This window comes from Danio rerio, chromosome 1, assembly GCF_049306965.1.
Source record: "Danio rerio strain Tuebingen ecotype United States chromosome 1, GRCz12tu, whole genome shotgun sequence".
Classification (NCBI taxonomy): domain Eukaryota; kingdom Metazoa; phylum Chordata; class Actinopteri; order Cypriniformes; family Danionidae; genus Danio; species Danio rerio.
The window spans coordinates 44,040,024-44,112,112 of NC_133176.1; the positions used below are offsets into that span (position 1 = coordinate 44,040,024).

The window sequence follows — 72,089 nt, forward strand, 5'->3', positions numbered from 1 at the left end:
CATGGGTGTTCCAGTCTAAAAAGGAGATGAGTTAAGCCACATTGTTGGCACTTTACTATTTTGAGGAACTGAAATAAGATGCACCATTGACCAACTAAAAGCTGGTCTAAAATCCAGCGCAGAGCGCTATGTGCATAATACACATAGGATGTACAGCAATATGCAAAAGTATCTTTACATCTGAGAAAAATAAAAGAATAAAATGTGAAAAAAATAATGTTAAAAAAAAACACTGCCTCTATTCTTCACCTCTGGGCTTTTTTCAGTTTATTCATGACATTTTGCATTTGTATAATGTTATTATTTTTATTATTATTATTTATTATATGCTAGGGATGTAACGGTATTGTAAATACCGTCATACCGCAATATTAAATTTTTTCGATATTACCGAAGTCGCATGACTCGGTAAAACTATAGGTCTTCTGAGAAAATTTGCTCAGGCGAATGAAGCGAACGGGAGGTAGCTGAAACTTCATTTCCCATCAGCCCCGGCGTGGCCATAATCCTTTGCGGTCTGTTGTCGCTACAGATCCAGTAATGCGGAAATGGAGTGTGCTGCTAGTAGCGGAGATGAAAAAAAGATGGAAATGATCGAACCTAAAGCGGGTGTTGTCGCCGCGCGCGTGCTGAATAGCGGTGCTGTCGCGCGCGTTCTGATCAGCTGTGTTGTGGCGCGCGTATTGTAAAGCGCCGAGGGGGGGTTGAGCGCGCATACTCAAGAGAGGTGTTATCGCGCGCCTACTGAAGGGCTGGACTGGACGGAGGTTGTGTCGCGTCGCGGGGGCACTTTTGATCGTTTTGGAAGGGCATTTTCTATCCAAGACTAAAAAGGGCATGTACACTGCACAGGTTGAGCCCTATGTGTGCACGTGCCTGCAAGTTGGGGAATACGACTAATAACAGTCATGGGGACTGCAGAAACACAGCACACTGTTCAGATTGATGCAGACATTGACTTGTACCGCAAAGAGATCTCTATCTCACTCATGGTTTGTCCTCTCAAGTGGGGGAAAGACAATGCACAACGTTACCCCACTGCTGTCAACATGGGCCAAGTCATATCTCTCTTGTCCCAGAATCCTCAGTCCCAAATGAGAGGGGTTTTTTCTGTTGCAGGGGACATTGTAAATACCCAGAGATACCAGCTTTTACCAGATTATAGTTATATGATAATTTTCCTTTAAACCCATCTCTATCTAAGTGAGTGATTAAATGTTAAATGTGATGAGTTTTTAACAATACTAAATTGAAACTTTATTTTTTTTACATGGTTTAATAATTTTTTGTTATTAAAATTGAAGTTCCTGTTTCAAAGCTAACAGATAGATGGCTAATTTGTATGTCATTGACACTTTTGGCACTTTTTTGGAGTATTTTCAAAAGTTTTTTTTTTTCCTGTAAATGATTCAATAAATACCGTACCGTGACATTCATACCGAGGTATTACCGTACCGTGAAATTCTGATACCGTTACATCCCTATTATATGCATATCTATATTTGTTTTAATAGAAACAAGTTTAGATTTGTCCACCTGTCGGGTTTTGGACCATTTAGAGCATATGGACGTGTGTTTTTATTTAGGGTTGGGCCGATGGACGATGCCAATAGACAACACGATGCTGAGCCGGTATCGCCGATCCTCCGCCAGCCCCCATCGCAAATCGGCTCACGAAAAATACACACTTAGGCCCTGTTTACACTAATAGGTCTTAGTGTAAAATGACATTTTAGAACGAAAATGATCCACGTCCACACCAATTTTTACCTAGCATTTCTGAACAGCCCTCCGTCACACAGCCATACACACTGTCATGCGCTCGTCTGAGCTCCAGTGAGCAGTGCACTTCAGACAGTTTATCAAAGATGTACCGCTTGATCGCGTCTCACTATAGTTTTTAAACGTGATATTTAGACATCCCAACTCTCCTGGAAGTTCCGGGAGTCAGTAAGTGCATAGAAACTTCCAGATGCCCGCAAACGAGTGATAATCTCCCGTGTGTCTTCCTCCCAGTCCTCAAATAAGTCGCGCGCCCTTCTCACCCCTCACCATCTGCTCTTCAGACACATCACGCACTAAGCCAAACACCGCCTCCAACAACCTCATGTAAATGGCAAATGCACCATCACGTGATGCAACTGACTCTTAAAGGAAATGGGAGATGAGACTCTGATTGGTTTAATGCACATTAGACTCAAAACACACCCATAACTCATTAAGAGATCAAGCACAACCCTGTTAAACCATGCGCCAGGGCGCAGACCATATTTTTCTGTCCTTAAAATATTAAAAAGTGGATTTGGACATGCTCACAACGTCCTTTTGTGCTATGTGCTTTAGACATTGAGATCATTAGAAAGCATACACGGTGACCTCTGATGGATTTACAAAACCAAAACTGCGATCATACGTACCTCCGGTTATGTATTTCGTTGTCCCCAGTAATCTAGACTTCAGTAAAAATCCGTAACGAGCCTGGGTTAAAATTTTTCTTTTTTGCATGAACTGTTCCTTTAAAACTCAGAATAAGCATTGAACAATTGTATGACTGCTCACATTACCTTATAAAGGTTTATAAAGTAAAAACATTACAAATTGTAACAAATGCCTTGTGTAAACTAAAGCACTGCTAAATCTGGAAGCTTTGAGGTATTTTAGTCACAAGATAAACACTGTCAGTTATACTCGATGTATTTATATTATAATCCGAAGGCAGCACCTAATAAGGCCTTTGAATGATTTGAACCTGAAATATAATGCATCCTGGGTCTAAAGACAGGACGGGGGAACAAACAAGTTGTTAATATTCACATGCATTTCGAAAAACGATAACTCCTGGATGACCTAAATCTGTCAGATCACAGAGGTTCTCAACTTCTGTTTTAATTACACCTACAGGAATTAAGCAGAGCCATAGAGAGAGAGAGAGAGAGAGAGAGAGAGAGAGAGAGAGAGAGAGGGGAGGGGGAGGGGGAGGGGGAGGGGGAGGGGGAGAGGGAGGAAATAGACAGAAAAAAACACTTTGCTTTTGGTTTAAAAGTAGGAAGCAGAGCACAGCTGGAAACCTTATAATAGTCAGAATTATTCAAGATTGCCAAATAGCTCTGCAGTGTTTGTTTATACAAATATTTATTTAGTATTTTAGCACTGTGGGATAGATTTAATGTTTTAATAGATACTTACTAGGTTTATAATAGTATAGAAATGTAACTGCTTTTACAGATTAACTTTTAGTTTTTTAAATACAGCTATAATGTGTAGTAAGGACATTTCAAATAACTCTATGAAACTATTTAAAATGTTATTAAAACTTCCTACGTGAGATTTACATCCATTCATGGTCTTATAAGATACACTGCAGCCTAATCAATTTATTTAATCTTGTAGAAAAATAGTGAAGAGAAGTTTGGAAATTCTGTAAAACACTCTCTTAAATGTATTTGTTTCATTGAGTCTGAATGTTTGAATGTTTAAGATATTTGCCAGTGTATCTGTGAAATGTCCTTCTTATTGCATTGAGAGTGAAGTGCGTCAGATTCAGATTAATTTTTACATTTGGCTCATGATATAAAGGTTTGAGCATGTCTGGGATTTAACTTTAAAATGATTTCAAGGGCGGAGGCAAGAGGAGTGAAAAGGCCGTCATCGCAGCTTCCACTTATGGTTTATATATAATGTCCTCCGCCATTCAGAGGAATTAGTGAATACGAGAGAGATCTCAGGTCAGGTGGGGGCAAATTGTGGTGACTGACCACTTTCCTCCTCCATGTTTCCTCTGTTGTTGTTTTTTACCGCGTCATAATAATTCTGACTTCAACTGTATATCTGATTTATTTGGGGGTGAAAAAGGGGACAGAGTTCCCTGCAATGTAGACAACATTGGGCCCCCTCTTCACTTTCGCCAATTACACTCACAACCCCCCACACTCACTCCTCAGTTACCAGTTTTGCTGATCGCATTGCACCCCCCTCCCACCCCCACAACCCACCCACCCCCTCGCGCTACTCACTTTTTTCACTTTTGCCGACCAAACCACCAAACTAAACCCCCTGAACCACCTCGATTGCCCACCCCCCTCCGGTCTTCTGACCAAAACTGTACTTAAAGATGTTGTGCATACAGTAGAGGGCCAAAAATTGCTGTCTATGCCCCTGGGTATACGTATAATAATAATTTCAAGAAAAGGATCCATTTCTTCCAAGTCTCAATTTATCGAGCAATTTAGTCTTTTTTTTTTTTGGTCAGTTTTGGTCAATTTTGGCAACTTTCCAGATTATTTTATTTACAGCAGCAGGTATATTATATTTTACTAAAAATTAAAAGCCTCAAACATTTTGCGTAAGCATGTGGTTAGCGAAGATAATCCTTAACTGGAGCTTCTTAATTAACTTTTTCCTTTAATAAAAATTATTTTTTTACATTTTTGGGTTTTGTTTTCTCTGCCTTGAAACATTGGCAGAATAAACAGAAATGACCAGCATATTGATCTGCACTTAAGTAAATAAATAACTAAACAGCTAGTGTTCCAGTATAATCCCACATTCAAGCTGTTTTTGCCAGGCTATCCAGATTTTTCGAGCAACGCATGAAATCATCAGTAATTCAGTCGTGATTCGCAGACAGGATAAGCTAGCGGAGTCCAGAGGGACATTTTAGCATGTCACAGTCAGTGTTGAAGTGGGTGAAATTGAATCAGCTCTCTGCTAGGCTGATGGCAGGTGGCCCCTGCGTGCCATCCTGATTCCCTTATTTCCCGTCTCTGCTTCCCGAGAGGCATTAAGCCTGCGGGCTCAGGGGAAAAAGAAGAAAATCTGAGATGGAGCCTTTCTTCAAAGCGGCTGGCACAAACCGCTGCCAGGAACGACTCACAAAGTACAAGGGCACAGCAGCAAATGAGTGAGAAAACCCACTAACTTACTCTCAGGACTTCTCTATAATTCATCCTGATGCTTTTTTACGGAGCTGTTGACAAAAAGGGTCAGATACAGTACTGCCGGTGACCATTATGTGGAACACCCATGCACTATCTGAAGAGTGGTGGATTTTGTTTATTGGATTGTGTTTTGGCATTGTTATTCCTTCTGCACTTCCAGTGATTGCAAAATCAGAGTAATTTCACTGGCAAGGGTCTTGACTCTTGACTTGATGTTATTTATCAACATGTTTGCGAAAGAGAGAGTGTGTACGTGTTCACTGTCCAAATCTCAGAGTTCCTTACAGAATATAAATGTTCAATGTCAGTTAAAGAATTAGAATGAATCAATATTTACATAGATAGCCTGGGATGGCAATATTGCAACGTCTGCTTAAGTCGATAGGATAAAATCTTTATTGACCCTGTAGAGATATCAGCCAACTCACCAGCTATTATATTAGGTACACCAGCTCAATTGCTTATTTATGCTAATATGTATACACAATATCTTACCCAGTGCATTTAGATATGGTCAAGATGATCCGCTAAAGTACAAACCAGTCATTAAAGGGCACCGATGAGGAAAAACTTCTTTTGTAAGCTGTTTGTTAAGAACTGTGTCGGTATAGTGTGTCCAGTCATATTTAGGTGATATAAAGACAATAAATCTTTCTCGTTTTGAGGCCCATCAACATGACGTATAGGAGTGTGGTTTCCCTGCCCAGCGATTTGATTGAGAGCCACGTATATACATATCTCCGTAGTTACGTGAATAATCATATCAATGAGACAGGACGTGCGCTAACCAACTGTTATTAAAAAAATATCTGTTCAGCGCTCTGTGATCATCAGTCATCATCAAATGTGATCAAGAATGATTTTAAAGCAGTGCATATTTGTAATGAATTACATGGATTTTTCCGTCTTTATCACCACAGCCACGTGTCAGTACAATTATAAAAAAAATCCTGGCTTGTGGACGTCAAATCATGTTTACTTTGTACGTTAACATAACGGATATCCATACAGCAGTGGATATTAACATGTATCCTGTCACATTTGCCATGCAAAAACAGTGCAAAGTTAAACACACGCAGGTTATGTGTGTGTGTGTGTCTATGTGCGTGAACTTTGTAACGACATTGTGTGTGACTCATCGTTGCAGAAAGGCTTGAATTAACTCCACAACAAATACATGAAATAGTAATCGTGAAACTTCATATATTAGCATTAACATTAGGTGAGATCTGCTTCCTTCATGTCTGTTACTGTGCTGTTTATCTGACGCAGCCGAGGTGGAGATTGAGGCACATTTTGACAGGCACGTGGGAACAATGGGCGGGGAGAACTAGCATTAAAAGCTCTGTCAAAAAAACAGCTACTCTGTGTTTAGAGCAGAAAACCCAAAGTTCTGAAAGCTATAATAAATATCTGATGGGTGTTTTGAGCTGAAACTTTACAGATAGACACATTCTGGAGACACAAAAGACTTACCTTAAATCTTGAAAAAAGGGTAAAATAGGTGCCCTTTAAAATGAGAATGAAAGGTGATTTAGTTTCTTTGAGTGTCAAACATGCTGTTCTGAATATTTTAGAATGTGCCGATCTACTGGGTTAGTATTCTTATAAAAGTACTCAAGAGAGTGTATTACCAACGCTATCTCACATCAATTTGTCATTTTTTGATTTAGTGACTAATTTGTATGAAATTGTACAATCTCATTGGTACAATTTAGTAGGATTTGCTTATTCCCCAATGACGGTTGAGTTTAGGGGTGGGGTTGGGTGCCACATCTACTTTTAAAACTTGTAAATTTTCATACGACTGAACATACGACTAAAACGTTAAATAGTTATGTTTCCAGATCAGGCTGGTATTAAACTGTGAAATTTTCCACCTTACACCCTGTAAATAATAAAAAAAAAAAAATCGTACACCAGTAGCATTTTCTTTTAACACTTAAATTCTGATTAACAAGCCAAAATTGCTGCCGCTGTCACACAACCAGCGATCGCTTCCCAGAGGATCGCTGGTTCTCACACGAACTCTCATGACTACATTTCCGCATTTCCCAGGACTACATTTTCATACATGCACTGCTCCCAAACACGCACGCCTGCTCATTCATCTATCCTGATTGCAATCACCAGCTGGACCTTGTTCACAGACTGATATCACTCCATTCATAAGCCACTCTCTCACGCTACCAGTTTGCCGAGTCTTGTTTGCTTCCTAGTAACATTACAACGCGTTTCCCTGTCTTGTTTCTCCGTGTTTCGATCCTAGCCTAGTACCCTTGTTATCCTGTTTGGCCGTCTGCCTTTTGACCTTTTGCCTGTTTAACGTTTATGATTCTGGACTGCCTTTATATACCCGTTTGCACCTGATGACCACTGCTTGCCTGACTTTAAATAAACTGCATATTGGATCTTACCTCCTGTTGTCCTCTGTCACTCCACCCAGTCGGTAACAGCCGCAAACCAATCTTGTGTAGCACTGATTGAAAACGTAACATTCTGTTGTGCATTTTTTAAATAAATTTTCTCGCCATTTCCTTGCATGCAATTAATTTGCATGATTTTTGAACAGTTTCAATGTTTTCACACTGTTTGTTTTCTGCATTTCTAAAGCTTCCATATGTTGAGGTCAGACTGTCTGATGTGATTGTGCTATAGGTGATTTGATTGAATGGGAAATTACGGATTACTGATTGTTCTATACTTGCCAATCACCGTAGCAAAGAAAAGAATTAACATATAAAGTAGTGACTGCAGATTGAAAATAGTGCAGTAAAAGTACCAGTACAGCACTTTAAATGCACTCATGTTAAAGTATGCATTTTTTTTAACAACTCTTTAAAGTACAATTCCTGAGAAAAGCTATTCAGTTACAGTAATTTGAGTGTTTGTAACGCATCCTTTGAGAAATGGGATGCTGCGTTCTTCCTGATGGTCACGTGACCTTCATGCGTTTTAAATGGAAATAATTTAAACATTAAAGCATCCATACAACGATTTATTGTTTTTCCCCTCTTAAAAATATATAATTTGCATAAAAACATTATAAATATACTCTGCACAATATAAATAAAATACATTTTAATATCAATTTCAGCAAACAAACAACCCTTAATGTGTTTATTCCTTTATTAAGATGTTCAAGGTAATGTTTACTTTCACCGTTTCCTTTACGGAAACTCCTTAGGTAAATAAATGATATCTCTGAACTTTAATAATAAATCTAAATAAAATGCTGTGCTTCCCACCTCCAGTCGCAATGACTTCTGGGACTTCCAGAGCGAGTTCGGTGCTCAAGTCTGCATCAGTGCGTCCTCGATATCAAGATCACATCCGGGAAGTTTCACGCGTCCTCCGTACTTGCGGTCTTGAGTATTGGAACTGATCTTAGGCAGCTGATGATGACGTTGCACAAGAACATGAGGACGCAAGACCGCTGAAGAACGCATGTTGAGAAACAGCCAAGGTGTTCAAGACTTCTAGAGACTTTTAAGCAGGTGTGAGTTGGAGGTGGTTGAAGCTAAAATTTGCAGAGCAGTGGCCCTCCAGGAATTGAGTTAGAGACCAAGGCTTTACACCAGGGGTCACCAACCTTTCGCAAACTGAGAGCTACTGCTTGGGTACCGATTAGTGTGAAGGGCTACCAGTTATTAAATAACAAATTTTTCTTAATTTACTTTTAATTATTTGTTATTAATAATAATTAATAATATGCATCTATGTGAAGACATTGATCATGTTAATGATTTCTCACAGTAGTTGTCAACAATGATTTAACAAGTTAGATAAATATCAATATGCAACACTTCATTTGTCTGAAATTGTTTTTAAAGTTTTTTTTAATATAAAACTTAAAGTAATTTTCAAATTTACACCAATGCAAGTGTGATTTAAAAAGAATACCTATAAAAATATTAGATGCAGCTTACTCATATGTGGTGCTATGGTGAGCTATTTTTAGAACAGGCCCGCGGGCAACTTATGTGAACCTGGCGGGCTACCTTGTGCCCACGGGCTCCATGTTGGTGACCCCTGCTTTACACCATTGATTACAACTTTAAGAGCATCTCTAGACGCACAACACATCCAACCATAAAGCAGATAAGCTACAGTCGCAGAAAATTACATCAGTTACACTCCTGTCATAAGTATTCAGTTCACACTGGCTCACTACAACTGGACAACAGCAGACTGGAAAATGTTGTCTGGTTTGACGAATCATCATTTCTGCTGCAACATTCTAATAGTAGCGTCAAAAATTGCCATGAATTGATGAATTTGTCTTGCCTCATATTAATGGTTCAGGTTGCTGGTGCTGTTATGTTTGTTTTCATTTTTAGAGGGATAACACTTTAAGTCACGAAGTTTAAGTTACCTCAGGCTACATCTACACTAATCCGGTTCAATTTGAAAATGGCGTTTTAAAAGCATTCCATGTCCACACTATCATTTCTAACTCTTTCCACCATCCACACTAAAACAACTAAAAATGCTGTCGTTCAGTATACCTGGATCATATCTGCCTGCCGTTTATTTACTTTACAACTCCAAACAACTTGAGATGTGGCAAATGTGGTCTAAATATGGTCATCTGCTTCTGCTGTTAGTCTTTAATAAAGCTGTCAAAACGGTCAGTATTCAAAATATCTGCTTTACAATGTCGTCCATCATTATAGCTGAATTGGTCACATGACTGTATCACATGACTAAAATGCATCTTTAAGTGTGTTCGACATGAACCACGGCTGCATTCGGCAATCAACGAGATTAACTGAGCACAGGCAGGGGTGGATTTGACAACAGAGACATCAGGACGGAAACTACAGCGCCCTATGGTAACATGGCGTGATCATTAATTCATTTATTTATTGCAATAACATCAAAAGAGTTACAGTACTAATAAAACTGAATATAGTCCATACAAACTATAGTTCGTTTTCAACAATGAGGGAACTATAAAATAAATGTAAGTAGCCTATTGTCAAAGTATAATGCGGAAAAAAGGGGGGAAATGGAAGGGCACATGAGCAAAACATTAATAGAAAGAGCAATATTTAACAGTTACTTTTGAATTTCTATATAAATGGATTGACAAGATACAATTATTTTATGAATATATAAATTATTTGATAAAATAATTAACTTGTTAAGAAACCTTTATGGGGGTAACTTGATCAATGATGACATACTTCAGGTAGGTAAGACTTATTTGAGTTAATATTTGGTTATTCACAAAAATATAATTAAATTGTTTATTGAGCTGAATACAGTAAATGAAAAAGGCTATTATAAACAAATTATTTCACAATAAAAGATATATTATGTCTATTTATATTAAAATATTTATATATATAAAAAATAAATAAATAAATAAATAAATATATATAAATATATATATATATATATATATATATATATATATATATATATATATATATATATATATATATATATATATATATATATGTGTGTGTGTGTGTGTGTGTGTGTGTGTGTGTGTGTGTAGTCTTGTAATACGCATGATATGTATAAGATAGAAATGGCATAAAAAGTTGATTGTTTGTGTGGAAATTTGTGAGATGGAAGCTGTCCAATAATAAACTCGAATAAATACGTATGGTTGTTGTCATGCAGTGAATCCAGCCAATCATGTAATATCAGTGTCGTCATCACAGCTCCTGCAGTCGCTCTTCAGATGCTGCAATGGCACCACTGTCCACCGTCTGATCACGGAGGGATGTCGCAGTACTTTGATACCACATGTGAAAGTCAAGTAGCGTCGCCGTAGTTCAATAAGTCTGATGCATGAAGTTGAACGCACCTTTTGTTTTCGAGAGTCTTTGTTTTCACAGTCCACACAACACGAAAACTGTATTTTTAAATGAATGAATTTTAACATAGTATTTTCAAAAAGATGTTTTAGCTTCCTAAAAATGCTGCCACGGTGTGGACGGAAGGCCAAAATGAAGAGAATACATTTTTTTAAATGAAAACCTATTAGTGTGCACATGGCCTCAAACTGGCTTCTTAACATGGCAATGAATTCACTAAACTTAAATGGCCCCCAAATCGCAATCCGATAGAAAGTCTTTGGAAAGTGTTGGATTGAGAGATTTGATTCATAGATGTGCAGCTGAGAAACCTATGCCAACTGATCTATTTATAGCTTCTTTGTTTGCGCAAAGCACAATACGCACTTATTTAGTCAGTTCAATCACATAAAACAGGATCGTCATACTAATTAAATCCTTTCAAATACACGATTAAGACTAAAAATCACAGATAGAAGTCTGGTAAAAGCTGTCTTTTCAAAGCAGCCTATCATCATTGTAATTCTTTAGTACTAATGCACTGGATTATCTTGTTCTGGAGGTCTGAGAATGAATGAAATCCCTTTTTTGCCACTGATTAAATTCATGAAAGTAGCTGGGTGTATTTGAATCTTCAGATATGAACAATGTTTAAAAACATTACAATGTTGAAATTTGCAGGCTTTAGGTTTTTTAAGTTTAAGGGTGTTTACACATCTGTGGTTCAGTTCATTTGAACCGGACCAAGAGCAGCAAATGATATTTTTTAGCATTTGTCTGCTCTTTTTGTGTTCTTTTCACACCACACTGTAATGATGGGTCGTTCTTGAACGATTCGTTCATTTTAAACAAATCTTCAAAATGACTCGGGAACTACGAGTCCTCTCAGGGAATGATTCGTTCATCCGCGCGTGCGCACATTTGTGCAGGTAGTATCGTTAATTTCAAGTCATCACATTGGCAGAAGCCAATCATACGCGTTTAGAGCCGGAAAAAGAATTGATCCGCTCACCTCTCGAATCCTCGATCGGGTCTGAGTCACTCAATCATCACGGACCAATCATATGCGTTTAGAGCCGGAAAAAGAATTGATCCGCTCACCTCTCGAGTCCTCTATCGGGTCTGAGTCATTCGTTCATCATGGGCCAATCATACACGTTTAGAGCCAAAAAAAGAATTGATCCGCTCACCTCTCGAGTCCTCGATCGGGTCTGAGTCACTCCTTCATCATGGGCCAATCATATGCGTTTAGAGCCGGAAAAAGAATTGATCCGCTCACTTCTCGAGTCCTCGATCGGGTCTGAGTCACTCAATCATCACGGGCCAATCATATGCGTTTAGAGCCGGAAAAAGAATGGATCTGCTCACCTCTCGAGTCCTCTATCGGGTCTGAGTCATTCGTTCATCATGGGCCAATCATATGCGTTTAGAGCCGGAAAAAGAATTGATCCGCTCACCTCTCGAGTCCTCAATCGGGTCTGAGTCACTCCTTCATCACGGGCCAATCATACGCATTTAGAGCCGGAAAAAGAATTGAACCGTTCATCTCTCGAGTCCTCAATCGGGTCTGAGTCACTCGTTCATCACGGGCCAATCATACGCGTTTAGAGCCGGAAAAAGAATTGAACCGTTCATCTCTCGAGTCCTCGGGTTTGAGTCATTCTGTCACGTGATGAACGAACGATCATGGCTCCTACTGTGCATTGATTAAGATTATATGTGACCGTCAGTGTAATGTGAATGAACCCCTGACATTTGAAGACATAAAGAGGTGAGCTGAGCAAAGAAACAAAAATGCCCTCATAGACAATAGAGCAGGTAAACATTGAATTATTATTTTCTTCTTCGTATATTCTATTTATGATTTATTTGAACCTTTTGGGCTTGTTGTAGATGTGTTTGGAAGCCATTCGTAACATTTTAATAATATTTTGGCAAATTGAACGAAATGACTCGAAAAAAGATTCGTTCATCTTGATGAACGGGACTCAAAGATCCGAGTCAGTAAAATGATCCGAACTTCCCATCACTACCACACTGATTGTTGGTCCAAACCAGTTGAAAACAACCAAAATGCAGTCATTTGACAAAATCCTTATCACTCATTGGCCAGATGTTATTGAACCTATTTCTGAAACTGCTTTTTGATTGGTCAGAATTATTGTGAGGGAAAATGCCAATGGAACTCCTGCAAGTAAACACACAAAATGTTGCTCTTTACTATGGAAGGACGACTGCACTCACTGATTGTATCCCTGGTCATAGTATGTGAAGTTTATTCATAAACTAATTTCGAGAGGATCACATGCTTATGATTGCTTGCGGACCCGCATTATCAAGTTTACGATTCACCAATGAGACGATTCCTAAGCCACTATAAATACCCTACTGTAAGTTACACACCACAGTCATCTTTGTTTTGAAGATTCCCCCCTTCCACCCCTACTCCTCTGTCGTTTCTGTGCGGAGTTCACACGTTCTCCCTGTGCTCACGTGGGTTTCCCCTGGGTCCCCTGGTTTCCTCCCATTGTCCAAAAACATGCAACTTAAGTAAATTGACTAATCCAAATTGGCACCATAGATATGCACCTACTAAGTTGTTATCTCTTAAGAGCAATAACTATCTGTCATTAGCATCTACAGCAGGGGAGTTCACGAGTTCTACCTGAGCTCAAACTCCCCTCCCGCTTTGAAATGGGAGGGAGCCCCGGGCTCGAGGATCTTATTTTAGCTCAGGGCTCTCTCCCAGGACAGCATGTCAAACAAGCTTTATAATCAATCATCAGCTAAGTGTGAACTTTTTTTTATATTTTGTATACATCAAGACAAACTATACATTTCGAGAATGAAGTGTGGCTCCGACTGAAAACAGTATTTTAATGCATTTTAAATGGCGAAGACGCAAGAAACTTCAGGAGGAGGCGTGAATTAATTTAGCTAAACTGCGACATGGTCATTTTCAGGAAATATTACCAATGATCCATCAGGTAATGTTTTCCCCTCACTTTCTCTTTCTCTGTTTACAATTGTTGGTATAGCGCTGTCAACAAATACTTTTCCTCCACACCCCATAAGATGCGCATTAGACTACGGTAGCTGGATTAGTCCAAAAACATGCAGTACTTTTTGCGGTTGGGTCTGTTTTAGCTCGGATCATGTTCTCACCACAAATAAACTGCTCCAGAGTTCATTTGAAACTCCTCTTCAAGGAGGTCTCAGTCTGCTTTTTTGGTCCCCTTTTGGTGCGCACTCGAGTGCGATTGCTAAATTCACACCTGCCCAAACGAACTACACCAAGAGGGAAAACCCTAGTGTGATTCAACCACACTAAATATGGCAGGTGTGAAAACAACCTTAGACAGAAGTGTACCAGCTGTTTCATAGTGTAAACAGATGATGACAAGAGGACCATGGCAAGGTTTAAGATATGCATGTCCTTTAAAACATTATGCAGCATTAAAAAAATAAATTGTAAACAGTTAATACTGAAAAGACATATGTAGATTATACCAAAATGCATTTGGTGTGAGAGCTTTTTTCTCATGTTAGTTTATGTATTCTGCCCCCTGCTGTACTGGAGGGTAGCTCTTCAAATCGTGCACACTACTGAAAGATGCGAAATGAAAGTGGATAAAAAAATAACATGAAATACTGTGAGTCATTCCAAGGTGCTAAGATTTTCTTTGCCACATATCGAGAGCGCTCAGCAGGAGTCAGACTGGCTACCATCACATTTTTGCTGAAAAAAAATTATAACTTGGACTAGAAAATGGTCCTTTAATGCTATCATGCAAATGTCAGTACAATGATGTGTTTTATAGCTTACAGTCTGCAAATCAGTCCAGACTTGTAACCCTATTAAAAAGACTCCATAGACAATACAGTACAATTGAATTCATCTTTATTTCTGTAGCGCTTTTACAATGTAGATTGTCTCAAAGCAGCTGATCATAGAAGTTCTATTAAATTGAAACTGTGTCAGTCTAGTTCAGAGCTGAAGTTAAGGTTAGTTCAGTTCAGTGTGGTTTAATTTTCTTTGCTGAAAGTCCAAACACTGAAGAATAAACCCATCAATGCGCAGATTCCCTAGTCCCAAACCAAGCAAGTCAGTGGCAACAGTGACAAGAAACAAAACTTAACCAATTGACGAAAGTGAAGGAAAAAAAAAATTTGAGAGAAAACAGACTCAGTTGGGCACGACCATTTCTCCGCTGCAATCTGGGTGCCGGGGGCTGGAGAGCGCAGGACGTCCATCAAGGAGAAGCTGCAGGTGTGAGTAGGTCATCAGTGGGTGTACAGGCTGGACCACAACATCATTGCGAACATTCGTCTGTTACTGGGGTCTTTCAGGCATCAGTCTCATGCTCTCCGCTTCTCCATGACCGCCACAGCATCTGCTCAGGATATGGTCCAGGGTTAGGGAGACCTCTAAAAGTCCTCTATGGTTGGCACCATCTCCTCACAGGACTTGGATCACATCAATGACTCTAGAGGCCTACAAATCATATAAAATCATTTGGTGACTTTTAGATTTAAATTAAACACAGCCTTGAGATGTTGAGCTAAGTTTAGCATTTCGGTAGCTTATGATTATATATATGTGTAACCCTGGACCATAAAACCTCTTATGTTGCATGGAGATATTTTTGGGAATAGCTAAAAATAATGTAAATAATGTGTATAAAATTATAATGATGCATACGCCAAAATGATTAAATGTGTTATATAAAATAATAAGTAAAAATCATCTTCCATTTTATTTCTTAAAATCTGTTATATTTTATTTAGAAAATGCATTGCTAAGAGTGGAATTTGGACAGCTTTGAAAGGAATTTGATCTGTATTTAAAACTTTTTGAGCTAAAATTGTTCAAATGTTAATTGCTTTGGGTGACATTTCTAATATTCTTTTTCCAATAATTATGCTTTTAATACTTTTAGGGGGGTTTCTGTTTAATAACATTTGAAGGTCTTCTCTGAGCGTCCAACTATTTTGTGAGCTAAAAAAAATTAAAAATGTCCCTTCCAAAAAAGTATTACATAGATTAATGATTACAGCACTGCAGTTTTAGAGTCTGGTTATATTACTCACTCCACTTGATTTATTGCTTATGTTTGAATTTCTCATTATTTTTAGGTCAGCTTCAAAAGAAACTGCCAAATGAGTGAGTGTAAATGTTTTTCTGCTCTCTAGCTGCTTTTCAAAGTAAGGCTTATTGTGATTTTTCAAAGCTTACAGATTGCTGAAAAGAAAATAGACATTGAACGGTATAGCACTGTCTAACAGTATTGTTGTCCAATACCTTTCTCACAATATTTCATATTTATACTGGCACATCAACATTGTTATTTAACAAATATGTCTGAGCTGAATTATTTATGCAACAATATCCTTGTCAAAGCAGAAAATAGCTGCTTTTACATATTTTGTGGGTGTGAATACTGTTACGTAACGCTCGCATAAACAACCCATTGAAAAGTTTATTTGCAATAGCTAATCATTTGAAGTTCCCCAGAACATACACCCACTGTTCATTCAAAATCCCACATGAAAAAAAATACTGTGGTGTTTTTGAAACATGCTATAGTAAAGCACTTAAAATAAGCTGTTGTGGTAATTCTGTAGTTGCTACGGTAATATGACAACCCTAATTGAGAAAAAGGGACAATATGAAAAATGCATATAAAGAGAAAGCAGGGATTTCTAAATTTACTTACAATAGAATATAATAAATAATATAATAATGATAAAGAATATAAATAAATAATATAATAAATAATTGAAAAAGTAAAGCAATTACCACTTTGTAATGTTGTCATTCCTTTTCACAACACTTAAAAGACGTTTATGGCCCATTTACACCTTGCGTGGTAAGGTATGGTACGGTTCGTTATGCTTTTATAGCCATTTACACGGTTAAATGGCCTGTTTCCACTGAGTGGCCACTGTTAAAAGGTACCTAAAAGTGAACCGTACCGCACCACTTTTTTGGGTACCCTTTGCAAAGGGTTTCTAGCACAGCAAAAGGCAACTGAACGCTGTTGATTTACAGAGATACGTCACTAGTGCACAAGCAGGAGACTGAAAATAAAGAAACCGCCATTTTTAAAAACACAGCTGAGACATTACATCATAATATATACATATAATAACATGCCATGGTTTACCCGAGCTCAAACAAATCTTGTAATCATGATGAACAGCCACAAATCCAAGAAGAACAAAATCTTCCATGTCCTGTTTTGTTTTATAGGGCGTCTAAAAGTGCAATCGGTTTCACTCTCTCCGGAGAGCTCACATGCACTCACCCCATGTCTATATTTGAAATAACGAACTTCTTGAGCTGTTGATAATAATGTGCGCATGATTATTGAAGTGCTTCTGACACCCAATCCTTTCAGAAATGGACAAACTGTAAAAAAAACAGGGGGGTGCCAGAAAAAACAAACAAAGGTGCAAATGATTCTTTCAGCAATCTAAAACATAAACAAACTGCCATGTTTAACTATTATCATCAACTTTTGAACTATTATGAACTCGGAATGATGGAATTACTTTCTAACAAGAGGTTACATCTGCTGGTGAAGATTAAACACACAGATGAGAGGTTTGCTCTGACTGTAGGCTATATGTTGCGTGTTGTTTTTGAACCAAAATAAGGACTAAATGTATGCTGTGTGTAGTTTTTCTTTAATTGGTAACACATTGGAAACTCTGAGGGGCTGTATTTGATCATATATGTTGCATTTATAATGGTAATTGTAATTTTTAATTGCAGTAGGCTATTGGTATCATTGATCTGCAGTTATAATCAAACTATGTCCATAGGTTAGTCATGAACATTTATACACAAGTATTTACACAAGTATTTATGTGTATAAAGCCTCTGTAGCATTGGTATTCCTTTGGCAGTGGAAAGGCAAGCCTGATAGAGGTGACCCATATTCTACTGTACCACTCAATGGAAAAGGGTCATTAGGAACTGAAAACTGAAATAATTAAGTGTTTGGGATGAAATTCTGTAATTTTTCTCACAAATATTGAAATGCGTCTCACATTCTCTATTGGAGACCGTTCGGGATTGCGTGCAGGCCAGTCAAGTACCTGTTTCTTCTAAATTTTGTTTTCATATCGTCTGTAATGAAATACAAGTCAAAGTAAATTTGGAAATCAATACTTTCTTTTTTTATTTGTGTTTCCATACTGTACCAACTTTTTCTGATTTGGGCTTGTACTATAGTAATATAAACCCAAGACTGTAGTTTTCTACATTTATAGGGTATATTTTACTACAATACACCAAAGTTTACTCTAGTAAAAACTTAAGTAAACTTCATTATTTATCAGTTCACTGTACACTGTAAAAAAACCAAACAATTTTTAACTTTTTCGTTTTTCAGCAGCTGGGGGGCCGAAAGAACCCTGTAAAATAACGGTCAATAGTTACAGAAATTTACCATAAAATAACAGATATTAAATGACCGAAAATCACAGGAAATTTTAATTTAAGGAAATTTCTGCAATTTAAAGTTCGTTATATAATTTTTTTAGAGTATAGTTAATATTACAGTATGCTCTAGCATTTATTAACAAATAGTTTTAATTACTATATAAATACTATTATATTATGTTTCAAAAACAATAAAGTATTTACTATAGTATTTTTTCATGTTGGATGTCACAGTACGTAAGAATAAAGTGTTTTTCCACCTATTGTTTGGAGCAAGCTGACAAAAATCGGAGCCATAACATTTGCAATCTCATGCAGCTATATTCAACCACCCGTGGGCAAATCTTTGTGTACAGCTGAAAGCATTTACTGAAGACTCTCTCTGGCTTTGTTTTTACAAGGACACTAATTTACCACCTCCCTTCTTTGCCTCTTCAGTACGCTCACTCTTGCACACCTCCCTCTTCAGCATGGCCAGCGTCTTGTTCCAAGCCTTTCCTGATACACAGACACTTCCTCCTCTTCAGTCATGGAATGAGGTCTTTAAATAACCCTTTCCATTCAGACTTGGCACATACATGTTCTCATATATGTCAGACTGTGTAAACGGAGCAGCCGTTAATATGTGTGCTTGCCCTAGGCGCTGTGATTACAAATATTCAGCTTTGTTGTTCCTGTGATTATCGAAGAAATTAGTATAGAGTGTGCTTGGCATCTGTTTCATCTCGTCTGGCTGCCTATGGAAGCAATTGTGGCTTTTTTGTTTTTGTTCTTTGAGTAGCCAACACACTTCTGAGGTTTTCAGGCATTCCCATGGATGTCTACTTTAAACTGGATGAATGTGAAACCTCATTTTGTTAAAAAAAAAAAAAACAATTTTTTTTTATCAGCATTAGCAGATTTGCTCACTGTTTATTTTAAGGTGTGATTCTAACTATTAAAAAGCTATTGACTATGGCTTATAAACTTATAAATATATATGTCGGCAGTGTGTGAATTATACATTGACGTTTGGCGGGGTCAACTTTTTAGGTAGTAGTTTTGTAATACATACTTCAGTGAATCAAATTTATGAATGTTTTTAAATAGCATCTTATTTATTAATAAAATGTATACGTTTTCAGTGTTTTGAGGGATATTTTGTGACTATTTTAGAGGTTGCTGTAGGTCAAACTATACAAATTATGTGTCTAATTTCTTTTTTAGGGCTACTTGCAGATATAAACACCTATTTTACCAGAAACATGTTTTGTGAATAATTAAGACGTCTTTCAGTGTTCTAGAACTGCCAGTTTCAGACAGTTGAATGATATTTTCCCTAGCATTGATTGGCGTAATAATGCATTCACAATGTTATGAACTGTTATGTAATGTATTTAATACATTTTTAAGTATTAATATTTAAGATATAGATGAGAGATCAGAAAAGGCTGACCCCCTTATACATCTTGTTTAAATGTTCTTCTGGGGGGAGGGATCAAGCATTAATAATTGGGGTTATTATACCATAAATGGTTTGCTTTTTCTACCCAATAATTAGTTATTTTAATTTAAATAATAGGTTATTTTGATCCAAAAATGCCTGCGAAAGATGACCCACCAATTTCGTTGTTTTGACTTTGCATCACAGAAGTACGGTGGGGCAGCTTTGATTGCAGGTACAAAAGGTGCTAGTAAGAAATGTTAAAATTCAGAAAGGTCGGACTAAGGGCTGTTATGAGCATAAATCTCATTTTAATTACTTGAAAATGCAAGGAATTTGCATTTATGTTGCACTATTTTTATTGCATTTAATCAAATTAATATGTGGTGTCCCAGTGAGCCCCTGCTGTGAGTTGTTTTGACCCAAAGAGCTGGGTTGAAACTACCCAGGACTCTGAAAATATCCCCCCAAAACTACCCAAATACCCAACACAATCTCACGGCAATCTCACGGCTTTTTCATTTAGTGGCTAATTTGTATGAATTCGTACGATCTAATTCATACAATTTAGTACAATTTGCTCATCCCCCAATGACGGTTGGGTTAGGAGTGGGGTTAGGTGCCAAGCCTCCTTTTTAAAATCGTACAATTTCGTATGACTGAACATGTATGAATTCGTATAAATTAGCCACTAAACTGGCAAAACGTAAAGTACTTACGCTTTCTCGTGAGATCAGGCTGAAATACCTCAACCCAAGATTTGGGTAGAAAAATAACCCCATGTTTTTTAGAGTGTACTTTAAGATACTAGTAGATCCAATGATTTTTCTTTTTTTGTTGAGTGTAGGATTAGGGATGTAGAATGCAATCCTGCAGAATATGCTCTTTTAGGAATGGGGTGACAATGGAGTGAGGATCCACATGCAGCTTTCTTTAGAAACGTCAGACAGGCAATAGTTCATAACTGGAGCAAACAGATGCATACAGGGCAATCTAGAAATGTAGTTGAGGTCACAGGCAATAAGGTCACAACAGTCGGCAAACATTGAAAACCAGGAAAAAGGCACAGATCAAGGAACAAGACTAGACACAGGAAACACTTACTAATGTTACAGGGATAAACCAATAAGACTCAGCAGTCTGTGTGTGTGTGAGAGAGGTAAATATATATTCTATGTAATCAGTCTATGAATCGTTTTCCGCTGTGTGTGTGCAATTAGGGAGAGAACTGGAACTGGTGTGTGTGTGTGAGGTGCATGATGGGAAGTCCAATTCCATGACAAATTTCCATTCCATGGCAACTGTTAGATTGCTGGTGATTGTGACAGTGAGGAATAATATACAGTTAATACATTTATAATGATGAGGTAATAATCCGCTAATTATTAGTGAGAATTGTAACTTAAACTAAAGTGTTACCACAGATTCAAGTTTTTCCAAATTTTTTTATGCACACATTACTTATGCACACATTACTTTTCAGCTATAAAGTCATCTTATAGCATGAGTAAAATGTAATACAAGCTCGCAGAAATCAGAGAGCAGACCTAATAAAGTTCTCATGATTTTATTAGCAAAATATCTCACTTTTGCTTCCATATGCATTCTGTGCCCCATGGTATTTTGCATAATTTATGAATGCTAGTTCTGGGAGATTTTAAACCATTATCTATTGAAAAGAAATGTTTGCTTTTGCATCTGTCACTCATGAGAGTCTCTAAACATCAAGTTTCAGTCTTAAAACTATTTTTTTTTTCCAGAAACAAACCGAAACATGAACTGAAACACTAGTGTCTTCTTGATTATCTGATGAGCTATGTCCTGGAGGACCAGCAACATCACTGCACTGACTTTATGTACACCACCTGTCCAAAGTTTGAGGTCATTTTTTTTGTAATGAGAGAATATTTTTTTGTTTATCAAGGCGGCATTTTTGCAATATAAAAAAATTGTTGAATTGTTAAATATTTATAAAAATTTTATATAATAAATGAAATGATGTGACTGGAGTAATGAGGCTGAAAATTCATCATTAAAATCACTGGAGTAATTATTAAATTAAATAATAAACTACTTTTGAACGGTTATTTTATTTTGCAATAACATTTCACAATTTACAATTTGTATTTTATTTTTAATTATATAAATGCTGCTTTGGTTAGCAGGAGAAGCTTATTTTTAAACATTTAAAAATCCTACTGACCCCAAACTTTTGACTAGTAGTGTATTTCTTTCCTCTTCAATAAAAGAGATTCGGTTGTAATTCTTAATGCTTGAGCAGCAGTTTTCAGTGACGCAGGTTTTTAAATGCACTCCTGAGTTCATGTGGCTTTGTATAAAGGGATAGTCAATCCAGGAATTAACATTACCTCACAATTTCCTCAAACTCAAGTTATTTTAAATTCTGAAATTATATTCTGACATCTGTTGTAGGAACAAAAATACTATTGTTGTCAAGTCAAAAAAGCTCAAACAGGTTTGGAACGTGGTTAATAATGACAAAATTAAACATTTTTGATTATCTATCCCTTTGACTCTGCAGTATGACTATTTCTCATGCAGTACCTACCATCTGAGGGCTCAAATGTTAATATGAATTGTTGTGAGAATGCAGTATTTCTTATTTTTTGACAATAATACACAGGTACGCTTTATTTTAAGCTTCAATTCTCACTATTAAGTAACCATTAACTAAGACTTCTGCTTCAATAAACTCCCATTTTGCTGCTTATGAATAGTTATTAAGGTAGCAGTTAGGTTTATTGGGTAGGATTAAGGATGTATAATAAGATCATGCAGAATATGAGGACAAATAAAAAAGGCATTATTTTAATAGTCAGGTTATAAACCACTAGTTAATTTTGAAAATGGGTCCTTAAATGAAGGATACCTAATGCTGTTAATGCTAAGTGACTGAACGTGCTTAATTTTATGCAGTTTGTTTTTAGCCCACACTACAACAGATTTTAAAATTCTTGCCAGAATGTCTTAAAAAATCTATTTTCAGAGGATAGAAATACAAAAAGATTGAGAATCTGGTAATTTTCAATGTAGCACATGGTGGAGGCACACAGTCTAACCATTTAATATTCATATGTTGCTCCCATTATTTTGTTGCTTAAAGCTTTTCAGTCTCTCACACACCTGATGTTCTGTTACTCAAAGGTGTTGCTTAACACATTGTGGGATCCCCTTACAAAACACCGAACATCAAGCAGAAGATCTGTTATTTTTTTCCCATAGATTGTACTCTGAAAAATCTGATTACATCGTCCTCAGACTGTCTCAGATGACTTCAGTAGCTTGCATAACAAGCTCTCAGATTTGATTAGACCGAATCTAATGCCATCTTCTCAGATTGTCTGTCCAGTGAATGGTCTGCTCATGGGACAGAAAACCTCAATACAGTGCCCATTTTGCTTGGACTTTTGCCCTGTTCCCTGTATTTCCAGCTCCTCTGGGAATAGCGGAAGTCATTAGTCCACTTTATTTGAATACATGAAATTGATGGGGAAGGATATCATGTTTTGGGGGCGTAATGTCAAATAGGAAATTAAATATGAGCATTTATACAACCTACGTGATGGATATCTGTGACAATGAGTGCCTGCGACCAAAGTAATTGATGGTCGCAGTATCTTTCCTCTGATGCAGACTTTACTTATGGCACAATGCTAAAAAAGTCACTTTATTTATGACTGTGTCTGCGCACTGAAAGCGGCCGGAGCTGATTTAACACAGAAACCCCAAGAAAAGTGCTTGAGTAAATCAATTGTGCCCATTACTGCTGTATGCCGACCTTGTCGTTTGAACTAAGGGATTATGGTTAGCTTTCGCTTTATCTGGTATTCTTCTGCAATGATTATGGCTACAGAGGGAATGTGCTGGGAGATGAGAAAAGATATTTCACATCATGCTGAGACTGTGGGGTATATGGGAAAATATAGTTCAATTTTCTTACCTGTTAAACTTATCTCCTTGTATGAGACTGAAGCAATATAACAGATTTTGAATAGGTGGTTGTTTCAAAGCATGTATCCTAACAAGGAAATAGCTGATAGATAGATAGATAGATAGATAGATAGATAGATAGATAGATAGATAGATAGATAGATAGATAGATAGATAGATAGATAGATAGATAGATAGATAGATAGATAGATAGATAGATAGATAGATAGATAGATAGATAGATAGATAGATAGATAAGAATAAAGAATTTGTTAACATGCTTAGCATGTTGTTAGCATGTTTTAACACATTTTTAATATATTTAACTACACTGTAAAAAAGCTAGGGTGCCAGAAAACAAAAATAAAATAATGGCTGTTAAAAAATAGAAAATTATGGTAAAATAATGTTTCTTAAATAACAGAAATTTACTATAAAATAACATTGGGTAAATTACAGAATTTTCTGCTGAATAGAATTATAGTAAATTTTTGTTATTTAATGGCCATTATTTTACATAACATTTCTGTTATTTAACGACTGTTATTTTAGATTTATAACAGCACTCAAGCTACTAGAAAAAAAGGATTAGTGTAGTAGCTAGATTGTTGTAGCATGAAGCAAAATTTTGCTAACATTGTGGCTTTTTTATACCATTTTGACAAGATGCTAACATATTGTTAGTATGACAATAACATGTTTAACAAGCATCCTAATGTACATAGTTATAGATAGATAGACAGACAGACAGACAGACAGACAGATAGACAGACAGACAGAAAGATATTGTAGACAAACAAACAAACAGACAGACAGGACAGACAGACAGATAGAGAGATAGACAGACAGATAGAGACAGACAGATAGAGACAGGCAGATAGATAGATAGATAGACAGACAGACAGAAAGATATTGTAGACAAACAAACAAACAGACAGACAGGACAGACAGACAGATAGAGAGATAGACAGACAGATAGAGACAGACAGATAGAGACAGGCAGATAGATAGATAGATAGATAGATAGATAGATAGATAGATAGATAGATAGATAGATAGATAGATAGATAGATAGATAGATAGATAGATAGATAGATAGATAGATAGATAGATAGATAGATAGATAGATAGATAGATAGTCAGACAGGCAGACAGAAAGATACAAATGGTAGACAGACAGACAGACAGACAGACAGACAGACAGATAGATAGAGAGGCAGGCAGGGAGGCAGGTTTTCAGATCTTACATTTCTCTTGCAAGTAGCATTCATGCCTGCTCTACTCGCGTAAATCCACCACAGGCTGCTGTCGACTGACTTAATGATCAACCGACTGATTCCCCCACCCACACCCTTCCCTAAACCCAACCGACAGTGTTTTTAAAACCAATCCAGAAGAAGAAAAGAACTTGCGAACAATCTTTTTTTTTCTTACTGCGTTATCACCCAGTTATCTACTTGTTTATTTTAATTTTGGCTTTTGTTTTACCTGCTTTCTGAAACTGTTCTTCGCCGGACTGGAACCCTATTGTGGTCATCAACTCCTTTCCGCTTCTCAAATCCGCTGACGTACATGGCAAGTTACTGGGCAAACTGGTAACAGCGGAAAAGAAAAAAACAAAAGCTGTCTGCAGCATCATACCACCCCGTATTCATTTTAAAGAGGAAATGCAGCCATAGGTATTTCTGCCTACATAATTCATTCTCTCCAAAAATGTATACGGGGGTACGTTTTTATAATGAGCCTGTGTTGCAAAGATAGATAGCATATTACTAAATAGTTTCACCATTTTGTCTGGTTGCTAGAGAGTTCTAGACTATTTTAGCAAATTGGTTTCATGCTAAGTGTATCATGTTTTGCACATTTTTAGTATATTTTAATTGAATGCTGTAGCATGTTGCTAACAATTTTTCTAATATTGTTACTATCATTTTTATAACATGTTTTAACAGGATGTTAAGATGTTGTTAGTATGCTTATGTGTTTAACAAGTATTTAAATGATGGAATTGTCAGTTAAACCAGAAATCTAAAGTTTTTATTTATTTTATTATTTTTTTAAATCACTAGAATAAATTCTGTTTAAAACTCATTCAAGGTGAAACATTTAATGACAGGTTTACAGCATTATACACTTGAGATCAGAACTTATCAGAACAAAATGTGACAGGTGAACCAGTGATTATAGCTTGGATTTATATGCTTCTCTATCTCTCTTTCTCTCTCCCCCGTCTCGCTCCCTCTCTCTCTCTCTCTATATATATATATATGTTCTGTGATGGAGCTTAATAGAGAACAGTGGGAGCAATGGCTAAAAATCACACCAGAAATGACGGATGTCTTCTTTGCAGGGTGTGTACGTGTGCACCTTCATGGATATCTATCACGGATATGATCCCTGAGGCAAGACAGAAATAAAACCGCAGTTGTAAAACATTCCCTTTATTTTGTAGCCACCAACTGTGCAGTGTCACACCATGACATGCACGCGAATCGTGACTAGCACGCACATAAAGACAACCAATTTCCTCAACATTTTAAAGCCATTTAGCATTAATTTAAGATCTTTAATAATCAGTCCTGTTTTTTCTCTCTCCTCTTTTCATCTGCCGTTCTTTGAGTCATTGGACATGCAGAGAGAGTTCCAGCAATTTAAAACTCAAGCAGCATGTTATGAAGCACTAGAAGTTAACACCCACTCTTACTTCTTACACAATCACCAACAGCGATTTTCTCTCCTGTAGTGTTCGTGAGGCAGTTTCCTGAGAGCTTTTGGGCTTCATGTTGACATGTTACACAGATCAGAGAATCCCACGGCTTACTAATGAGGGCTAAAAATTTGCAGGAGGAGAGGAACGGGTTCAGATTGGACACTGTCATACAGTATGTGCTGAGAGAGAGAAGACAGACTAAGCTTTTCTCAGTTACAAAGCCTGCTTGAGCTTTCAGAAGATGTTAAGTGCTAGAAAGATTTCTCATGGATGAGTTTGTTGAGATATTTAGAAAGTAAAAAAAAAAATTTGTTCATTATTTATTGGTAGTAGTTGCATTATGTAAACAGTGTTTTATTTCCAATATTGAGGCAAATATTTAATAATTTAAGCACTGTCAGTTTTTGCTTTAGTTAATAGGCCTGTTTTCAGTTTTACCTAGTTATCTTTCTAAATACTACTTATAACTCAAGGTATAAATAAACATTTTACAATAATAATAATAACAATAATAATAATAACAATAATAATAATAATATTAATAATATTAATAATAATAGTAACATAATAACAACAATAATAATAATAATAATACAAATAATAATAAAATATGCATTGCAAATCACCAGTTATTTCAGTTTTTAAGGGATTTTTAAAAAATACTATTAGTATTATTATTTAGAAGATACTATTTCGTTTTTAGATGTATACTTTTAAAATGTCTTGATGTATAATGCTAGTGTTTTTATGCAAACAGTTTTTATTATATAAGATTTGCACAATATTTAACTGCCTAAAATTTACATTTCTTACTATCTTCAATAGCAGATTCTGTGGTTGTGATTTAACGTATTTTCACATTCATTAGAATTTCAGTTTTATTCTGGATATTTATTATTACCTTTTGTTTAACCAATTACTTTATTTATAGATTTTTATTCTAGTGATGTTTGCATATAATTTGTTTGCAATCACTCCAGACAGTTATAAAGTCCAAAATGTATTGATAAAAGAAAGTCAAAGTCATTTTTAATATTAACAACAGGTATTTATTTGTCAAAAAATATACTAACCTTAAAAAACGGCAGTGAATTTAATGTTAAAGAAAGCTTAAAAATGCTACAATAAAAATCTGTGGAAAAAAGTAAAGTAGTTAAAGGTTATAGAAACACATTTAGAGTTTATAATAATGAACAAATCTTAATATTAAACAATTAATAATATTTATGTTTAAATACATATAACTTTAAATATATGTTAATAAAACTTAGTAAATAAAAATACTCAAACGGGGTGGCTCTCTCCAAGGGGATCAAAGACAACATTTATTATTATGGATTTTTTTAGATACAAATGCTTACTATTTAAAGCTACTGACCCAGCTTTAGTACAATTTCTGTAAGATAATAGACATGCTCAATTTTCAACAGTTTTGTTTTTTTGGTTTGTTTTTTATAAAGGAATAATACATTGATGCAGTCATGCACATGTTTTGACAGATAATATGTCAATGATTTGATGCTTTGCAAAAGTTGCAAACTTTTACTTACTTTTACTTTACTTATCTTTACTTATATAAGAAAGGTTTTTCGATGCAAAATGAATTTAAATTCCCTGATTAGGAAACTTTAAATAGGCCTAGGCTACTATAGTAAAAAAAATCTGATCTGAAACGTAAAACTAAATAAATAGCTAAATACTCTTGACACATGAAAGTGTAAAGCCTGCAGCCCACAACAAAGGTAGAAAGTTATTGCGTATCATATTTAATAAACCGTTTACTATGTAATTTTGCTGACATGGATAATTGAATAATAATGAGATGATCATGCCATTATGCTATTGTGCCATCAGCCAATTGTTGCATTGCTGATCATGATTTCGGGGATCTGCTCATCACAACACATGCAGCGAACTCAGATCAGTTCATCCAGATATTTTAATCTGATTCACAAATTTGTTTGAAGAACCATATTAGCCAGAGAGCAGTTATCAACATTAAAAGATCCAGGATCTTCCAAATCATCTTAGATCATTTAAGCAATAAGAAAAACAGACCCCAGCTCTGTTGGATCAGTCAGAACTCAAATGGCTATGCCTGTGTGAAATATAGTAGAATAATGTTAGTTTAGCATACAACCCTATCATATTAGACAAGCATTTCTAAGTATATTACACCATATATATAATTGCAGATGACTGCTTCTTACTTGCGGTTGTTTATGCTAATGCGGGAGAAATCATCACTGATAAGCAAGGCTTTCCCATTCTGGTGACATGTACTGTACAAAGGGAGAATGTCAAAGTGTTTTTTATCAAGTGTGATTATAAAAAATATAAATAATTAATTTTTACCATTAGAGACTGGCTATATTCACACACTGTTGGCACACAGTTTTGCTTAAAGCCCTTTCAAATGTAATTTTATCATAATAAATCCCGTAAAAAAAAAATAAAAAAAAACATGCTGTTTTTGAAATTGTCCACCTTTCACTTGATTTTTAATCAATCAGTAAGCTTTTTTCCATTGACATTTGGAGGAGACCAGGGCCGGAGTGGGACTCCTTTTCAGCCCTTGAGTTTTAAGTCTTAGACCAGCTCACCTCAGTTCACGACTGACTATAAAATAAGGTAATTTCCTATTCAGTTTCCAATGACACTATCACGTCTTTTTTCAAGAAAACAGCTGCTTTAGAATTTCAAATATTCAACAACCCTAACAGTATTAAATGTCTTAACAATAAAAGTGAAAAAAAAAAGCAATAATTATAATTACTCAGGTGAGGTTTGAACACGGGTCGGCAATGTCGTAACGCATCATGCTAACCATTCGACCACAATGGCGCTGTTGCGTTAATACACAAGTTGTTTCAGATTTATTGATGTAATCATTTGATTTTCATTGAGCAGGAGTAATAATCATTAATATTAATTATTCGAATGCTTATAGTCACTAAGGTGCCGCTGTTTGGGGTTGAATGATAGTTACGTCATCAATAACCTGCAGGCTGCATTTTGCTCACTAGGCTGCGAGAAAATAAATAAAAAGAGTGGAGCTGCGGCAAAATAATGAATAAAAAGAGTGAGGCTATGGTCAAATAATTAAATAAATTAAAAAAGTGCGACTGCCGAGAGTGCAAGCAGCTAGGGACACCGGCCCTCGCAGCCAAAAAAACAGACCGGCCCAACGCGAATTCTCCAACACATGGTCCTCCCGATTAGCCAATCTGGGCCTGGAGGAGACAGAATATAAATGACATTTCATAAAAATACTGTGGGGTAAAAACACCAGGACTGGTCTTTTTTCATATTTCTCTCATATATATTTTTATTTTAAAGCCAGTAGTGTTCTTTGCAGGAACTTTGTATGCCCTTAAGTTGAAAATAACAGTACAATTTCTTTTTATCCAAGTTTCTCGGCAGAATCTCCTCTCATTTCTTCCTGCAGAGTTGAACTCAGCTAATCAAGTATTCACATAGAATTGAAAATTCCATCAGGTGTTTTGGAACAGTGTTAAAACTAAACTCGGGATGGCAGGTTTCTAGGAGCATCAATGTTTTATATTCATCGTACTGCAAATGCACTTTCAAATGCGCCCCAAGTGTATGCATGAATGTCTATGCTGAACTCTTTAGATTTTGCCATGTGTTGGATCCTTTTGCAAAGGTTTCTGCTTTCTTCTCAAAGCACTTTTCTGTTTTCTGCTTTAGGAGATTGAGATAATACATTAGTGCACCTGCGGTCGAAAAAATAGTTTTAAGTAGTCATCAAGTCTGTCATTATGTCTGCTGAGCCTTTGAGTGCCGCGGAGTGTGAAAGGATGAGTAACTGATTTTTTTCCCTTTCTTTTTCTGTAATCTCTCATGCTCTGAGGTGTTTATGGTAATATTTGGACTGAAAATGGCTTTTTTAATGACTCACGCTCAAGCACACCTGTGAAGCTCCTGCTCAGAGACACATGAACACAAGCTTTATGGCATCTATTGTATTTCAGTAGAAATACAATAGATGCCTCCACTTATGCCACACCATATTCTCTATTTGATTTGATGTGGGTACAAGCTGAAATGATTAACAGGGGCTAAAAAAAGCAAAAGCAAGTAATCTACTGAACAAAAACCAAACTGAATCACACAGGAATTGGAGGTGAATAATAAATAAAACAATTAATCTTGTTCATAATTTTGGCTTAAACATTAAACTTTGCCATATAATGCATCCCACACTATCCGCAGAGAAGAATGATACTGTATGTTAGCTTACCCAGGAAAGATGTTTTTTTTCCACTCATGTTGGATGCCATAACTTAAAGTTTAAAAAATAAATTTTTGTACACATGAATACAATTAAAAGTAATAATATTGTAGTTTTATTCTTCAAGGATGAGTGTGTGTGTGTGTGTGTGTGTGTGTGTGTGTGTGTGTGTGTGTGTGTGTGTGTGTGTGTGTGAATGAGAGAGAGAGTAAACAGTACTGGTTTGCAGCTAGATGGGCATCCGCTGCATAAAACATGACAGAGTAAACAAGTGTATCTGTCTACAGACTGTAAGACGGGTGTAACATGAAGGGGTGTATCTTGTTGTAAGTTAGAGAGGCGAACCCGATCACATACTTCTATATACATAAAAAAAGAATGAAGAAACCAATCCAAGATGTTCCCTATGTTTTATGTAATTCACCTTATCCGTACCCTATCTAGACTTTACCACAAACTCGCGCTTTCCGCTTCAGGCTGCTTCCGTGTTCTACTTTGCTGGCATTTAATCCATAGTGTCTCTGCAACAAAGTGATGTTATGCCGCACAGGTTGCTGTTTCTGTGTGAAGTCAAGAAAAAGGTATAATATATATATATATATATTTTTTTCATTATTAGTTTTTTTTTTTTTTTGAGTCTTGATCGGGAGTCTGAAACCGCGCGATCGGGCCTGATTTCTTTTCTTATCACATGATTAGATATAGGCATCCCTATTTAACACCATTTACTATGATTTTTGCCTCAACAAACTCTTAATTTGCTACTTATCAATAGTTATTAAAGTAGTAGTTGGGTTTAGGTATTGGCAGTATTAGTATTAATATGTATAAGCACTAAAAAATAGCCAATATGTTAATAATAGGCTTACTAAACACCACAAACTAGTATTAAGAATTGGTCTTTAAAGTGTTTCCTATGTCTTGAACCCTGACTTTTTAACATTGTCTATTCTTGCATTTAAAAGGGATTTGAATCATGTCTAAGAACCAGAAAAGCAAAATCACCACGTGCAAACTGCATAAACAACACATCAAGAACCACACAGAGCACCACAGGCAAGCACCAAATGCTTTTTTTTCCATTCAAGAATTATTTGAAAACCTATTTTATTTTCTACAATGCATTGTACTCAATATTCAGTATAAAATGCTTCCCAAATCAACATGTTTGTGTTTTGTTGGAATTGAGAGCATTATTTGTAAGTGACTGTGTATGGGTTCTCATAATGACTGTTCATTTTAGAGAGCCTAATCTCTCAAAATCTCATGCCATGAGTCACAGGGTATTTAGGCCTTTGCTTTGCTTTTGAATCCAACGAATCTGTCAAGTTTGGTGACAATGAAATTTATCAAACTGGTCTCTATAGCAACAATCAGACTGAGCTCGCTTGTCATTTTCCATAGCTGACATGATGTCATGCCTGATTTGATTTATTAACGTTACTGTAACTTTACATATACAGTACGCTTTTGCAACTGCCAGATGCTTTTATTTAAAGAGACACATTACATTCAACCTATGTATTTCTCAGATCATGAATTCCATGTGAATTAAGCCCATGACCTTGAAGTTACAGTACTACTGAGGTGATCTACGGTTTGTGCTACAGAAAGGCTCAATGTTAATGTAAAATGACTTTTTTATTCTACACACTCAAATAAGAACAGAACTGTATAGAGCTGTCCATGTGCTGTTTCCTTGAGAAAAATGCCAACACTCATTTAAAATACTATTACAATTAGGGATAAAATTAGTACTACTCACTAATATTGGCACCTATGGTGGGGAAATTATCTTCATTATTTAACATATTAATATATACTTCCATTGATCTTTTACAATTTTTGTACGTCTATGGTTGTACATTTTAACCATGACCTGTTTCTCAGATGTATACAGACAGGGAAACAAGCCAAACTCACTCAGTCATTCATCACAATGCGAGCAAAACAAAAGAACTAAGCTATGATTTGTGGAAAAAGAGGTTGTTGAGCTTCACAAAATGGCTATAGGAAAACACTGAAAATGCCCATGAGAACAATAATTTAGAAATTTGACAGGAAGTATTATGAATCAGCCTGGAAGAGGAAATATTGGTTTGAGAGGGGAAAATCTACCAAGAATTGGTTAAAGAAGAACTGAATAATTGCTTAAATTGGTAAGAAAGTCTCCAAAACTACAATCATCCCTTTTTTCCTTTCTTTTTTTTGTAAGCAAATTATTTAACCCATTAAAAGGTTGGTTCAACCCAAAAATAAACATTTATTGACTATTTACTCTTCCTTGAGTTATTCTAAACCTTGTTCTTTATTCTGTTGAACACAAGAGAAGATATTTTGAAAAGTGCTTAAAACCTGTAACCATTGACATCCACAGTAGGCTGAAGTCAATGGTTACAGGTTTCCAGCTTTCCTCAGAACATTTTCTTTTGTGTTCAACAGAAACTCAAATAGGTTTGCAACAAGTGAAGGGTGAGTAAATTTTCAGTTTAGGGTGACCTATGCATTCAACTGTCACTATACATATTACAGAAGTACATATTTAATATATTGTTTGTCTAAACCCAAACTTATCTTATTTAACTATATGTCATATGCAGATATCATGTATCATTGTCAAGTTTGAAAAAATGTGGTGACAGTTGATTTAGGGGTTAAATCAAGGGCGTAGATTGAGTGTGGACCAAGGGGGGATGCATCTTCTTCAATATCCACCAACTATTGAAATGTCTCCACAATTAATTTAATTCACTTAAAAAAATGTGCTCTCAATATTAACCTGAGACATGAGGAAATGTGGTTAAATCACGTTCTCTCCTTGAGTCGTATTACCCCCAAACACATATAAACATTGTGATTGGCAGTGACTTGCCCTGCTGTCATGTGAGAGGCTGTAGATGCGTTAAGATGTAACAGCGACAAAACTGCAGTGGAATTTCTGTGCAAAAATAAGGTGTGACACATACAGGAGAGGATACATTCATTTTCTTGTCGGCTTAGTCCCTTAATTAATCTGGGGTCGCCACAGCGGAATGAACCGCCAACTTATCCAGCAAGTTTTTTACGCAGCGGATGCCCTTCCAGTCGCAACCCATCTCTGGGAAAGATCCACACATACACACTACGGACAATTTAGCTTACCCACTTCACCTGTACCGCATGTCTTTGGACTGTGGGGGAAACCGGAGTACCCGGAGGAAACCCACGTGAATGCAGGGAGAACATGCAAACTCCACACAGAAACGCCAACTGAGCCGAGGATCGAACCAGCGACCTTCTTGCTGTCAGGCGAACGTGCTACCCACTGCGTCACAGAGAGGATGGCGGCAGCAAAAAAAAAAAAAAAGTTAGACAAAGGAGCTTTTTTCAACGTAAAGTGTAAGCACAATTTACGTTTAAATGCAAGTTCACTACTGAATGAGTCCATCATGATAATGCCGTTAATACTTTTGTTTTTTTCCATGCTTTAATGCACAGTCTGTCATTATAGCATGCTGATACACAGCAAAATCCTCTGAGCAAAATGTACTCAGTTTAGAGAGTATTTGGTCCCTCATTAAATAAGGGAAAACAGGTTGGTAATAAGTAAAGCTGCTGTTTGTGAAGTTGCTTAATGATCCCTTGCTGAGATTTTGAGAGATTCAATGTATTATATTTCAGCTGATTTTATCTAAGGCTGTGGCTGTAGTCAGTTTTAGTTTTGGGTTTCTCTTCAGTGTTCATCATCAGTGCTCAATCATCATCTAATTAATCATTTCATTGTCTCATTAACTTGAGTAACTTTATCTCAATTTAGAGATGGGTGATTTTAGAATTAGACATCTAAACTGAGTAAAATTTACTAAGAGGATTTTGTTGTGTATAGTCTGTGCATAATATGCCCTGAAAACGAACTGCAGAATAAACAGATATATGTAAAAGTTGGGTTGGAGGGGCTGGATTTACTCATCCCCAACAATGTCAAGAGCAAACCTACGCCCTAGGGTTAAATCAACCTTTTTGACAGCCTTCTTTACTTCAGAAAAAGTGCCAGGGTAATGTAAGCTATATGTACCTTTTAGCTTTTTTAACTTGCTGCCACCCCAAGACAGTCTTGTACCTTTTCCATGAGTGTATATAACAGGTAAAGTTATAATCAGAATTATTAGCCCTCCTGAATTATTATCCCTCCTTTATATTTCCCCAATTTCTGTTTTACCAAAATAAGATTTTTTTCAACACATTTCCAAACATAATAGTTTTTAAATAATAACAGATTTATTTCATCGTTGTCATGATGAGAGTACATAATATTTTGTTAGATATTTTTCAAGACACTTCTGTTCAGCCTAAAGTGCATTTTACGGTTAATCAGATTAATAAGGCAAGTTTGGGTAATTAGGAAAGTCATTGTATAATGATGGTTTGTTCTGTAGACTATCGAAAAAATATAGCTTAAAGGGGCTAATAACTTTGACCTTAAAATGGTTTTAAAAAATAAAAAAATGCTTTTATTCTAGCCGAAATAAAACAAACAAGACTTTCTCCGGAAGAAAAAAAATATATATATAGGTAATACTGTTAAAAGTTCCTTGCTCTGCTAAACATCATTTGGAAACACGTTTAAAAAGAAAAAAAAATTACAGGGCTAATAATTTTGTGCATATACTTGTGAAAATTACGTGCCAAATACAGGATCACTACGTCATTCAGCGGGAACATTAAATGAAGGACAGGAAACCGAGAAATGGCAGCACTAGAAGAAGAAAGCAGCCTGTTCCTCAGGGAGGTCAAAGAGCTGTTCAAGCTGAAAGGCCATAAATGCTCAAGCATCCTTTACTTAACCTGACATGAAGATGCGTATCTCTGAACTTACAGCAGATTGAACCTCACAGAATGAGTCCAGCAGGAAAAAACACCATAAAAAGGTCAATGAAAGCAGACTTTAAAGATAATGCATTGTAGGAACTGCAATATACAACCTAAGTAGCATACTGTAAATAACTCAACAAGTAACAAATGACTGATTTAAAATAAGTTGACTGTTGCTTTTCCGGCTTTTTCATTTATGTTATCAAATTTGATTTATATTTCAATAAACAAATAAATACTGCAGAACCTGCTCTCCACTCTGCCAAGATAAAAGTTTCCGGCCTGCCTAACTTGAAACTCTGATTTCTGAATTCATAAATATTAGACAATCATATCCAATTTCTGACTTGCAAACTCAAACAAAAGATCATTTATACAGCACATAAAGGCAGCGTAAGTGCCAACTGCTATACAGTTGAAGTCAGAAATATTAGTCCTCCTGTGAATTCTTTTCTAAATAACATTTAGGAAATATTTAAATAGAGCAAGGATTTTTTTCACAGTATTTCCGATAATATTTTTCTTCTGGAAAAAAAAGTGTTGTCTGATTTATTTCGGCTAGAATAAAAGCAATTTCAATTTATTTTAACTGTTTTAGGTCAATATTATTAGACCCTTTAAGCAATTTTTTTCGACCGTCAACAAAACATACCACTGTTATAGAACGACTTGCCTAATAACCCCAACTTGCCTAATTAACCTTTAAATTGCACTTTAGGCTGAATACTACTATCTTGGTAAAATACTGTCATCCTGGAGTGCGTTTCCCAAACAACAACATAACTCGCGACTAAACTATCATAGTACGATGTATTGTTTTGGAAAAGAACGATGTAGTGACGAGTGTTTCCCAAAACTGTAGTTGCTTTGTCGCAGATCCATTGTTTGAACCACATTAGTTATAATATAAAAATGCCCATAATGATGCTCTAAACGGGGTAAAACGGGGATCAATTTTTGGGTGCAAATTCTTTTGTTTTACACGGACGCAACAATAGTGAAATTAAAAAAAAATAATAATTCAATATTAGTTTGGTAAAAACATGCACTCGTTTTCCATATTAACTGAAATTAGGAATGTCCAGATCCGATCACATGATCGGAAATCGGGCCTGGTCACGTGGTTTCAAACTCGATCAGAATCGGATGTTACTTCCCAATTAGGACTCGAACGTATATGTATATTTATTCTCATTATTTTTTAACACATCTATAGTTATGCGGTGGCACAGAGTTAGACCTCGTTTTGACATCACACAGAAACACCGAAGCATGCTGCATGACATCACTTTGTTGCAGAGAAGCTATTGGTTAAATGCCGGCAAAGTAGAACACGGAAGCAACTTAAAGTTGCAAGTATGTCTGTGGTCTGGAGGTATTATAAAGTTGATAACTTAAACAGTGTTCAACAACAGTGCTATAAATAAAACTTGGGATTGCCTGCTGGGTATTTTAATTTGAGGTGCTATTTGTTTTCATATATTATTATTTTTTTTTTATTTACTCTTGCACTAAAGTCCAAAAGTGAAGAATTGATGGTATTTAGTTGATTGTTGAACCTACCTCACAGAGTTGTTGAATGTTAAAATAAGGTGGATTAAATAAAGCATAAGGAACAGCTTGGATCTGTTTCTTCGCTTTATTCTTTTTTTATGTATTATAGAAGTATTGGATCGGGTTTCGCTATCGGTAGATACCCAAAATCGAATGACTTGAACTCAAAGGCAAAAAAACCTGATCGGGACATTCCTAATTGAAATACATGTAAACGACACATATAGGGTCTATGGTTCCTTTACAAATATTATTAGTATATTCCATATTCTATACTAAAAAATAAAACCACTTAGCAAAATATTTAAATCTCGTATATAAATCATGTAAACCAATAATGGTTGTAATTTAAAGTCAAATTTACAACAATCCTACTTAATAATTATTGTTATTAATAATTTTTATTATTAATTATGATTTTTAAATTATCATTATTATGTATATATTTATATTTTCAGTATAGATACATTTCTTAATAAATAACCTACTATAAATTAAAACCGTTAACATATGCTATATATTTTGTTTTCACAAGCTTTAGAGACATAACCTAACACTTTTAAATAAAAAGGTCATTTATAGCTTTCGGCTTGAGCCATGGCTGTGTTCAAAATGGCATAAATGTTTTCAAAGTGCACTTCAAAGGGAACACAATTGTCAATATAAAGATCGCTAAAACTGAACTGTTAAAATACATTGAAAGCAAGTTAAACGTAAGAGAGATGACTTTAATGTTTTTGTTGTTTAAACCTTTCTAAGTTTAAATGTTGAAGGGCTGGGGGGAGGGGGTTTGCTTCTAACTACAGATTAAAAGGTGTAGATGGAAGCCTACAAGTTTGCGATGCAGTTTGCGAATGTTCATTGTAACAATAGATTGCCAATAGAAATGCCAAATCAACGTACTATGTTTGTAAAAGTGGAACTTGCAACCTTAGTTGGCTAACGATGGCTTTTGGAAACCCCTGGCAAAGATAAAATTAAATAGTAAACAAAACTGTTATGTTTAGAAATGTATTGAAAAAAAAATCTTTCTGTAAAACAGAAACTAGGGAAAAATGTACAGGGTGGATAATAATTCAGGAGAGCTCATAATTCTCACTTCAACTGTATATGAATTTCTCAAACAAAACCCATCAGCACCCAATCTAGATAATTCAGCCTCACATGAAAATATCCAATGTGCTGTCAAAGTAGTTAAATTGAACGATGAAAAAGGATGATTGAAGTCAACCCCGTAGTGAGCGAGTCTGTACAGAGTTAATAATTTCAGCTCCTCTGACATATGGCACTTCTAATTGGCAGGCAAGAAGGCAGAAGCACTTGGGGCTTCATGTACTCGTTCCCAGCACAGCCACTGGTAAAAGCGGAATCAAATCAGCCGCATCGGTCGAAGGCTTTCCCCTCTGATCCTTCAGGAGCATGAGCTGAACTAACAGTAGCACAGCACCAAAGGCAAAGCAGTAATGTATTACATTTTCTCTCCTTGCCATTCCGTTCCTCACATTTTTGAATTGGAAAAACAATCGGAGCTCATTTGAAATCAATAGATTCAACGCAATACATAATGCATTGGAAAAGCTAGCAATTATGCTTTTTAGATCTCATCCAAGTAACATTAAGCAGAGCATTTGACGCTGGATGTGTTAGTAATCGGTTTGTGGTGGAACATGAAGCGTTTTCCTTCTGACACGCCGAATTGGAATCAATTACGAGCATTTTCATGAAAGCTTGTAAAGGCGTCAAGGTAATTTAATCTGTTCAGTATGATGGCGAAATAAATTGGCCAACTTTGCTTGAGATTCGTTTTATCTACCTGGTTTAAAAAAAAAAAAAAAGAGAAACATTTCCCAGACTAAAATATGAAACTTGACAGTTCCATCACTGAAACTTCCTTCCAAGTGGGGTGAATAACGAGTGAATCTATGACATTTTGAATTTGTAAGTATGTCAAACTCAATTTATTTTTTCACATAGCTTTGGTCCAAGTGGCATCCATCATCCAGCAGGATCAAAAAAAATGTAGGAGACTGTTTCAATTGCGGCACTTATTTTCTGACTGACAGAGAAGTTTCTCGCCCTTCTTCTCTCTCGGGCTCGCTCTGAGGTGATGTTAAATCTCACGGAGCTTCGATGTGGGTGAAGATAGATTCCTTCTTTCATTGCGTTTACAAGAATCTTTGAATGATTTGAATAGAAGCTCCATTTATACTCTTCAGCTCTGAAGATGAGTGTTTTCATTTCTCCTTTTCACTTTCAATCAGCTTTAGATTCTCCCTCACACTTTGTAATGGAATTGGATTGCGTATATAATCCCAGAATATGAAAGCACAAGCATAACACTTTGAAACCCTTTAATAATAAATATAGGGATGAGGTGTTTTTGTTTGGGGGTTGGTGGTTAGACAATAGTTTATGAAAATATACAATTCAAAAGTGCATTCAATGCTATACAAACAGTCATCTTCTCTTAGGGTTTATATGTAACCTAGTTTAAAAACAATACTTACAAGCCAGACCTCTCTATTTTTGTTTTAGTTCTCTTTTATTTGAATATTATACAAGCAGCCACTCAATTCAAAGCTGTGACTTTGAATTTTGAAAATTTCTTTGATTATTTAGTCTCTATAAACATGATGATTTAAAATATATATTGTTCTCCAACATGATTTCTGAATAATCCTATTATTCACATACAGTGCTCAGCGTAAATATGTACACCCATCACAAATCTATCTTTTAAATTCATATTTTTAATAGTAAGCTATATAATATTGTAATTGTGCATATATATCAAATTAATCAGTATTAAAGCCAAATCTTGAGCTTATCCAACAAAATCTTACAAAAACAGTCCAAAAACTAGTACACCTAAATTTATATGTTATAGAAAAATATTAAAATACAAATTTAAAAAAGAGGAAAAATCAAGAGAAGCCAAAAAAATTAGATTTTTTTTTTTTTGTAGAGTGTAATTTAATTTTGCAATATTTTGCTTGAATTTAATTGTATTTTCTTTCATTTTCTAAATACGTTTTTAGAATAATATTATTTTAATAAATATTTCTGTTTATAAAATCTATTTTGTTTTAATGCACTGAATTACATTGCCTATATTCACTGAGAAATGGATCAAAATGGGGTGTACTTAATTATGCTGAGCACTGTACATATAGCAGTCCAGTGTTTACAGCTATGGATTGTATAACATTATATCAAGTTGAACTTGAAAACATATTATTAATATTTTTAGTACCTAATTAGTAAATTATTTAATATATTTATTCATTCATTCATTTTCTTTTTCGGCTCTATTAATCTAGGGTCGCCATAGCTGAATGAACTGCCAACTTATCTAGCATATGTTTTATGCAGCAGATGCCCTTCCAGCTGCAGCCCATCACTGAGAAACACCCATACACTCTCATTCATTCACACATACACTACGGACAATTTAGCTCACCCTATTAACCTACTGTATTGCGCATGTATTTTGACTGTGGGGGAAACCTGAGCACCCAGAGGAAACTCTCGCAAACATGAGGAGAACATGCAAACTCCACATTGAAACGCCAACTGACCCAGCCGAGGCTTGAACCAGAAACCTTCTTGCTGTGAGGCGATCGTGCTACCCACTGTGCCACAGTGACGCCCTTATTTAATATTTAATATATCATATATATTAAGATTCTAAATAAACAGTTCTCAACCACGTGGCTGGGGCCCACTAGGGGGCCTCAGAAAACTTTGATTTTAAATAATTTAAAATAAGACAAAACAAGCATTAAAATAACTCCCCAAAATCATAAAAAAATTGACCAGCATTTTTTTTTTTAATTCATTTTAAGAACTAGGACTCTGATTAAAAAGAACACTTAAGAACTAATCCTGACAGATTGAAGCATTTGAGGTACTGGACTTGAATAAGTCGTAAAGTATTTATAAATTTTTTTTTAGATTAATCTAATTTATTTTTTTCCACTTTTATCAAGCTTTTAAAGAATTATTGAGTAGAATTTTTAAGTAAAAGCATGGCAGTTGAATATTTGTGTAATGGCGTTGACGTCCAAACTTGTAAGAACATTTGATCTAAACCTACAAATTTTAACAAATGTATACAACAATGACAGAAAATTATATGCTCTAAGAATGTTTCTCAAATATTGACTTCAGTTACTTTAGTAAATATTGGATATTTCCCCAGTGATGGGTTGCAGCTAGAAGGGGATCTGCGTAAAAACATTAGCTGGATAAGTTGGCGGTTCATTCCTCTGTGGCAACCCCAGATTAATAAAGGGACTAAGTCAAAAAGAAAACAAATGAAGGAATATTGTATATAAGGGTTTTCCTCTGACACTAGCTATTGCTTTATTGCATAGTGTGCTGTTTTTTTTTTCTTTGACTAACAATGCTTTAATAATGTTGAACTAGCGTTTAGTGCAACATTACATAAGCATCTGAGTCACGATGAAGCAAAAATATGAAAATATTTTCAACTGTTGCAAACAGTCTAAGACAATTACATTCCATTAGTTCAGATTCTGTCTTTATTTTTTTAAATCTTCTGAGTTGAATGTTGAACTGTAATTGCAAAATGACAAAACCTCAAAACAACGTTTAATCACAGCCATTTTAAACGATGATAAACCCACTTCAGAGACATGAAGAGAAAATGAAGTCACAGTAAAAAGTGAATTCAAGAGAAGTACAATCCATTTATTTGTTCGGTTTTGTTTGATCATCAGCTGTGCTTGTAGTGACCTGTCAGTCATTTTTGAGAGATATCACAAGTATATGGAATAGAAAAGGAGAGAAGCCCAACATCCATAAACACAGATGTTTCATAATATGCAAAAACAACAACAAAAAAAGTTGTTTTGCTCTAATAAATTTTACAACAGCCTCGTATATCATACTTTGCATTATATCACTATGATATTTTGAACAAATGGGAGACACTGTACAAGCACAGCCACAAAGCTTAAATAGTTTATAATCTGATAAATTAATCCTGTAGATAAATAACGGTCTCAATGTCATCATTGAAAAACCATGTACACATTCTCTTAAGTCTAGTCCTGTAAATACCTCTTTTATGGCATGTTAGAGAGCAGCAGTGCATTGATTCGTTTCATTGAAGGACAGTTAGGAACAGTTTGTATCAGAGCTCCGTTCAGGACTGTGCACCCTCCTGCAATACCCAAACACACCAGGGCAAAACTCTGCTCCATCTGTCATTCAGTGACAACCTTCTCATACTCCCTATCCAGCAGTGTCCGTTTTGTCTCTCTCAGCTAGAAAGGAACAGCATGCTTTCTGAGAAGTCACTTCTTTTTTTTTTGGGGTCACCATAAAAAGGAGACAACCTTTCATGTTACATAGCTCTCTAGTCACAATGACACAAGCCATATGTGCTAACTCATCATAAAAATATCTCTTGATATCTTCAGAGTGCCTGCAGCCATAATAAAGATAAGCCTGTTTCCTCTAATGCAGTACAGTGCTGAGGGTTTTTTTTTTCTCCTAGCATCTTTTGTACCACCAACATCTGTTGTCCTCGCAGACTCATGAAGAGCATTACACAACGAAGTAGGAAAAAATATCAATGTCTTTGTTGTGTACAGATTGTCAATGCAAAGATAGAGGCAGTGGTATTGTTGAAAACGAAACGTCTCTTCCTTGTCAACCACCTGTAAAAATTGCACTGGACGCTGCAAATTGGTGCCTCTAGAAAGACCTTTTCCAGGACTTGCACAGGATCTTTTGAAAAGCTCGCCGGAAGTCCTGGTTGAAGATGGTGTAGATGACGGGGTTGAGGGAGCTGTTGCAGTAACCGATCCAGAAGAAAAACTTGAAAAGGGGGTCAGGGATGGCGCAAGGCTCCCGGCAGATCCCATACAGGCTGTAGCTGAAGAAGAAGGGAAACCAGCAGACCACAAAAACGCCCATGACCACGGCCAGCACAAAGGTGAACCGCTTCTCGCGTGCCTGGGATATTTTTTTCCTGGAAATGGTGTTTCTCCTCTTTCTGCGAGATGAAAACAAGTCCAGGGATTTGCTGCTGGCTCGGGACTTTCGGCTGGAGTGTTTGGAGCTGGAGCTGTTCTTGCGGCTGGATCTGCGGTCTTTTTTCGATGGGGCCGTCTCATTTTGTGACCGCTTGGCCTTCTCGTCGGACGAGCTGCTGTCCTCGAGGTCAGCGTCTGGGTTATCCTCGGCTGGTTTGCGTTCGCCTGGCGATGAGGAACAGTGGCCATTTTCCCGTCTAGAATCCTCACGGCTTAAGCCGTTCTCCAAGCGTGGCGTTCCTGAGCCACCATCAGGATCCCGCCGCTTTTCAGACATATTTCGGGTTCTTGTTTTAGCCACCTGATAGATTCGGATGTAAACGAGGATCATAATGACACACGGGGCAAAGAATGACCCAATGCTGGAGTACAAGATGTACCATGTGTGGTCATTCAGCTGGCACATTGGTCTCCTCTCATCAACTGTATTCCGATCCATGGAGATGAGCGGTGGGAAGGAGATCACAGCCGAAATCAACCACACCACCACAATCATCCCCTTAACCCTGCGAGGCGTCCTTTTTAAGTTATACTCGACCGCCTGTGTCACAGACCAGTACCTGTCCAGACTTATGGCACACAGGTGAACAATAGAAGACGTGCAGAAAAGAACATCTAGAGCGAGATAGATATTACACCAAACTTCCCCAAAAAACCAGTAGCCCATTAATTCATTGGCCAGGGAGAAGGGGATTATAAGTGTGGCCACCAGAATGTCCGCGCTGGCCAGAGACACGAGAAAAAGGTTTTGTGGTGGCTTGAGTGCTCTGCTCGTTAAAACGGCGATAACGACCAGCACATTCCCCACTATTGTAAACAAGATGAGGAAGCTCACCAGCCCCGCGAGCCCTATAATGGTGGCCGGAGAATAGCTCGTAGAATTTGTAGAATTCCCAGAGGGTGTAAAATCAGTGTCTGTGTAAGTGTCCTCTTCGCTCGCATAGCTTAAGTTATGCATATTGATTTAGAAATATTCTGCTTTTCCAGTCAATCTCCGCGAGAAATTTTACTACAAGTTAATTGCAGGTTCCACTCTGTTTTCTTCTTACCTTGTGTTCTTATTTAATTCCCGTCCGCGTCTTTTTCTTCTCCGCACAATTCCTCTCACGGCTCATTTGGTTGCGGCTTTGAAAAAGAAAGCCATCCCGTGGTGAGTTTAAAGCATCTCCGTCTCTTACATCCGTGCGACCTGTTCGTTCTCTGGCGGGCGTCTCTCTCAGCATCCTCGCGCTCTCTCTCCACCCGAGCTGAAGACCGCGCGCCCTGCCCGCGCCCGCCCGGGACTCAACTATCCACGTGCTGACAACATTAAACTGATGGAGCGCCGCCCCGCCCCTGGAGACAAGAACTACCACCGACTGACTGCTTAGCGTCTTTTTATGTCTTAACACTGTACATTTTATATCAGCTCATTATAGGAAAGCAATGTAAGCAATTTCTGAGTTTCTATTTTTTAGTAGCCTATATAAACATAAGTAATATCTGGACGTACATGCTTTTGTATTTGTAAGGAATTGAAAGTGCAAAAAAAATATTATTGTATTTTATGTTATAGCACTAGGCTTTGACAGGACTTGAACTGATCATGGGTGGAAAAAGCTGTGAACTGTGAAGAAGTGATTGCTTTCAGGCATCTGTGCTCGCTGGGTGTCACTGTTGTAACAATTCCATTGTGCTTTTAAAAAAATGGGAACACCCAAGTCAATTTAAGCATAACATTTCCTTATTAACTATCAGAGCTTATTTTTTAAATTTGCATTGGTAGGCTATTATTTTCTCGGTGTTCAGCATGTATAAGTACACCCCTCACAAATCTATCTTTTTTAAATTCATATTTTTAATAGGAAGCTATACAATATTATATATACGTTGTAGATTAGTCAGTATACTAAAGCCAAATCTGGAGCTTATCTAACAAAAAGCTTATGATAATGGTCTTAAAAATGAGTACACCCAAATATATATGTTATAAAAATATTAAATACAATTTAAAAAAAAAGGAAAAACCAAGAGAAGCAAACAAACAAACAAACAAAAAAAAAAAACTTTTGTTTCAATTTTTAGCTTGAATTTAATTGTATAATTTTTTCAATTTCTAAACATGTTTGGTAACTAAAATATTCTTTTAATAAATATATCTGTTTAATAAATCGGTTTTGTTTAAATGCATCAAAATATTTTTCCTATATTCACTGAGAAATGGATAAAAATATTAATTTTCAATCAACTCAATTATGCTAAGCACTGTAAATATTGAATTTGTTTGTACTATCAAAACATATAATAAAAATGCACTATAGAGATGCTATAGTTTTATAATTTATACACTGCAAAAAAAAAAAAAGCTTTTCTCACTTTCTTTCTAGTCCAAATATCTAAAAAATTTTATATCAAGAAGCATTTTCAAGACGCAAAACATATTGTCTTGTTTTCATAAATAATATGGCAATATTAAGTGAGTTTTCAATATAACAAGCAAAATAATCTGCCAATGGGGTAGACAAACTAATCTTGTTTTTTTCTTTTGACACAAGATTATTTTGCTTACCTTGTTGTCAAATTATTTTGCTTGTTTTAAGGAAAAAGTTATTATTTCTTAAAACAAGACAATATGGATTTAAGGATTTTTAGATATTTGGGCTAGAAGCGAGACAAAAAATCTAAGTGAAAAAATAATTTTTTACATTTTAGACATTTTATTTAAATTGTCTTTCATAATAAAATCTATAAATTCATATTTAAGAGCTTCACATTCTCCCTAGATTTTTCTAATTTGTGATTCATCTGTGTCTTCCATTAGTTTATGTTTCGAATTGCATTATGGGACCTTGATCTCTTCTCTGACAACTTTTTGATGCTGTAGATCAGAGATGACCAAACTATGGTAATTTTTGATTTGGTCCTTCATGCCATCTGCCAAGAAGAGGGAGAATTATGGGGAGTGTTATTGTTAATGCAGTTAATACGAATTTTCATTTTTTCATTTATTGTTTTGTTTTATTGTTAGGCTACAACAAAAGCAAATGTGTCAATTAAATGTTGTAAACTGTCACCACTGGCTTGCTTGGTTTGGACTTGTGGAGCTGTGAATTGATGGATTTGCTCTTCAGTGTTTGGACTTTCAGCAGTGAAAATTAAACCATACTGAAATGAACTAAACTGAACTTTAACTCTGAAAACTGGACTGACAATTTACTAGATCTTTTATTTTAAGCTGCCTTGGCTGAATCTACATTGTAAAAGGGCTATAGAAATAAACATGAATAAATTAATTCTTTTTTTATTAAATGAACACATCGTTGCTGAACAGATAGACCACAATTCAGAAATCCTCCCCAGTGAGCAAATCAAGGCAAAGGCAGGTGCAACTAGTGTATTTGGCATTAAACTGTATTTTCTTTATGACAGGTTGATTATAAAATGTAAAAAATGAATAACGCATTAGTTAATATGATTAAAGTAATGTTTTCTATTTATTTTGAAATGAATGAGGAAAGTGTCATGTTAAAATACAGTTGGTTATGTTTACCTTCGGCCCATGGCCATCAGTCAAGTTTGTTTTTTAGCCCTTTATAAGAAAAAAGTTTGGGCACCCGTGTTTTAGTTGCCGATTAACAAATTTACCGGTAACACTTTATTTTGATGGTCCATTTGAGTATTATAGGCTGTCTGCTTAATATCTGTTGATACTGCTCCTTCAACAGACATTTCGACACCTTGGAATTATAAGGTTCTATCTGCGTTCTGAATAATTTTGAGATATTGAGCTTCAAAGTTTTTGCATTCCATAGCAAACAGTATGTGTGTAACAATTGTTTTTTAAATAAAAAGTGTTAAAATGTAAAAAACTTATAAAAAAAATTCCATAATGTAAATAATTTGTCATTTAATATGAATATGTGGATCACTCAAGTTTGACAAAAATGTCAGATAGAACCTTATAATTCTAAGGTGACGATTTAACTGACTGTAAGAAACTTTGCAAGTACATGTCAACTTACACTAACCCCAACCTAACAGTCTACTTATAATCTGTTGAGAATTAGTTGGCATGTACATGCAATGTAACTTAAATTTAACAAATGGACCATCAAAATAAAGTGTGACCAATTTACCTTTTTTAACGTGTAGAAATTTGAAATGATGATTTATTTGGGTTTGTCATTAAAAAATACATTTCTATTTCTGTGTAAACATTTTAATATACAATACGTTGCTTCAGACTACTAAAATGTCAATAAACGATTTCACAACAACATCAGCATTTAAAATCAACATAGAGATCAAGTGTAAACAAAGTTTAAGTACATGTGTAACACAAAGTAAAAACTGTTAGATAACAATGTTTTAACAAATGGGGTATATGCACACAGAAAAATATTATAAAAATAATAAATAAAATAATAAATTCAGCCTGCCAGCTTTAGGGCTTCCGGTTCATTGTCATACCATAAAATCACCACGCCTAAGGTCTGATTTAAAAAAAAAAAAATCTTCACTGCCTGGCTGAGATATGATACAAAGTGGATATCAGAACAAACAAGCGGCAGTGCTTTAAATTATATTTTTCATTTTTCCATGTTTTTTTTTCCATGTTTTTTTTTTTTCATTTTACCCCAGTGTTTTCAATAAAATGTTTGCGCTAGTCTGCTGTTAATGATGGCGCCTGCATTTAAACCATCTTTCCTTTCTTTTAATGCTTTAACAACCAAATGGATGCTTAAGTCTATGCAACTGAATTTGAATTGCATTACAACATTGATGCTGTAAAAAAAAAACCTTATGAAATTGAAAATAGTCACATAAAGCTTTCAATAGAAGTCATCATTGGCTGAAAAACACTAGCTGTGCATATAGTCCATTGATCTAATTTGGTAAACAGGCTTGTTCATTTTAAAATGCTTAGTTTCAGTCTTTAATGCTGACTGATTGTTAGCTGTGTTTTATTTGCAATAAAGCACGGTTATGACCTCCTCACCCAGCGGTTCATCTCTATAATCGCTTTAACCCACGGTCTGAAAAAACAACCTACGGCAACTGTAAATGTAGCACCAATTTTGTGGGAAAACCGCGAAATTAGCAACACAGCAGGTCACACCTCGAAACACTCTCTTGCTGTTTACTGTCACCAAGGAACTGTTTTCTAGTGGAAGGAGAGCATTTAACAAGTGTACTTAAAATGACAAAGTTGAAGTCAGACCTATTAGCCACCCTGAATTATTAGTCTATTATTAAAATTATTGATAAACTTGATAATGGGACTAAGTCGAAGGAAAATGAATGAATGTTTGAGTCATGTTTGCTTCATTTCTCAAAATAGCCTTCAGCAGAGCCTTTCCTACTGCTTACCTGTACAATATACAGTACATTCTCTGTGTGTGCGACTGTGCGCATGTTTGTGTGAGAGAGAGAGCACTTGCAATTTGTCAACATACTGCAGAGCATGATAGACTGCAATGGAGAGGAACTAATCAATGATTTTGTGAGAGACCCGTCAGAGAGGTCAAAGAGGTGGCCATGGGTCCTGTTAAAGAGGTGGGCATCAGACAGAAGGCAGGACACTTATCCATGATGTCCAATGAAGTCCAGACCTTCTTGCTAGGGTGACATGATTAATGGCAGAGGCTGCTAACTTACAGTAATTCACCCTGATCTCAAAAGATCAATTCATTCAGACTGGTAGAGCATTTAGTCAAGAAAACCAGTACATTTGAAGGTTACAGTATATAGCTTTACTGTATAGACCATTTCAACGTTGTTATGTCATTGGCCCATGAACATTTCCTGCTTGTTATCAAACAATTTCACAACTGTAACAAGAGGTGATTCAATCATAACTTAATGTTAAAACAGCAGTATTTATCAATATGTGGCATTTTTTAAATTCTTGGAAGCTATAGAAGTTAAAAATGTAAAACAGGAAATACATTGGGATCATTGTTTTTGTTTACATTCCTCAAAATGGGCAGTAGTGTAAGTACAGTACATACAGTACAGCAGTTCAGAAACCACAAGATGATTTCTTTTTGTTTTGCTCATACACTGCTTATAACAACAACAACAACAACAACATGATCTTTATTTCTTTTTTTTCTTCTTTTAGTTCATTCAACTTGAAAACATTCACTGCAATGACCTAAAGGTGTTTGTCAGTAATACAAAAAAAAAAAAAAAGTTTAGTGGGCTAACATAAGTTTTCTGGAGAGGTGAGCTACTCTGTAACAAACCAAAAAAATAAAGTTTTTTATTTAGTATTTTTTTTGTCTGCAGAGCTGCAGTGCCTGAAGTTTAGTGAACCAAAAAGTAAATAAATAAATAAATAAATAAATAAATAAATAAATAAATAAACATAATCCTTATTTCCTTTTGTGTTTTCTCGTGTACTCAAGATTTTTTTTAAATACATTTTTCAGCTTTATTTGATAGGACAGTAGAGAGTATAGACAGGAAAGCATAGGGAGAGAGGGGAAGGATCAGCATAAGACCTTGAGTGTCATGTGTCGACGCACTAACCACTACACCATTGGCACCAATGTGTACTCAACATTTGAAAACATCAGTTGCACTGACCTAAAATTTCTGATAACTTAAACTTAAACCCCTACTCTTTTTCGAAGGACATCCTGGAGCAGTATAGAGTCCCCGTCACTGGGGCATTAGGACCCACACAGACTGCAGGTTGAGTATTACTGACAAATAATTTTAGCGCAGCTGATGTTTTAAAAAGTTGAGTGAACAATAAATAGCAAAAGGAAATGAGGACGCACTGGCTTAAAATCTTTCACAGTTTAGTAAAATATTGGATTAATGAATTTTAGTCAATTTGAGTGTGAAATGTGGCTTTTTTTAGATGATGACTGAGCATCTACCAAATAAAATGTAAAGAATGTTAAATTGCTTGAAAGTTAAAATTTAACTCAGAATAATTTTCTTATTATATTACTCTTCATAATTGCTTTCTGGTTTATAAATTAAAAGTGCAGTTGCGTACAATGGAGCTTTTTTGCTCCTATGACAAATTGCTTGTGATGTGCCTCATTTGTAAATCTCTTTGTTAGATAATTAGATAAATCGTTAGATAAATAAAGATAATTCATAGCATTTGCATGAAGCACAAGCTGTGTTAGCTTTTCACCAAGAGTGTTTAATCCGTCATGCGAAAACTCCAAATATTAAACCTAAAACAATAATAAAAAAAAAAGATCTTAATGATTCTGTGGTCCAGATGATGGATCTGACTTATCAAAGGTCCCCAGTGAAAAGCGTGACATTTCATTTTTTAAACTTAACATTTATCGCTAGCAGATGCCATTTTTTTCTTTAATATTACCAAATGAAATATGCTAATGAGGTTAGAGTGTGATGTATTTGCTCTGCTTGAAATTACTGCTGAAAGAAAATGAGCTGAACTCATTCACTGTACATATTGATACGTCAGTCTGAGTCCGAGTCGGATTGTGTCAGGTCTGCCATATTAGGTTGGATATTAACTTACTGGCTCCATTGATTTGTGCGTCTCACATGGAATTAAAAATGACAGACAGGGACAAAATAACAGACTGATACAATATACAAGGGAGAAAGAAAGAGATTGCAAAAGCTAAAGTGATTGATTTAATGCTCACTGAGTGACAGCTGACTTTTTTCAGATTAGAAAAATAAATAAATTGACTATTTCAAACAATTTTAATGAGTGCTTCAGTTGGATATGTCAGTTGGATACATCCTATATTTACTTAAAGAACGGATTTGAGTGTGTGCACTAGGGCTGCATGAACATTGCGATATTTATTGATATTTATCATATGAATACAATTTGACGATATGGCTTAATATTTACATTTGGAACATTTTTATAATGTTAAATCAATTGGGTTCATTCTGCTTTGGGAATGCATCTCTATAAAATATAATAATCTATACAAATTTTGTGGTCTCCGACACATTTTTGTTGTTGCCTGTGCTACTTGCAGTGCATTTCTGTATTTGCTTGTGTTGTGAGCATTTTCATGCGCATGCAGAATTAATCTTTACTATTTGAATCTTCATAAAATCATGAAACAATGTATAAACTTTTAGTGCTTTCCACAAGTTTGAAATACGCTTGCGATGGTAGTTGGATTGAAACACATCTTTTACCCACAGCTCATAAATGGTCAACTATATGCCACAAACCAAATATATATATATATATATATATATATATATATATATATATATATATATATATATATATATATATATATATATATATATATATATATTTTTTTTTTTTTTTTCCAATAAATGTTGCGGTCTCTCTCTCTCTCTCTCTCTCTCTCTCTCTCTCTCTCTCTAAAGTTGCTTTATTAGCTTGACATTTTGTACAGTATTACCAAAGCATTTTAGATATGTATACAGTACACTGTAAACCTAAAAAGTTAAGTTAACTCAAACCATTTAGGTTCAAAAACAAATTCCAATAAGTACTATAAACTAAATCCATTTGAGTAAACGAAGCAATTGTAGCACAGTAAAACCCGATAAATGAAGAGAACTCAAACCAATTGAGTACTGTAAAACCCAAAAAGTTAAGGCAACTCAAACCGTTTTAGGAAACAGATTGCTACAAACCATTTGAGTTAAAAAAAATAATCCAAATAAGTACTGTGAATTTATTCCATTTAAGGTATTTAATTAACTCATTAACTTCAACATTTAATTTTTCAAATGAGTAAAATTACTTTCAGTCAATTTTAAATGAGGCAAGTTAGTTGAATAACCTTTTTTAATGATGTACAAATATTTTGCAGTCAGTATAGATGTCATATTGTTCTCTCTGAGTATATAGTAAAGTTTATCTGAGTTATTTGTTGAATAATTAATCATATAATGTTTCTCTCACGGCAATCAACTATAAAAAGGTAATGCAAAAACGCTTGCAAATAATGGCAACTATAGGAAGTTAAAACAAAACCTAATTCCTGGATATTTTAGGAAATTCAGAAACTACGGCCGTAGTTTTTTTGCTGCAAAAGGCACATCTCTGTGGGTCTATGTGTGAGTGTCGACAGTCAATTTAGGGCCATTTACAGTATACTTGCAAAATATAAAAAGTTTTGCTGACAAAAAATAAAGTATTGAGCAAAAATAAATAAATAAATGCAAATTTCTAAAAATCGCAGAGTGAATTTTTTTTTTTTTTGAGGAAAAAAATTTTTTTGCTAACAAAAATAAAGAGCTGCAAATGATGTTTTAGGGAAAAAAACTAAATTATTTGCAATTATATATATATATATATATATATACTGTATATATTTGCAAACCATTTTCAATAGCATTGCCTTTACAAAACTCGTCCAGTCAATTGCAATGCTTTTTTTTCCGATGTTTTCGATGCTGTCTTCACTTTGCACTTTACGTTTCTGCGCAGAGTCAAAGGAACTTGGGCATTTACAGCAGGCCCGGACCTGTCTCCTTTTAAGCAATGTCATCACCTGGAGACAAAGTATCACAGAGGTCTTACAGCCCAGTAGGTCCGGGCTTGACGTAAACTCCCAAGTTTCCTTGACTCCGGCCTTGTCAAATGCGCAGAACACGACTTGTCAAACAAATTGTCAGCATCGCAAACTCTATGCAATGCTATAAAAATGTTTTGCAATATGTATAGTTTTTAAAAAAATTGCGTATATATATATATATATATATATATATATATATATATATATATATATACACATTTTTGCACTGCTTGATTTTTATTGCAGTTCTTTTTTTGTTAGTAAATTTCATTTTTATTTCTTAAAAAATAATTTTCTCTTTGCAATTTTTGGAGATTTGCTTTTATTTATTTTTTTTCTGCTCGATACTTTATTATCACAGGTATCAAAACCGCATGCAAACAATCAATTATTATACAAACTCGACATTGCATACCCTGTGATGTGACTGATGCGAATGATCACATTGCAATACCGATGCTGAAACTATATATATTTTGCAGCCCTGGTGTGAACAATTGATTTTCAGATGCACACCTCTCTGGCTGCGTTGGCTCTTCCTCTGTTCTGTTTCTGTTGTTGGTTGTTTGCGTGTGTAGGTGGGACGGCAGGTGGGCCTACAATTCAATGACGTTAAGAGCAGCAGAAGCTGACCCTCAGGCTCTGCTCTTCTCAAAGCTGATTTGTATTGAGTCTTCCTGGCTTGTGATCATTAAAGGTTCCCCTTGAGCCACACTTGTGTCTGTTTAATTGAAGCGAGTGTGTGAGCGATCCACATCATTACCTTGAGTTGATGCCCATTCTGTCCTTTCTCTCGCCCTGTGTTTCATTCACACGCAAGTAATGCAAATCCAAAAAATGATGTCAAGCAAATAAATTTGAAGTGCATTTGAAGTACATGAAGAGATCTGAGAGTGTTTAGTATTGACCTCATCTGTGTTTGGTGTTTGTATGGGTAATTGTTGTGAATTGCTTGTTATAAACCGGATTTATTATTAGAAAGCATTAGTTAATGGAATTATACAACTTTAGTGCACACTACTTCAGCATGAGCTAATGTGTTACTAACATTTGCTCATTACTACTTGCAGGTCTGACTATTTTCAAAACTGCTGATCTATTGGGATTTTCACGCACAACCATCTCTAGGATTTACAGAGAATGGTCCGAAAAGAGAAAATATCCAGTGAGCGGCAGTTGTGGGGGTGCAAATGCCTTGTTGATGCCAGAAGTCAGAGGAGAATGGCCAGACTGGTTCCAGCTGATAGAAAGGTAACAGTAACTCAAGCAACCAGTCGTTATAATCGAGGTATGCAGGAGAGCATCTCTGAATGCACAACATGTTGAACCTTAAGGCAGATGGGCTACAGCAGCAGAAGACCACACCGAATTTCACTCCTGTCAGCTAACAACAGGAAACTGAGGCTACAATTGGCACAGGCTTACCAAAATTAATTTAGATGGTAGGGTCATCAACAACATGAAAGCATAGATCACTCCTGCCTTGTATCAATGGTTCAGGCTGGTGGTAGCGGTGTAATGGTGTGGGGGATATTTTCTTTGTGCAGTTTAGGCCCAATTGAGCCAATTAGTACCAATTGAGCATTGTGTCAACTCCACAGCCTACCTGAGTATTGTTGCTGACCATGTCCATTCTTTTATGACAGTGTTTAAATATACAGGACATTATTTTACATTTGATTATATTTGTGTTTCTGATTATTACTGATTTTCAACTCAACTCAATTTACTTTCAACCAACCACAATAAGTACCAAAGTGCTGTAAAAACACATAATACATGCAAACATACAAGGAACCAAAGTACATAAACTCACAACATAAAGACTAAGGAACATAAGTGTGTTTTCAGCGTATTAGATTATGTAATGCTAAATAATAGTTATTGTTCACCATTAGTTCATGTTCTCTAATGTACTGTATTAAATAGCACATTAATACATGTTTAGTTAATGTTAACAAAGATTAAGTCTTGCTTAACAGATATGTTGTTCACTGTTAATTCATGTTCACCATTGCATTAACTAACATTAACTAATATTCACTCATTGTAAAGTGTTATTGTAATTTTAAATATTAAAACCAATATGTATTTGTAAAAAATCTTAATTTATTTATCCCAACATAATATTATAGCATCTCATTTTTATTTAGTTAATCCAGATTTACTAAAAATAAAACAACAATAAAAACAGTTTAGACTAAATGACAATAAAACAATTTCACTTTATATTAATTAGCTGTAAAACTCATTTATAAAGCGGTTATTAAATTATAATATAATCTCATTTAATTTACAAATAATAATGTCTGAAATAACACACTAAAGTAACACTGAAACTGATCAGCAAATATTTTTTCTGGAATTTTTTGCATAAAAGGTGTGCAGTTTGCTTCAGGGATGAATGTTCAAAACAAAATTAATAAGTGTTAAAAGTATACTGAAAAAAATATTCAACGATGATTCCTTCGATTTAATCAATTTTTTAAAGTTAAATTGTTGTAAAAAATTTATTTGCAGTACATCAAAGTTGAACATTACTAAATTTAACTTATTTGTGTTAATTCAACCTAAATAAATAGTTTGCAGCGATTTTGCAGACATATTTTTTTTTTTTTTTGTAAGTAAACAGTACCTTTAAATTTGTTATAGCAACCTTGTGATTGTGTCCCTATAACTGACAGCTACAGAGACACACGTGTCTGTCTACCCAAATCTACAAGTGTGAGTGTGTGTGTGTGTCACATTCACATGCACACAGTCAGACGCCATGAGACACTGTGGCGGGTTTGATTTTAATTCCCCAGCCAACGGGTGCACAGTTTGAATTGTAATGGGCCTAAACAGCAGGATTTGTTACAATTAAATTTCAGTGCAGCAGTCACGGTTATTTATTTAATTTGACATTTTTACAGTGTTTTCTGGGTAGTATAGTCAGTGAATGTAATAGATTATTTAGTTTGTGATTCACCCTATACCATAATTTAATTTATATGGGCATGAGGCAAAACAAAGACATTAAATATAGAAATGTCCAACTAAATTTGCTTGTGTCAATTCAGCCCATACAGATTGCTTGCAATCACAATTTAGTGCTGTGGTTTACTGTTGCTAAATCAAATTAAAGGGATAGTTCATAGTTAATCCATGGGGGATAGTCCTTATTAATTCATAATAAGGGATAGTTTATAGTTAATATTTTCTCATACTCAGGTGGTTCCAACGCTTTATAAGTTTCTTTTTTTTCTCATGGACACAAAATAAAGATATTCAGAAAAATGTTGGAAACTGGTAATCGTTGACAACTATTCAGCAAAAAACCAGCTTGATCTCATCTGAAAATGTAACTATTTTACATTTTGTCGGTTTAGTTTCTAATTCGTACGAAATCGTAGTTCAGTTTAGTTTTATAGAAAATGTATGATTTTTAAAAAGAGGCATGGCACCAAACCCACACCTAATCCCAACCATCATTGTGCAAATCATACTAAATTGTACACATGAGAATTCATATGAATGACACACTTAATTTAAAAAGGTACAAATTGCTGTGGGATAGCATTAGAAAAACACTATGGAAGTCGACATTTTTCAAAATATCTTCTTTTGTGTTCAACAGAAAAAAGAAACTAAAATAGGTTTGTAACAAGCAGACCGAGAGTAAACGATAACAGAATTTTTAATTTTGTGGTGAACTGTCCCTTTAAGACAGATGGCTGGTGCGTGTTTGTGTGTGTGTGTGTGTGCGTGCATGTGTTGAGAGGTTCATGTCTTGCAGTATAACAGGTCAGAATGTCCTCTTGTTGTTCAGTGACTGAAATGGTTTATTGTGTACTTTTATAGTGAGCTCATGGGTTGTTTCCAGATCCAATAAAACCTGTCTACATGTTCATCCAGCAGCTGCACGTCCCATTGTTGCATGCTTTTCATTATTTATAATCTAATTCTAATTGCAAAGATGGAAAACTAAATAATGTTGTTTAATTATGTATTATTTTATTTGTTTAATCAAAAGGGTCATTCTTTTGTTTGAACAGCCCCCTTTTGGAGTTCTGTTTATTAAAATTCAGTTCAATTCAATTCAAGTTTATTTATGTAGCACTTTGTAAAATAATTATTATTTCAAAGCAGCTTAATAAAAGGTGCACATTATTGCATTCAAATTAAGTTAAAGTTACAACATCCCAGGTTCATTCTAAAAACGTACCCTTATATACATTTCTGGAAAGTGCCAAACACGTCCCAGGAGCAAAAATTTTTTTTGCAGTTTTTGTTTTTGCGAATCCACCAGAGGCCACTGTGTATGCTTTTTGAGATCTCAAATTTCTTGCTGTTCTCGTGTAAATCCACCAGAGGCCACTGTCTACTGACTGATCGACTAACTCACCCTTCTCCTTCCCTAAACCCAACCAATAGTGTTTTCAAAAGCAATTCAGAAAAAGAAAAGCGCTTGACTGATTTTTACCATGCTGGTTTTCAGATTTTACCACATCAAACAAGTAATTATTTACTTTTATTCAATTTTGTTGCCTTCTGTTTTTGTCTTGCCCGCTTTCTGGAACCATACATGGCGAGCTACTAAACAAACTGGTAACAGCCGGAAAGCTGTCAATATAGAGATATTCTGTCAGCTGGTGAACAAGAAAAGCCTGTACCTCCCTGTAGCATTCATTTTAAAGACCAAATGCAGCCATCCGTACTTCTCACCAAGTCCTTCTGATCTCAAGAAATGTATATAGGACTACGTTTTCAGAATGAACCCATGTTGTTACAATCAAATACAAGTTATAATATACAGACATAGTTAACCTGCAGTTTTATTACATATAGGTGATGTCTTTGTGTGCATCTTTAATGAAGTGTATTTGTGTATTAAATGTATGCGTTGTCCTGAAAGTCCTCGGTGACTGGCATTATCTCTTCATCTCTTTGTATGAGTTGTCCTTGAAGTCCTCTATGCTTGGCATCCTGTGTTGTCCTTGAGGTTCTTGATGGTTGGCATAATTTCTTCACAGGTCTTGGATCACATCTATAGTGTTGCACATTCTCTAGAGGCCTCGGAACTATTCTCAGGTGGAAATAAAGAACAAAGAATATAATTGGCAGAGCTGCTGCTCATAGTGTATTTAAACAAGAGATATTAAATGTCAATGTGAAAATTAAGTGCTATAAATGAAAATAGCAGTTACTGTATATAACCAAACATAGAGACAAACAAAGCATATACAGTTGAAGTCAGAATTATTAGCCCCCCTGAATTATTAGGTACTCTCTTTATTCACCCCCCTCCCTAATCCAATTTCTGTTTAACGAAGAAAAGATTTTTTCAACACATTTCTAAACATAATAGTTTTATTAACTGATTTCTAATAACTGATTTATTTTATCTTTGCCATAATGACAGTAAATAATATTTGACTAGATATGTTTCAAGACACTTCTAAACAGCTTAAAGTGACATTTAAATTTAAGGCTAACCTAGGTTAATTAGTTTGTTGCCTCCGTCCGGACCTAATGAACTAAACCACAGAAGTGTAAGCACCCTTACTGTCATTAGAATACTATAGTATTAGTAAAGGAGGGTTGAATAAGCTTATGGTCAATAGAATTATACATTTATCTATAAAACAATTTTTTCTCATAGATTTGCTAAAAAAATTTAATAAAGTTTTATGCGTCATGATTTTATGATCTGGCGTCATGTAGTAATTATAGATGAAACATACAGTATATCATAAAGGACTTAAGGAATTTAATGATATGCAATCAAGGTTTTATCTAATAAAGATAGATAACTGTTGATAGATACAATTATTTGAAATATTCAGATGTTTAATACAGCATCACCAGCCAAGTGATCACATCTGTTGTTTTACGTGTATTGTTTCATTCAATTTCTGAAATCAACACAAATTCAGTGCTGATCTCTAACTGACCACTTCTAGACACTTTGAAAACCTCACTCACCATTGCATTTTGGAAATAACCAACGGCTGCTTCATAGCCCGCTTTCCCCACCCATGGTGTACGATCTCATTGCACAACAGGAGATGTTTGGGTTTTCAAATGCTTGAATTATGGATCCTGGTTCCCTTCACCTTCACAGTCCATTTTTACATTGGCAGTCAGAGATGAAACTCTTCAGGATACACAGCTTGCCTTGAAGTTAATGGATATCCCCCTACTGAGACTGCTGTCCCTCATTGCTAGTCTGTTATATACTGCACTGAAACCTATATTGGGATGCTCTCTGAGGCGTCTCCGCTGTCATTTTAAACCGTGCGTTATATTTCCAAAATCGCAAGTGTCATATGAATGAGTCAAATGAATATCGTTAGACCGCTGCACAATCCTTAGGGGCAGTAAGAGCGGGCCAAGATGGAAGCAGCTGGAGGTTAGGAGAAAGAAGTATGTGTAGATGTGAATAACCAGTTCATTAGAAAGCTCCAGAGGCCTGACAAGGACAATGTGTGAAAAAGTGAGGGCTTTTAATGATGAAGAGAGCAAGTATGGAAGGAGACTCACATGTGAGTTTGTCATCTTTCCTTTTCTTCCACGTTAATGGCCGATGACAGCATAGATGATGAAAGAAAAGAGGTTGAGAAAGGAAGAAATAATGGCACACAATTTAACATGCACTCTGGTGTTATGTGGCACATCCATTTTCACAATGGTAACTTTTTAGTGTTTAGTTTTTTTATTTATTTTTTATTCTTGAACGTTTGCACTGTTTTGAAGATTTTAATTAGAGGTTTCTTGCAGTAGGTGCATCTGAAGACAAAAAAGGGTCCAACTTTATATGAGGTGGCCTTAACTAATATGTATTTACACTGAAATGAATCATATGTTACAATGTACTTATTGTGTAAATGCATGTTTTTCAGTGGTGGAAAGAGTACTGAAAAAATATACTCAAGCAAAAGTTCCAGTACTTGCACAAAAATGTAGCTTAGGTACAGTAAAATTATCTGAAGTTTGTCCTGCGCGCTTGCGGTTTTTTTAGTTACTTCTTTGGTTTGGTGCGTTAATCTGATCGTTACTATTATTTAAAAGAAGGTAATGATTCGCACTCAATTGCTTCATACTGTTTTTATTGTAAGAAATGTAAGAAATGTAAGAAAAAGTAAAAATAAAAACAGTATGAAGCAATTGAGTGCGAATCATTACCTTCTTTTGAATAACAGTAAAATTATCTGTCATAAATATTACTCAAAATATGAGTAAACCCTATTAAAAGTACTCAAGAGTAGTATTATGCTGTAAAACGCTAATGATTTTATATGCAGTTGGTACTGGTGTGTGTAAATGTAAAATTCTGTAGTGCATTTAGTTATTACTATTGGCAAGTTTCAGACTGTCTAAACCAAGGGATGCTTAAACTCAGTCCTGGAGGGCCAGTGTCCTGCATAGTTTAGTTTCAACTTCCTTTGAAACAACTGTTTGAAATTTCTAGTATACCAGGGTTTCTGCAGCTTTCATCAAGATAAATTTAAGACTTTTAAAAGCCATTTTAAGACCATAATGAATTAATTTTCAGACTTACACAAGCTAAAACGCAAAATATTTTTTAAAGGCCAATTTGAAATCTTAAAAAAAAAAACATTAAAAACAAATGTTATTGAAGAGAAGATAATTAAACCATATTTAAAATGAATATAGTTAATAAATATAATAAATTCTATATAATAAATAACAAAATAAATTCTTAAAACTTTTATTGAAATATATTGTTAGTTTTTGGATGGGTGTTGGGCTAATTGGGTATACTCTGTAAAAAAAACAATTTTACAGAAAAAATCTCAAAATTTTTTACAGTAATTTTTTGTCATTTCACATTATATTCAAAACTTAGTAAAATGACAAACAATCTCTGTAAATTAACAGTTTGACTTTTTTATACAAGGAAATTACATAATTACTTTTACAGTATTTTTTCTGTTATTTTATATTATATTCAAAAGTTCATAAAAATTACAAACACTGTTATTTTGACTGTTATTTTATGTACTATATGAGTAATGACAAATTACAGCAATTTGTCTGTTTTATACAATAAAATTGTCGTATTATTTACACACCTTTTTCCAGGTGCTTTTTCCAGTTTTTTTTTTTTTTTTTTTTGAAGTACATTTAAAGTTACGTAAATTTAAGGTAATAAATTGTAATTACTTGCTCTGTAAAAAGAAAAAAGAAAAGATGGTTAAAAAATGATCAAATGACTGGCAGCTACGGCTGCCAAACAAAAACCATAAAATTACGGTAAAATTTCTTTGTTGAAATAAAGTGCAAAAATAATAAATCTACAGATTAAAATGTTTACAGAAAAACACTGTTATTTTACAGACTTTTCCTAGATTATTACGATCAAATCCGTACATCCACATTGCGCTGATTGCACACACAGTAGGAGGATCGTTATGAACTGATTACATGGATTTAAAAAGCAGCACAGACGCATGCATCAATTGCTTAGTCTGGTTATACGGTTACTGTGAACATTATGACGTGTTTCTCTTCTTTTGCCTTGCTTTGTTTTTTTTTTATTGCTTATGTTGTTTGCTGCCGGGACTAATCATTTGCTTGTTATTTGACCATGACTCTGGATTCCCTGCATACATCTGTTTGCAGTTTGCCCGTGTGTTGACTGTTGCTTACCTGACCATCTCTGTGTAATAAACCTGCATTTGGATCTGCACTTCTTTGTCAGGGTCCACTTCACGTTACAGTTTCATTTCATTTAAGATTTGGAACTGAATCATTCCATATAACTTAAACCTCTACGTGTTTTACAGGAATACTATTCAATAAAAAGTAACTGTAATGTTATAGTTGTGAGAATTTTAATCAGTTGTATATCGTTTGCTGTTTTTTCCAAACTTTTTTGATCCAAAATAAAACTGTTAAATTATGACCATGAGCATGTCTTGGCATTTTATTAAAGGTGCTTAATCGTAATGATTTAGGGAAAATTCTTTTAAATAACATTATTTTCTCTTGAACTTTTAGTGCAGTCACTTTATTGATGGTGTTCGATCATAATAATTTAGGAAAAGTCTGTAAAATAACAGTGTTTCTATGTAAAACTCTTATTGTGTTACTTTATTAAATGGATTTAATCATAATAATCTTGGAAAAGTCTGTAAAATAACAGTGTTTTTCTGTAAACTTTTTGATGAAAATATCTGTAGATTTATTATCTTTTGCACTTTATTTCAACAAAGAAATTTTACCGTAATTTTATGGTGTTTGTTTGGCAGCCGTAGCTACCAGTCATTTGACCTTTTTTTATGATTTTTTTTACAGTGTGTATACCTAGAAAGAGCTTGATTAAAGAGCACTGGTTTGGACACGATGTGTGAACAGCCCCATACAGATTTAACCTGAGAGATACAATACAAGCACTGATCTCTAATAGATACGTGATTACAAGCCGCGCGAGGTAATTACAACTTATAACACAATTAGACACATATTATGCGAACTACACAAATGAGGCAACAATTTGGATGTTTTTATTCCCTTAGAGCTGTGTTACACACTGCACGGAAGCTTATTTTCAAAAACCCATAATAGGGGCACTTTAACTTTTTCAGGTGTGTCTAACTGTTTTTTTTTATTATTTTGGTCATCTCCTTGGACAGTCTTAATGCTTTTAAGCAGTTTGCTGCATTTATAAAACACCCGTGTCTTAAGGTTGTTCAGCATGAATCGATTAACTTTCTATGGGCGTTTTGATTGGACAGGAATCGCAGGACTCATTTTTTACTTAGCCAATCACCATGGACAGAAAAAAATTAAGTATTGACTGCAGGTGGAAGGAAAATAGTTGAGTAAAAATACCAATACTGCACTAAAAATATACTCAAAGAGAAAGTAAAAGTACACAATTCTTGAAAAAAACTACTCAGTTACAGTAATTTGAGTATTTGTATTCTGTTTGTATTCTGCATTACTGATGTTTTTACATTGTAATTATTATTGTTTATTTGCCTGCTTGTAACGGCATCTGTAATTAATTTTGTAATTACACTGTCAAGCATCCCTTACACCTTTTTAAAACCTTTTTAAAAACAAAGCATTTCCCTAATACCCAATACCCCACCTCAAGAGCACCAGAAGTCACTAAGTACATTGTATTCATTAAACATTTTTCCTTGCAGTGTCTGAAATGGTTGGTTCGTTGATCTCAACTCTCTAAACTCCATCTTTTCTCTGAATGTTAAGATGGCACAGTCACTGTGATTGGTCTATTGCATAGTGTTGGAGAAAAAGAAACTGTACCTCACAAGCTATACATATCCATATCCAAGTAGTAAATGTTAGAGCAGAAAACCTTTATTTTTAACATGTTAACCACAACTCTTCAAGATCAGCTACAGAGCTATGGTTCTTATAGATTAGTTCTCTTGTTTTGCTTGGTTCAGACCAAATATACGTAAATATTTAGAATATTTAGATTAAAGTCTTTTTTTTTTCCTCCTCACAGCCCCCAAAACCAAACACATACAGTATGTGTCCAGATCCCACTGCAATTTTTTTTATTTACCCGCTATTTACAATGTAAAAAATGCTGGATTCCACACAATTCATTCAGGTTGTCCCAGCACAAAATGATTAATTTACCTTAACAAATCAAAGACTAAAGAATTATGTTGTTTATAACCCAGCCTTATTCTGAAAACATACCGTTATATGCATTTCTGGAGAGCGCCAAATATGTCCTAGGAGTTACATTTTTTATTTTTTATTTTTGCGTTTTTTTTTTTTTTTGTGAATCCAGGCTGATGTGTACACTTTTTGAGATCTCAAATTTCTTTTGCGATTGCCATTCTCGCCTGCTGCTCTCATGTAAATCTATCAGAGGCCGCTGTTGACTGACTGACTGACTGACTGACTGACTGACTGACCGACTGACCGATCGACTGACCCACCCTCCTCCTTCTCTAAACCCTAGCAATAGTGTTTTCAAAAGCACTGACTGACCCGCCCACCCACTTCCCTAAATCCATCCAATAGTTTTAAAAAGCATTCATTTTAAAGACAAAGTGCACCCATGCGTAGCTCTGGCTACATAATTTGGGATCCCCAGAAATGTATGTAGGGCTACGTTTTTTAGAATGAGCCTATGTTGATTGTTAAGGCTCATTTTACATAATTAGTTTTGAACAAACAGCAAAATCATGTATTTTTTATTGTGTATCATTTTGTCGTATTTGACTCTGCATCGTGGGTTGGTAACTTAGTAGGCTTTTAAGCGTAACTAGGTGATGTTATCAAACCACCTGTAGAAACAAAAAAATGTCCTTTTTACTCTAGCACTTAATTCGCTGAGCACAAACCTAACTTGTATAATTAGCACTTTTTGTGTGTATTGCCTCTTCTTGTTGAATCGCTGAATAACTCCTCATTTGTAAGATGCTTTAGACAAAAGAATCTGAATTATTAAGAATATAAATGTTAATGGAACAACTGTAGGTTCATAAGGTCTGAAATCTGAAATTTCTATACCACCATAAGTAAAACTACACTCTCTACTTGCTGCTTCCTGAGTGAAAGGTACTGAATAATGCGTCCTTGTCACTTTTATGAGTAGATCAATACAATTTAATTTAATTTATTATGTATTTATTTTTGCATAAAAATAAATCGGGTTATCATGTGGATAATTTTATGCCACAAATATGAGTAGGCAATCCTAATGCCCACTCCAGCATTCACCTATCAAATATTGCAGCCTATTACCTATCAAATATTGCAGGTCTCTAGTACAAACAATCCCTCAATCGGCCCCTACACGATCGTGGCCTCCCACTTATCACCCTCCACTGAATTGGCTCTATGACTGTCTCTCCACTCTACCAATAGCTGGTGTGTGGTGAGCGCAGTGGCCCCGTTGTCCTGTGGCTGCCGTCGCATCATCCAAGTGGATGCTGCACACTAGTGGTGGTGTGGAGAGACCCCCCTCATGATTGTGGAGCGCTTTGGGTGTATGGCCATACACAATAAATGTGCTATCAGCAAATCTAATAGTGCATAGTAATATAGTAATTATTTATTGCTCATTACTAGGGCCAGACGGAATCTGCAGACATCTTTTGCTATTTTTGTGCAGAATTGTGTTAAAATTTGCAGATTTATGCAGAATTATTTTGGGAGTATCATAACTAAAACCTTAATATATGAAATAAAAAGTAATACCTTTTTAACTTGTATTTAATGTTTACAATGTAAATCCAATTAGATCCACTTCTTTGGTAAACAAAACAAGTCTCTCTACTACAAGACAGAAAATATGACTTTAAAAACTGTATCGTAAATAAATCATATACATATTTTCATAATAATAATATTAATGAAATTAATATAAAACTGTAAAAAATATGAATTTACACACATTTACACAGGTAAAAATACAGGATCAATGGTGGACTAAAAATCTGCAGAATTATTACAGATTCCGCGTGGGCCTACTCATTATTTTTTAATTATACATCTAATTTTAACTAAGCTAAGAATCAGCTTAATGTAAACCATCTCAAACCAGCAACCATTCTTCAAAACACATCTAAGCAGCATCTTCATAACAGGGAACTCATCATATGTTGTGAATAAGCTTGGTTTGTTGCTCTGTTGACTTGAAATGCTTTGTCAATTGGTAGCATAAAAAGGCACTTGAGCATTTGAAGCTCATGAGACAAAATTAGCTGTTTAACTCTCAAAATGACCTTTTGCAAATGTTTTTTTTTTTATTACGCTTCTGTTTAATCACATATCAGATAATGAGCACCTAATTTACCAATATAATTTAGAATATAATTATAGGAAGTCACGGATGAGAATCAGAGAGACCTTGCGTGGTTATTTTTAATTCCTCTCCATGTGTGCAACGTGGAGTTGATTGGAAGGCACCAGCCTCAGTGTGACTTTGCCTCAGGTTTGTGTCTGTTCATTTTTTAAGGGTTGATTGCTGATCAAGAATGTGCAGCAGAAAAATGTTATTGGTTCATTCAGGCTGCCGAACAGTGAGGATCAGAATTCAGTGAGCTCAAAGCGTTCAATATATATGAGGTAATCAAGCCGAGCAATTGCCAAAACAAATTCTTCTCATGCCCTATACCATAATAACTCACTATCTGAAAATGCATTCAGTTTATTGGAGTAAATACTTGAATAAATCTGTTCTACTCTAATATAAACTAGAAAAGCAAAGTTCGTAGACAAACTTTCTGGTGTCTTGAGAAAGCCTAGTCTGAAAGTTTGAAGTAGCTATAAAAATTTAACAATTTAAGTGGTTTTTAAGTTTGAAACAGTTGGCAGACAGATTAGTACATATAGCTGGTTTCTGTGGATTGGCATGTTCCTTGCTTGGTGGTTGTTAGGGTGTTCTGAGTGGTTGTGGTTGCTAGGGTGTTCTGAGTCATTGCTAAGGTGTTGCTAGGCGGTTGCTAGGGTGTTCTGAGTGGTTGCTCAGCGGTTGGTAAGGCGTTGCTAGGGTGTTCCAGGTAGTTGTTAAAGGGTTGGTAGGGTATTCTGAGTGGTTGCTAGGTCGACCACTGAGCAGTTGCTAAGATATTGCTAGACGGTTGCTAGGTTGTTCTGAGTGGTTGCTAAGGCATTGCTAGGGTGTTCTAGGTGGTGTGATAGGGTGTTCTGAGTGGCTGCTAAGGTGTTGCTAGGTTGCTCTATTTTGTCGCTAAGGTGTTGCTAGGCGGTTGCTAGGCTGTTCTGAGTGGTTGCTAAGGCATTGCTAGGTGGTTGCTAACGTGTTCTTATTGGCTAATAGGTTGTTGCAAAAGCATTGCTAGGTGGTTGCTATGGTGTTTTGAGTGGTTGCTAAAATGTTGCTAGAGTGTGTTAGGTGGTTGCTAAGGTGTTGCTAGGCGGTTGCTAAGGTTTTCTGACTGGTTGCTAGGGCATTGCTAGGCAGTTGCTAAGTTGTTCCGATTAGTTGCTAAGTTTGCCAAGTTGTTACTAGGCGGTTGCTAAAGTGTTCTAGGTTGTTGCTAAGGTGTTGCTAGGGTATTTTTGTGGTTGCTAGGCAGTTTCTAGGGTCTTCTGAGAGGTTGAATAGGTGTTGCTAGACAGTAGCTATGGTGTTCTGAGTGGTTGATAAGGAATTGCTAAGGTGTTGTTAGGGGTTCTAAGTGGCTACTAAGGTGTTGCTAGGCGGTTGATAGTTTGCTCTAGGTCATTGCTTAGGCATTGCTAGATAATTGCTAAGGTGTTCTAAGTGGTTGCTAGACAGTTGCATAAATTATAGTATAACATAAATTATCATGTTTCTTGCATAAATTAGCGTGCTGTTTACATGGTTTTAGTATGAATTACCATGTCACTACCATGTTTCTAGTATGAACTAGCATGTCGTTAGCATGAATTGGTATATTGCTAGTATGGATTGGTATGTTGTTAATATGTCCAATATGAACTCAATGGCAGTTTTTTTACAATGAAAGTCTACGGGACAGTTGCTAATGTGCCGTAAGTGGTTGCTAGGGTGTGGCTAGTAAGTTAAAAGGTCATCAGTGATTGGCAGATTGGTAGTCTGAGTTAAATGAGCGTAATCATAAATCTGTATGACAGTCTCACGGAAAGTTATGAGGTCACAAAGTTTGGTCCAGCGTTAAGTCAATGGACTTTTCTGAATTTTACAGGTCCGTTCTCAGAAAACTGTAAGTCAGATCAGTTGGAAAAGATGTAGGAACCCGAGTCAGACCAGTTTGAAGATTTGGTGTTAGTTTGGTGGTTGTAGTATGAACGATCTATGAGGAGATGCATATAGAAATTAGTTTCAGAAGAAGAAGACGGAAGAATAATACGTTTATGTAGGATAACAGTATGTTTGCTTTCTCAAGCCACCACAATAATAACGCACTGCCAAACTAGATAACATGAGGGGTATGATGAGTAATGCTTAAAAAAGTTCTCCATCTACATCTTTGTTGAGCCAAAGCCAAGTTCAGACTATCTCCAGTAGTTTTATAGCACATGCTTCTAATTGGTCAATCTGAAATAAGAGTATCTTGATCTCAGTGGTTGTGTGAACTGTTTGACTGATACACAGCCAAAGCTACACATTACATGCATGAGCTGTTCTGTGGAGAAGTTCATCATGTCACTCCCAGTTCCTCTCCTCAATGTTCAGATCGATACTCTCAGTTCTTCATCACTCTCAGCTAATACTAACCCTGTTACAACTCCCCAAGTTCTTTCATCACGCAAGAAAGAACCAATGTTCACGCTGCATGCTGAAACTGTGATGCTTGAGCACCTACTTCAGTCTGCTTGATCTTTGAGTCGAGTGTTTGTTATCGCTGCATGACAAACCACTTCTTGGGGTGTGTTGTTTTCTTTTCGAAAGGTTAAAGCACGCCAAAGAAGTATGTGTGTTGGTGTGTTATGCTTGTAGATGGGATGTTAAAAAGCAAAAAAAAAAAAAAAAACTGACAAATTTTGCAGGCTTGCACAGCGTAATCCCACAAAACAAACAGGTGGTGTGACTTAAACATACATGTACTCTTGCAGTCCTTCAGATTTACATTCCAGGTGGTGAGAGTGGAGAATTTAAAATACGGAAAAGCAGGTCAAGGATATGCCACTTTACTTTTCCCCTTGCTGTCACGCTTGTCAAAACTAACCAGCCAATCTCAGCATATGCTGTCCTCTCTCTCTCTCTTTCTCTGTGTGTATGTTTCTGTTTGCATGCATATGTGAATGAACCGCACAAGCAACCTAAACCTTGCATTCAGGTTTGTTTATCCAACCTATATTTACACTCTTAAAATGGAAAGTTCCAAGAATGGTTTCCCAGTGCTGAACTATTTTGGGTTATTAAAAGAGTCTTTCAGAGAAATGGCCTTGAAAGAACTTTTATTAGTGTGAATAACTTTGTATTTGATTAAATAACCTTTTCATCAAGAATCTTTAGTGAGATAGAGTAATTCTGTGGATGTTAAAGTTATTCATGGAACCACTGATGCCAATAAACTTTATTTTATATGAAGATTTAATGATGGTGAGTATTATTTATATCTGATAAAAAATCTGATATCTCTTTTTTAAGACTCACGTTTTTGTCCTGAAACCCACACTGTCAAAAAATAAACCAAAAAATGTATTTTTTAAAAGTAAAATACCATAATAAGCAAGTAAGAGATAATCAATGTATTCCTATGTATTAAAGGGCACCTATTTTACCCCTTTTGCAAGATGTAAGATAAGCGTTTGGTGTCTGCAAAATGTGTCTGTACAGTTTCAGCTCAAAATACCCATTAGATTATTTATTACAGCCTTCAGAATCTACTCATTTTGCTGTCTGAGTAGACTGTAGCTGTTTTTGTAGCCTGTGGCTTTAAATGGAGTAAGCTGCTTCTCCCTGCCTACGATTCCCACGTGCATGACTGCTTTTCCTGCATTACGTTAGATAAACAGCAGTCAGTGACAGAGACAGACTCAGATGAAGCTGAAATACAGCGCATTAGTCAAAAATACCATGTAAGTTTATTTCATGTATTTGTGGTGGTTTATTCAAGTCTTTTTCTTTGTGTGATGAGTCTCACACAAATTCTGTTTGCTGTACACACAAACATATGCATGTTTACTGACACCTTGCAGCCGTGGTAAGCGGTTAAGAATTAGATAGCCTTTATTACAAACATGCTTTGTTTTAAAAACATTTTAAACTTATAAAACATATAAAATCACTGACAGTTGGAACAAATATTTGAATCCCGGTTTATTTGTTCTGTGGATGTGTGTAAACATGTATTATAGCAACATGGTGTCTTTCAATCAATTCGGTGGGTGGGGAAAACTGCACTCCTACGTCCAACCCAGGCTCATTGTGATTACGTACCTCCTCATTGCTGTCAACTCTGCTCTGCATGTCAAGTCCAAGTTGAGCTAACTGATCAAGCTGGTAACAGCAGGAAAGCCGCCCATATGGAGGTAAGCGGTCAGTTGGTAAGCAAGAAAAAGAACAGCGTCATACCACCCAATACCATTCATGATAAGACGAATTGCAGCCATACGTACTTCTGGCTACAAATTACGCAATCTCCAGAAATGTATATAGGGCTACGTTTTCAAAATAAGCCTGTGTTGCTTACGTCACTTTGCAGTAGGCCTCAAAATCACTAGGGTCCTATTTTAACATCAGGAAATTAAAAAAAAGACACTAGTGTTTCTATCACTCCAAAATGACTGTGGACACACTATACAGTACACACAGTTCCGTCCAAACAGCTTACAAAAGTTGATTTTCATCATAGGTGCCCTTTAGAGGCACATATGCACCTAGTTCTGTCTGGTTCTTGAATCTGATTGGCTGATAGCCGTGAGATCACCTTTGTGTATTACTCCGCCCACATACAAGCAGAAGACGCTCTACAGTTTGACAAATGCTGCTTTTTACGGGGTTAATTATTGTAATATTGTAACTTTTCCTTTTTCCTACTCATTGTCATTGACTGGCAGGTATGTAGTCGACAGCAGGCCTGCAGCCTCATGCCAGAGCACGCCTCCCACCAGTGGTGATATACAGCCATATCGCACTGCTACTCTTGTGATATTGCTCATTTATTGCACACTCACTAGCCAAAATTAAGAATAAACAGACTATGGAATAAATCACAGTATTATACATGCAAATTTGGGGTATCAGTTTACAGATCAGCTTAATTTTAACCTACAAAACTGTATATTTCACACTGCATTGTTTCAGCTCAAATTTAGGTAAAATATGGGCAAACCGAAATTTTTTTTAACTCAGGATATGGGTTTGTCTATGTTTTACCCAAATTTAGTTTAGGGTAATGCAGCACTCTTAAAGTATAATAAAATGTGCCCTTATGTTCCCATTCTTTTATAGTCTAGGGTTGTTCATCCCAGACTATACAGTAAGTAAGAAATGGGTAGTGATGAAAAAATGGTGTTGAATAAATAATTGTCTTTGTTAAAATGTACCCAATTTCTGAGTTTAGCCATATGTTGTCCAGGTTTGGGTTTTTAAAAACCTAGCAATTTTAGAGTGCGCATTTTGCTGGGGTCAGTTTTAATGCATGCATTTTCCATCCGTATTATAATTAACTGAAATCATGGGGACAAGGTTACCTCCATGCTTCATGAATTTATATTAATTCTTCATAGGTTCACTTTGACATACTTGGTTGAGTCACACATTCTCTTGCAGGCTCTTTACTGCTTGCTTTCATGGATCGCTTGCATGAGTGTAAACAGCTGAAAATCACTGTCCTTGGTGCTGATATCCATTTATGTGCCAATTTTACCTCTGAATTATACTGAGCAGTTACTGCATTTTCAGCAGCAGGAGCTGTTTGACTTTTTGCACATTCCACCATGCGTTCTGAGATTTGAATAGCTGATTTATGAATGTTATTTCTGTACATTTAGAACACATATTTAAATGCTCTTTAAACATGTTTTAATGAGTTTATAACAAAATATATTGCCCTAAATCACTTTCCCTTTGCACCTTTTATGTACAATAAATGATCTATTCATTACTCTGAATACATTGAAGGCATATAAATATACAAACCGAAAAGCTGGTTGCTGATAAGGCAATGGCTTATAGATGTTTATGCAAAGCTAAGGGGATGCAGTATAATAAGTAATATAGATTCAGACATTTCCCATTACAAGTTATTAGTGTTAAGAGGTATGGGATGGAAATACTTTTAATGAATTGCATTAAAATGTTTGTGTTTGACTTTGTCACAAAGGGCTCAGATTTGATGCCTTTTACAATGTAAATGTAAACTTATTACTGAACCAAATGGCATTCATGTTTTGATGAATACTAATGCTAATACTAACCTTCTTTTTAAATAACAGCATGGCTTATTCCTGAATATAAAGGGTTAAAAATTGTGTTTGCACAGGGTTATTGGATCCTGCTGCTTTATATCACTGAGAATGATTTTTTTTTTTCATAGTGGTGCAGATTCAAGTTTGAAAGTACCAAAGTAAATCATTGATTCAAGTCTGCATGCTTATTAAATTATTTTCATTTTTTTCACATTATAGTTGGACTGATGGATTTTTTAAGCTGCATATTTTGTCTATATACAGTATATAAGATTTGTTTGCCTAGCTATCTGATAATTGAAATCCTATATGTAACAATTTTCCATATTATTTTCTAAAATCCTCATTTTGAAATGATGCACTAAAAATATTGTAAAAAAAAAATGCCTTCATGCAATTTCTTCATTGTGTCCCAGCACAAACTGAATAAGTTAACCTAATTGTTTTTACAAATTTAAGTGGATTGAAACAAAACCACAGTAATTGTGATGTTTCAGCTAATTTTAAATACGTTGTCTGAACAAGAAGCAAGAATCATTTTGAGTGAATGCTGAATGAGCCTCTAATAAACATAATAAAGATTATTTGTATTTTTAAGAGATATTTGTTGGATTAATCAATCCTTAGCAACTAATATCTCCATCTGAATAAGGGAACTGTATACTGCAAATGATAGTATGTGTTTATAAGTTACAATAATGTGAGGTAATCTGTTTACTAACCTGAACAAACAATACAAAGTACATTTATTACAG

At 35.5% G+C, this 72,089-nt stretch overlaps 1 protein-coding gene and 1 long non-coding RNA gene across 4 annotated transcripts; both read right to left on the minus strand.

The window, feature by feature from the left end:
* Positions 1-14,632: 14,632 nt before the first annotated feature.
* On the minus strand, positions 14,633-44,296 carry LOC137490027 (uncharacterized). Of its 3 annotated transcripts, XR_012407378.1 has the most exons (5): positions 44,056-44,296; positions 33,678-33,840; positions 25,060-25,163; positions 23,582-23,608; positions 14,633-15,242 (listed from the first exon to the last, which is right to left on the minus strand). It is a non-coding gene; the product is annotated as an uncharacterized lncRNA (long non-coding RNA). The 3 variants fall into 3 exon arrangements; XR_012407377.1 differs by lacking the exon at positions 23,582-23,608; XR_011010542.2 differs by lacking the exons at positions 23,582-23,608; positions 25,060-25,163.
* adra2c (adrenoceptor alpha 2C) lies at positions 42,666-43,964 on the minus strand. The gene has a single exon (NM_207639.1). The coding sequence runs from the start codon at positions 43,962-43,964 to the stop codon at positions 42,666-42,668; it is 1,299 nt and encodes a 432-aa protein (NP_997522.1).
* Positions 44,297-72,089: the final 27,793 nt, after the last annotated feature.

Coding starts and splice junctions, on each gene's coding strand:
- adra2c (NM_207639.1), bottom strand. CDS start 43,964: ATGCATAACTTAAGCTATGCGAGCGAAGAGGACACTTACACAGACACT.